Genomic DNA, 72,089 nt, shown 5'->3' on the forward strand with positions numbered 1-72,089 from the left:
AAGGTCATATTGTTATTTTTTTTTTAATCTAAACTCTTTTTTCATTTAAAAAGTACTTGTGTTTAATGTGTATATGGTAGGAAAATGCTCTTTCAAAATTATGGCAGCATACCCAGGGCTCTACAAGCATTTCACTTAAGAAATAAAAGTGAAATCTAGAATGTGAATAGATATTTTTGGCGCACCACTGCAAATAAGTCTTGCATTTTCACACCCTTATTAGTGAAGCTCAGAGTATAAAAATTCAGACAGTGACTTTAAGCCACTGCTGATAATCCCTGTTGCTAGTTAGAATGACAAACAGCAGGTCATGTCAGATCTTACTAACGCACTTCTTACTGAACTTAATGACAGGATAAAAAATGAAACTGTGCTGTTGTTAGGTTTGTGCACTCTCTGCAAGCTAGTGGAGAAACAGGCTGTGACACAACATGACTGCTGTAATCACTCAGCCCATCATAGTTTTATGAGCTAAAATGTATTGCTCTGTAAAAATCAGTACAAAGGGAGGAGATTCTTTTCTTCAAGCAAAAATAATCAGGTCAATCAGAAATTTTATACAAATATATTTAGGCTGCTTGATTTTTTCAGTTTTGTGTTTTTAGTTTTTTCATCTTCATTGATTCATTGATTTATAGTTTATCTCATTTTCACTTTGCAGGTTGATAGCATGATGTCACCTTACAGAAAGAAACTTCAGAAAAGGTTTTAGTAACAAATAAATGATTTCTCTTTCATCACATAAACACTGTGTGGTGATGAGTAGAACAACGTTAAAGAGACTGTGCAGAAAACTGCAATTGGACAGAATGAAAAACTACAAAGTTGGAATACTTGGCCAGATTTGTGCAAAATACAATAGCTGGCAATGGACTGATGCAAGGATATTGATCGTACGCCCCCGTACAGTAAAGAGGCAGATTAACAAGATGTAATAAGACAGCTGATGAAGTTGTTTCGGTAACTCAACTCATCTACACAAGTCATTTTTTCAGAGGATTATTGCAGCCATGCTAGAGGTTTAACTTTAAACGAAAACTTCAATCTCCACATTTTAACTTTATTCTCAAAATAATATTTTTAATTTGATCTCAAAAAGACATGTTGAGTTTAATCTTAAAATGTTGACTGTATTTTCAAAATGAACGATATTAGTGATAACTAATTTGCCCCCAATACTCTGTCATAATACCTGAAATTAGGTTTGTTTGTTTGTTTTTAACGTGTCTTTTTTCATAATTCTTGACCACCGGGTTATCAAATGATTTGAAATGACCCGAAATGTTGAAGCTCTGAGTGTCACGGATTGCCGGGGCAAGCCGTGTGGAATTGTAGAAAGGGACCAAAAGGCGGCAGCTCTGGTGCAGGTGAGTGTTTATTCACAGAGGTGGGTAAGTACAAACAACGGTGGCGACAAAACATGAAACTGGAAACCTAAACTGGGTAAACTAATAAGACAAACCAGAAACGAGGATGCAGGGAGGTCCGGAGAAATACATATGGGAAGACGCAGGGAGACCGAGGGGAAACAACACAGACGAACCAGCAACTACTATGACAGAAGACACAACTTAAATACACTCAGAGAACACAGGGAGATTACATACAGGTGGGAACACAACTGGGAGTGATCACGTGACGAGTGTAGGGAGACAAACTGAAACACTCACATAAGACGCAGACCTTCACAATAAAACACATACACGCAATGACATAACACACCAACTTAACACAGACTGGGGGACACAGAACATAGGAACATGAACCATGAAACAGAAGAGTATAAACACCCAAGGTAACCAAAACCACAGAATACTAATAAACTAAACAAACACGGAGTCGCAGACTCCGGATCATGACACTGAGGGTACTGCTGTCAGAAATAGCAATTATAATCTTTTATTGATGAAAAAGTATGCCAGGAAACAGCAGTTTCCGAAGTGAATTTGTGACAGGTGAGATGAGGTGAAAAGATTTTTAAAGTTAAAAGCTGATATGGTACTGTAGCTGGCTTAAGAGGGAATAAGAGAAAAAGAAACATAAGCTATTCTGCTAGCCACTTAGCACTGCGTTATAGACAAAGGATTAAAGCAGAGGAAGAAGTTGAAATGTCAGGCTTGGGAAAAACGTGCTCACATTGAGTTTCACCACCATCCCTTTAATCACTGACTCTTGCAGTACTGTGTGGAGCTCTGCCAAGGTGTGTACGTACGAGTGCAGAGGTGCACTTGTGTGTTTATCATAAAAGAGAGAGGCACTTTAATGGAATCCCACATCCATCTCATAGCCATTCCAAATTTAAATGAGACATTTTCCCTTCCTGCCTTTTAGCGATGAGGCATATTAATAAGCTGGGAAACGATGCTGAAAGGTTAGACAACTTTTTTTCATACAGAGGAGAAATGGTGTGTATTGTCTAAAGTGCTCGGAGGTTTTAAATGCGGGGTCTGTGTGTGGAGGTGGGGCAGAAGGACTCCAGACATTATTCACAGCTGTGTGAATCGAGGTAAAAGGTTGATCAAACACTATCTAGAGGTCCATTTCAGTGGTGACAGTTTTAGGAGTCCTTTCACATGCTTGAACAGTGGCCTCCAATCCAGTCACTTTATTCCTTCTTTCTCCCGTCTCATCTCCTCTGTTATTTTCATATCTATCTCGACCCGTTCTTTGTTGTTTTTGCTTGTCTTCTTTGCTTCTGTTCCTCTACTTCTCTCAGTCATTATCAGAAGGTGACAGAATGGTTTCACAGCACAGCTCAGAAGCACTCTGCAAAAGGCCAAGAGCAACTTATTCCGTTTTAAGAGAATGCTTGTCATTTCTTAATCTCTCTTAATTTTCACATTCCCTCTTTTTCAGGTGGAGTCAGTGGCAGTGGAAAGAAGCAACATTCTCTGATGTTGTTTTCACTTTTCAACAGATTCTGTTATCACCTTGCCTCAGCATACTTGTCATTTCAAACAAGTATGATTAAAAAGCTTCTGTATGAAGAGTAGTGCTCTTCGATCATTTTTACAGTGATGATCAAGTCTATTCATATACTGTCTGTGCACATCTGTGTTTGCATGTTCGTGTGCATTTACTATCAAAGACTCAAAGGTTAATCACAAATACAAGATGCCAACTCCAGTTAGGCAATTTATAGATCAATTTCTGTGATGTGCTACCATTTTGTTTGAAATAAGCAGCTCCACTAATAGACTCGTTACCTTTTTTTTTTTTTTTTAAAGAAGCTTTAATACATTTTTGAATTTGTGGCCATTTCAACCAGCAGAACCTTTTGCAGTAAGACCCTATAAAATTACTATGACAAATGTGTTCACACTCATTGCCCATTACCACGGTTAGCCACAATGGAAGAAACATTTTATTTTGAGGTTGCGTTTTCTAAAGGTAGTTTCAAAATTTACTCACCAGCTAGTTGTTGTGTTTGCCAGCCAGTAGATGTGATGATAAAGGGAAAAAATTGGTTATTGGAGTATTTTTTTTTCAAGGAAACAGAGCCTTCTGCGTTAAGAAACGTGGCTGATAAGAGCAGTAAGGCTGAACTTAAATAGTGAAAAACTTTGGCTTTAAAAATCTGAAAGTTACCCCAGTGCTCCAGAAAGCTGGGAGGATCTGCAGAGTCAAGTGCTTTTATTTGTGATTTTAGTTTATACCAATCATATCATTTAACAGACTGTATTTAAGCATAATGAATAGTGCAGCTTTAGGATTCACTGGAACAGTCATAGGTATGCTCATAATCTAAATGTCATGCAGAATTTTCCAGTTGAGAATCACTGGAGATTTTCCTCAGTCGTTCTTTCAATTAATTCCATTGCATTCATAGACTTTGTTGCAATCTTCAGCAATTGGGAAAGGTATCCTCCCCTGAATAATTTTGAATGTTCAAATGGCAGGAGAAAAGAACAAATAATAAAGCAGTAATTTTTAGATCTCATACTGATACTTTGCACAATTGCCAGTTATGAGATGGAATCGTGACTGCTGCTTTCATTGAATCATCTGGCATTTATTCCAACAGTAACAGCCCAATGCTCATTCCCTCACTAATCCCACTGTGGTTTGGTGGTCACAAAACTCAAACTCATATCTGACTCCTAACTGGGTCAACAAAACTTTGAGACATGCAAACGTTTTAAAAGTACTTTTAACAATACGACAATAAACTAACAATAAAGCATTATTTTTGCTCTCTTGCACAGCGTTACAAGAATACCATCTAGCACCGGTGGTATACAAGTCTTTTGGCAAATCAATATACAGTGACTTTAAACTTACTTATACCTGTTATTATTATTATTATTATTTATTTTGAATGATTTGAATGAATGATCTCCTTCTTGAGATTTGTCTCATTGCAGTGTGGTGAAAGGTTATGGGTGCTACAGCGGACATTTGCCCTGTCTGAGTTTGGGGATAAAGCTGTCTTAAGGACAGACTTGGTGCTGTTGTAGCAGGCCACTCATATTGGCTGGGATGAGACAATACCTTAAAGCAGGTATATACACCATTCAATTTCCGGGTGTCTCCCCAACATGAAAGAATCATTCGGTCAAAGAAAACTGGGCATTGTAACCATCCTGCAACCAAAGAAAGACAAAATTCTACCAATGAAATGGAACTGACAGTTGTCTGTGAAGGCCAAAGGCATATAGGTCTGCTATCTTATTCTTTATCATGGGAGATTGTCTATAGAGTTCCAGACAACTAGAGCATTTAGCATCACCTGTGGTGGCAGGGCACGTGACAAAATCTGTAGTATCATGCGGTCCATCCATGTCCACCTACTAACTCTCACATCAGCATCATTGGGGTCACAGTAAACAAGTGCTGATGTTCTCAAATTAGAACAGTATCGAAGTGTTTTTCTCTTGTTCCATTTTCATGCAGTAAAGAGATATAATTAGTCCATTACATTTGCTAAGCAAACACACTTGCAATTACCATCTTTCTTTTTTTTAACCACCAGTTTCAATGTGGTAGAGCACAAATTGTCAACTTTTCAACACATTGCTAAGAAAGGCCTATTTTTGAATATGGCTAACCAATACACACACATTATCATATGCATTCTTAAATATTCAACCGACATTTGTAACAATTAGCAGCTGAAAATGTGTAAAATCAACTGTAATATTTCATTCATGCAGATTATATATGGAATCAGTAACAAACTGGAGAAATTGAGTAGAAGAGGAGTGAAGAGAAAAGCCGTGATGAGAGAAAGAGGAGCCATAATGCTCTGCTAAGTGAAACTCCCATGCAAGAGACTTCTGTGAAGTCAAGTCAAGCATGTGCCCCTGCTTCATCGCTTATCCATTTATTCGAAAACTGGCGCATTTCAGATTTTTAAATAATTTCTTCCTCATGACATTATGAATAATTTTCTTTCTACATGATTTGACAGAATATTGAATATAAACAGAGTTCTGTGCTTGCTCTTGAAGAGACAAACGATAATCATCTCTAACTATTGATTTTTCACAGTTCAAAAATGCATTTTTTCTTCTAAATCATGACTATTCTTTATATAGTGCTTTTGCGCATCCCTTCCTTCAGTAAAGACATAACTGCCTAATCTTTACTCAAGGCTTTAGATCACACTTGACGTACTGTACAGAGAGACATAAACACAGGAGATAGCTAGTTGACAGAGTTAGCAGTTCCACGAGGTTTGGGTAGAATTTCGCAGGGTGCTTTGATTTAATTCTCAGGAGATAATATGACTGAGATTCAGCTCCAAAGACAATGAAAGAAGGGTAGAAAGAGGAAGCAACAGCAAGAAGAGGGAGGTTAAATATATGTTGAGACAGCTTGTAAGATACAGAGACAAAGAAGAGATGGGACTGTGTATGTGGAGAGACTGACTCAGAGTGAGCTAGCCGAATTGTATGTCTTGAAATCGAAAAGGAAACTGACAGAGAGACTTATCTGAGTGAAGAGGATTTAATCACAGTCTCAGCAGTTAACCAATAACATCATCATCCTATTTCTCACTCTCTGTATCATTTCTTCTATCCAGCTCTGCAGTTTTCCCTGGACACAGACCATTGAGTACAGGCAGCTTCCCCTCCCTCACAGCTTCCCTCTTAATGGAAAACTAAAGGTGTTCTGGCTCATTCCACGTTCATCTGAGTCTAGCGCAGTAACTCTCCAAACGGAGCTCGTTATTCCATTATCACCAGCGTGTGTGTCCGCGTATGCGTGTATGATTCCCTTACAAGTCCCAGAAGTGCTTTTTATTTGAGAACAAAGCCATCAGGTGTCACAGTGTGAGATTTCTTTACCATCTGAGTCACAAGGATGAGTCAGTCAAGGCAACGGAGCTGATTGGAAAGACACGTGTCAGACATCAGCTCTCCTGACCGAGTGTCTCATACACAGTCCCTCAGGCAAGCCCTTAAGTACACTAAAATAAGGCTATAAGATTCCACTTTAGAGGAATTCTCATGCCCACAGTGGAGGGTTAGCTTAAAAATAATTCAATTATATACAAGTGAGGAAAAATATTTAAAATGTAGGCAAAGGTGACTATTAGGAATAACAAAATCATAATTTTATCTCATTCTCAGTTTGTTGCCACAATTCTTTCTCATTCCTGATCCAGCTTCTTTAAGAGTGTAAAACATGTATCATGTAACAAGGCAGAATGACACAGCTCTACATCAATCACAGTTTGAATACATGTTGATTAAAGTTCCTGAACATTTTAGCTAATAGGAAGAAAAGATGAGGTACAAGAAGTAAGATGCTTCTAAAACTGTTTCTTTTTTTCTCAGTGGCTTTTATTTTGATTCCAATTTGTGTGATCATAGCCAAGGACGTGAAATGTATAAGGTACTAAACTGTAAATATATGGTTTGCTCCAACACACAAACCAGTCCCTGACACTCCAGGAAAAATTTCTAAGACATGTGTCAGACATCATGTATGCTACATTAATTTTGCTACTAGATTATATTAATAACTGAAAGGGCCGTCGTTTTATAGATGCTATTTTTCACTGGTAATGAGAAAAAGCATAAAAACTGTCATTTGGCCTTTTTTTTCTATTTCATACATACTTGTTTACAGGAAAAAAAATGATTAAGATTATGATTCAGTTTTAATACGAATATAGTATGTAAAAAAATAATTGTGGAGTCATATAATGTAGCTATATTACCCCAAAGGACTTAAATTGAATTAATTAAAACAGCGTTAATACAGTGTAACCATATGGTCATAATAGCACTAATGGGCTACAGCGATTATATGCTTAGGAGGAATTTAAGAATTAATCACATTAACTTTCTAAAGTAGGGCTAAGCAAATATTATAAAACACTGCACAAATTCTGCAGTATTGCTGAGGATCATTTATATATTACATTGGGCACCATTATGCATGATGCACTTTAAATTAGTTGGTGTCATTTATATTTAAAGCTACTAGTTTCTTAGTTCTGAAGTAAGAAAAACATTCATTTAGGGGTTCACTTTCTAAGACAACAAGAAAATCCAACAAAAAAGTTGGATTAACCAAATCTGAACAGATATAAAATTAGATAAACTATAATTTGGTTAAAAATCCAATCCAAATACAGTCCGGATTGTATTGTTTTCCAGATACCTGAACCTACACATACTGCAATTCAGTTAAACATTAAATAGAAACTTCTAGAAGCGCACACCAGCAGAACAGCTATAAACTGTTGTGTCAGCATCTTCTATAGTTAGTTACTGGTATCAGACAAGCTGTACTGTATATGTTTGGGGGCAGAAAGGGCATGGATTTATCTGGGCATCAGCATTCTGTCATTTTACTTCATACCTCTTTCAGGTTGAAACCTGTCCATGTACCGGGTCATTCCTATATTTCAAGAGTCTAAACTTGGCACAATATTTTCCTAAATTATCCATTGGCTGTGGAGCTTGAAACAAATAGTCCATTAATAATATTTTGAATAAGAACTAGAACTTTGCAAAGGTAAACAATCTTAAAGTGAACATGCCAACATGGCTGCTTTTTCTCTGGCGTCCCCCTCAAATAATTAGCTTCAACTCAATCTCTGTCTATAGCTCTGCATGCTGAGTTTTAATGAGGGTTCAAACTAGTATGAACCTGTCTGAAATAATAGAAATATATAAGACCAGTTATACTTCACATATACTTACACTTTGCACTATATTGTAGTTTCATTGCACTGTAACTGTGAGTGCATATACGCATATACATACCTGTACAAGGTACAGGTTTGCATTCTAAAATGTGATATGATTCCCCTCATCTCACAGTACCAAATCAGAAATTAGAGCAGTTGCAGTGGGTATATTGGTCATTGATCCAGGACCTATTTCAAGTAACCCTTTTATACACGGACATAGGCTGTCCATCACTTCAAAGGTTTATGGAAGCCTTCATTTAAAAAGTGGGTCAGTTCCAGATTGGCACATGGTACGGTCATCGACTCACAGCCTGGGTATGCTGCATGAAAACTAACTAGCAATGAAATACCTCATGGATGATGATTTATTAATTAATTTAAATTTTTTCTTCTATAAGCCTTTTTTAAGTAAGATTACACACCTCTTGTATATTTGTTCTGTTTCACTGTCTTTGGTACTATACTGTACATTTTTACATGTAAAAAATTCAATGCTTTGTTGCTCTGTTAATATGTCCCATTATTGCTTTATAAGGACATCATTATTCCAGAATAATAACGCAGTAATATGCAGGCTCTGATCTTTAACCATTTAACACCAGAAGCTTGAAACAATTCTCACCAAATAGACAGTGTTTTCAAAACATCATACTGCTTCAAGCTTTTATTTTATTTTGTACACAAGCAACACAGAACATTACTTCTTTCTGTCTTTTGTATCGTTGGTGGATTTGAGGCCAGACCATGAGCCTGAGGTGAATTTGACTCTCTAAAATGTTTTTGTTCACAATAGTCCTTTGTGTAAATGCTGAAATACAGTCTTGATTTCTTCAATTCAGCGTTAATATGTGTTTGGAGTGGTTGTGGTGAAACAATCCTGTTACCAGCCAGCCAAAACACATTGAATTATCTCCTTTTACAAGGTTGAGTTTATATAATATTCCCATTGCTTGGTACAGTTGAATTTATGGACTAAGAGAGACTGTGCTCCTTTGTGTTCGGCTCATCTTTTCTTCTGTCCTCTTCCACAAGCCGAGTCTGTTCATCTGGAGGAAGATGAAAGGATGACTTTTGCTCATTGATATAAATAAATGGAGAGAGAGAGAGGGATGAGGCGAGCCCGTGTAGGAGGGGAGATATCCTTGGGGCAAAAGAAGGAGTAGGAGAGAGGGATGAGCCGACCACAGGGAGGAGAGGAGGTGGAGGGTGAGGGTGAGAGGGAGGTGGAAAATGACGAGAGGAGATATGCATAGAGAGGAGAGAGAAGGAAGAAAGGGCGATAGATGAGTGAAGGGATACGATAGGCAGGAGAATGGAAAAAGAAGAGAAAAAAGAGAAAAAGTAAGAAGAGAAACGAGTGATGATGGGAATGCACAAGAACACTCACTTTATGAAAATGAGATTTTCCACCACATGTTGTTACATTCTATCATCAAAGGTCCAACTGATTGATTGCGCATATACTTACACACAGTGTCTGTTCACTGTGCACATTTTATTGCTGCCTGCACACATGCACACAGTATACATTTATACGCAAACAGTGTTTGTGGGGATGCGTGAATTGCCTGTAAGCTTGTGTTGCTTCTTACAGTATGTGCGCGTGTGCAAGCAGTTGTAATCTCATCCACCTGTGTTTGGTGAAGTACATTTATAAGAAGCAGTTAACCTTTCTTTCTTGTCTAAAGCAATGGCATCGAGACATTTTATTAACTCTGGCATGTGATATATTACCACACTTCCCACAGTAAGATTACATTACCCCTCTCTCATTTCTCCTCTTATTCCTCTTTGCTGCCACTTCTCCTTATCTTTCCTCTGCTCTACTACTCTTCGCTCCTTCTCCTGTTTTTCCCCATTTCTTCTCCACAACAATTTATTTATTTATATATTTACTCCCCCTTCCTACCTGATGGCATCCACCACAGTAATTACACTTAAGGGGACAGCAAGGAAAGAAATAATGGGCAGAGAAACACTCAGGGACAGAGGGAGAAGATCTCAACATAAGCCACTTTTTAAAGAAAGACAGAATGAGACCGAGAAGAGACATTCCTAAGGGAAACACAGTGTTGAGAGAGACAGAGGAAAAGAACAGGCTGAAAAGCGGGGAGACAAGAAATGGTTTTACTGGGGGTTGGAGAGGATATAAATGTTTTTTTATCTTGCAATGGAGTCTTCTTTACCAGGCAATCCTACCTGGTTATCAGTGATGGCTGTTTCATTATGCTCTCCAAGATACATATGGGTCTCTAATAATTGCAGCTTTCAGAAGAGATGTGTTGTGAACATAAGAATAGAGGAGTGACTTAAGCATATATATATATATAGAGAGAGATCTTTTACCTTTGCTACTATAGAAGTCATGTTCAATGTTCAGCATCACTGTTACCTAAACTAGGGCAGCGTCAATTTACAGGTAATGAGGTCTTAGAGGACCATGTGATAGATGAAAATCTATGAAAGGGTAGATGACGGCTTTGAGAAAAGGATAGACAGAAATCACTTTTGGTATAAATGAAAAAGTGTCTTCTCTTCAGTGTTTAAATAGCAGAGAAGACAGGTTTGTGAAAAAATAGCATGCATGAATATCTGAATAGTTCGTGATCATTAGTCTTCATCACTTGTGTGATGACTCTTTTAAGGCCAGAAATGTCATGTTTAAAGAAATAAAAGCAATGCAGTATATTCCCAGCTGTCAAGTATCCATGCAGGCTGCAATACCAAAATGTCTTTTCTCTTTTTTTGGCCTTGAGAGAGAGTGTTGAAATTCTTTTAATTTAAATGTAACCTCTTCAAAATACAGTAGTAATATTACATCGGACTTCTCACTAGGGGTAGTTGAAAAACTCTTATAAGAAACCAGAAATACATGTGAAGAAGTAAGAACATTTTGATCATTATGCACACTTTATTCCATAAACTTTTTTTTCTATATATTTCTAGACAGGCTTGCCTGTTTTAAGGTTTTAAAAGAATGAGAAAGATATGAGAAAGATCACAAAGCTTCCATGGCACACAGATGTTTATCCCAATCTGAGTAAGAACATTTCTGTGCCTCAAACGTCTGCTTATGGTATAAAATACGTGCTGAATAACTGTCAAAACGGACCTGCTTCTTGTGCCTTTTACACAAGAAGCCTAGCACACATTCACATGTGTCATATAATTGTAAGCTATAGAATGAAAATATAAATATATGACACCCAGCTCGCCCCTGCGGGCGGTTTATCCTTCAAGTTCGGGTCCTCTACCAGAGGCCTGGGAGCTTGAGGGTCCTGCGCAGTATCTTAGCTGCTCCCAGGACTGTGCTCTTCTGGACAGCGAGTCACCACACCTAGTGCTCTGATTACTGCATATATATATATATGTGTATATATATATATATATATATATATATATATATATATATATATATATATATATATATATATATATATATATATACTACTCTAATTGTTATAAACAATAATAATTGCCCAATAATGTTCCCAAGTAAATTAGTTGCATTAAAGACTTGTTGACCTTAATCAGAGTCATTGGAAATGGGTAACTGAAAAAAGCACAGCTTATAATTATTTTAACTTATAAAAGTAAAACTTCTTGGTGGTTTTTTGTTTTGTTTTGTTTTGGTTTTTTTTTTTTTTTTTGGGGGGGGGGGGGGGGGGGTCAGAACTTACATTGTTATACTTTATTATAAAGTAGAGATGGCACGATACCACTTTTTTATGTCCGATACCGATACCGATATCATAAATTTGGATATCTGCCGATACCGATATGAATCCGATATAGTGTGTTTTAATCAATAAAACTGTTTTTTAAATATCTTGCTGCATTTTGTATAAGTTCATACTCAAGTTTAAAACAACAACTACACTAAAGCTATTCTGTTATACCTATATGCAAAAAAAAAAAATTTATAGTTCAGCAATACTGATCAATCTAATAAACTTAAACCTACACCATCCTCCCTATTCTGGTATTTTAAAGAGTACTTAGCGTAAATATTAAGCAACCTAACTAATAGGGTTCCAACTCCCATCAACAACAAAAATAAATAAATAAAAAATAGGGAACCACCCCTCACGCTCCACCTCATGATGCTTAATCAACGTAATCAACCTTAATTTGATGCAGTGTGAAAAAAAATGCACAGAAATCAATTATTTTTCAAGAAATATTAAATAGATTCAACATCTTTCTTCAACAAAATTGCAGACTGTACAGATGGTACCTTCCCAAAGGAAAAAGTACTATAGCTTACTAGGGTATATATATTAGACTTAATAGTCACTATATACAGTAATTGACTTCTATTCATTTTACATCAAATTAAAACTTTCGGTGTAAGATTCGGATAATTATTTATTAAAAGCTAGACATTTTAAATGAGAATAAGAAAGAAAAGTATGTCTTTGTGCCCCCTTTTCCCTGTTAATGCCCTATCGGCCCCCCTGGCTAAACTTTGCTAGATCCGCCCCTGCACAGTTACCAGCGTCAGCTACGTAGAAAAAGATCCTCGAGTAGAAAGTAATAATAAATAAATTCTAACAACAGCTGATCAAGCTTAAACGTGCTGCTGTTGTTTAGCCGCTGGTTTCCTCTTTCTGGTGCAAAGTGGACCAAAAACAAACCAGAGAGATGGACTCGCGACAGAAAAGCCGATCAGCTGATCATTAAGCAGTTTCATGATTGAAGTAGCAGCAAGAAGAGGCAGTCGCTCCATATATCGCTTGTTAAGCTTAACGCAGGAATGCTTTACAAACATTCAGAGATGGACTTACACACTTGCTTTACTTCTCTCGGGGATAACTTTGTCGGAGATGAAATGCCGGGTTGCTAGCAAAGCTCCAAATGCTATGCCACAGCCGCTCTATCACGTGATGCATACTGCTCCGACGTGCTAACGTTCTGAGGTGAGTTACGGCGTGTTGCAAGTTTTGTGAGGTGCTTTCGTGATATTTAATGGATCGGATTACATTTTTTATTTTTCTCCGATATCCGATCCAGTAATTTAGGTCAGTATCGGACCGATACCGATACGTAATATCGGATCGGTCCATCTCTATTATAAAGAGGGGATGAATGCAAAGTCATGCAGAAGAATGGAAGATTTCCATCATCATGTGGAGCATAAAAGGGGATATAAAGCTATTGAAACTGCATCATAATTAATTGCTGGCAAGTTGCTTGCCTAGCTTAATTGTTGGGAGGAGCCGGCCTATCACATTCATTTAGCACACTAGTTTTGGATAGGATTTGGTCCACTGAGAGGCCGCTGCTCAACAGTCCAGTCAGTCACCTTCATAGAGTCTGACACCAGACTGCTTTCCTCTAATTCAAACTTCACATGCAATCACTTTTCATTTTCTCATAAATCCTGTTAGATCCCACCTCCCTCTCTGTACTCCTATTAGGTGATTGTGTTTTAATTTGGAGCAACGAATGAACTATTAGCTGTCATTGACACGTTACCCATGTAATGCTGGAAAGGAGCACAGCAGCTGTGACAGTTTATCCTCGTTCACTCACTCACCTAGCCATATGCACACACACACTCACTAGCAAAATTAAATGCACATACTTTTGGAAATTAGATTAGTTAAGCTGCCTAAGTCTGACTTGAGACAGACAGAAACACCTTAGAAACACAACACCGAGCAGATGAGGGAGGCTGGTTGCTCCTGTTTCTTATAGACATGTGCTAACACTCTGATCACTTATTCATGAGGTGCCTGAGAGTGAGGGAAAAGAGAGAAAAGCAGTGAGTTGTTTTTTTTTTTTTTTGTGAGAAAAGACAGTTAATTGCAGTTGCAGGAGATGTCAGAGCATTATCAGTGTCTGCTCTGGCATCAGAGTTGCGTGGCAGCCAGATAGAAGCCTTATCAGCAAGATAAAAAGTGAGAAGAGGGTGCGGACACAGGAAGAAGTGAGAGACCGCAAGTGATGAAAGGGAAGAAGAAGAAAGAGAAGGAGGAGGAGGAGATGGAGGAGGAGGAGGAAGTAAAAAGTCAAGGGGAAAAGATGGAAATAAAAGAGGGGACAGTGAAGATTGGAAAATAAAAGAAATTCTAATTTTGTCTTATCTGTACAACTGGAAAGGTTTTATCTCTGAATTCACTCGTCAACATGCTGCTTCTGATCACCCCAGAAGTTTGACTGGTTGCCATGAAGCAAACATCAGCGATGATTTAAAATTATTATAATTAAAATACAAATAAAACCTCTTTATTTGCCTCTCCCCTATTCATTTATTTCTCCTTTGCTAAGCTCCAGTCTTCTTCACATTCCCCGTAGAACAAAGCTCAGATTTGACTTTTAGCATTTATATCCTATCTTCAACTCTTTCTCTCTAAGTTTGCCCTCTATTTCTCTCTCCAGCACAATTTCTTTGTCTTAGATGAGTTTTGTGTTCCTTTCATCTCTTTCCGATTTTTTCTTTCTGTGCTGTTTATGCTTTTTCCCTTTCAACTCCCTTACTTTAGGTTATTCTGTACCACCTCTTTGTATATCCTCGCTCCCTCTGCTGCACTTCAGCTTGTAGTACTCCAATCAAATTCTGATCACATCTTTATATCAAAGATGCCAACCCTCCAGGAGGAACTGCTTTCATGTGATGAAACTTGCTTATAATCCTTTCAAAGCTGTAAAGCCGAGGCTGAATATTAACATTCCACATTATTGACCTTCTTCTTACACAACACTTCTTTGTCAGTTTTCCTAGTTGGAATGTACTTACTGTTCTTAGTGTATCAACTACAAGCTTCAGAGCAGAAATAACTAAATTTATCATTTCCATATTAGGTCAACAGTTGAATTTCACATAGTGAGAAGTGCACATTATCAGTCTTGTTTATTAAGATTTCAGCATTTTCCAGCTTCCATGATATAATCCATAGATCCATCCTGCTGTGTCTCTAAATACAAGAGTCAACTTTGATAATGTAATTTCAGTATGAAATGATACCAATAGCTTAGGCCACCTGCCTTCTGATATTGTATTTAAAACTGTCAAGGATGCAGCTCCACAAAGTATGCAAGGTATTGAGTGACTGTATTTTGTTTTTATTCAGTGTGCTTTCTGTGATGCTATAAGATTATGTATTTATTTAGACTTTGCTCTTCTTTTCACTAAGTCTCAACAATCCAAGATAAACCTAACATTATCCTTTGTCCAGATTGTGGATGTTACGTCAGCAGCTCCATCAGTTTGCCAGGACTAAAGGGAAAATTCCCCACATCACCATTTTGTTGCTGACGCATACTACATAACATTTAATAATATGTACAACTGTCACTTTATGCCACATACTCAGATGTGGCATCAGCATTCATGAACTTTTTTAAAGATCGGCATTGTTGTGAACTGACAGTTGATGGCACAAATTGTTTTGGGAAACTGTCACATATTGACTTTTGTCTTGTGAGCATTAGTGATTCTGAGAGTCAGATGCTGTCATCTTTAATATTCAGTATTTTGGGTTTTTTTGTTTTCTACATAAAATATACCATCCTTGAGGGGGAGGAGCTGACTGATCTGCCCAATGTTTGTGCTGCAGCATGACAACAAACCCAAGCATGTAGCCAGAGTCACAAAAGAACATCTTTAGCCACAATAAAAACAAGGAGCCCTGCAACAGATGGGCCACTCACAGATCCCTGATCTCAACATTATAGAGTCAGTATGGGATAACCAGAAGAGACGCAAGACAGCTTGAGGGTAATTTTCTGGGAACACTGATGTGGGCTGAATGTTGCCTGGATTGTCCTTGCGTAATACATATACTGATTTGAAGTGAGCTAGTAGAATTGTCTTAACTTCTGAAATGTTTTGCATGGCAAAGAGTTGTGGATTTAACATCAGGAATAACAGGCAAGAGATTACAATACATTTTGTATTGTACAGAGCATTACCCAGAACAGTTTGTTTTGGACTTTGCTGTTCCCTCTGAATTTAAATTATGTGTTAGTATTCTCTTATGCTGCAGCTAGTCACTGTTCAAAAGCAGGTCAATGTTCAGCAAAATGTATTACATATTAGTATCTTGGGTTGCAATAAAAAGAATTGCTCCACTTCTTATCTACTGATTGTGTATGTGCATCAGTTTATCTGGTGGATCTTGAAATGTCGCCAATTCCAGTGTAGTAAGAGGCAATTAGGGCATCTTAGTAAAGTTGTCACTAAGAAATCTACTTTCTTCTGTTGACTGATCTGCCTAACGATACTGGAAGAATTAATTGAGTCAGTGGAGATAAATGGCTCTGCACTGACCATGAAGTGACTTTCAAACCATTGATTTGTCGCTTATCTTGGCTAATAAGATGCTGTTGCTGGCAATGGTTGTTCAGACCTAAGCCACTTTGTGTTACCTTTTGTCATGAGAAGTTTCTCTTTTATGGAGCAATGTGACTGTACTGGTGTTTATCAAGTTTGAAGTGATAAAAACTTGTTATAGAGTAGGATTTGATGCCTTACTGGGATACTATTTGATTTCCAAGTAGCCAAATGTCTGCTGTACAAAAGGCCTAAATAATGATTTAAACACCTATATGTTAATTGATCTTTCTTTCTTTCGTGGATAATATTGCTTTTATTTGTGTTTTCCAATTTTATAATCTTTCCTAGGAACACTACGTGGTTGACAAAGGTATAAGTACTATATAAAATGACACATTTAGAAAAGGTAGGTATTTCTAAAGAAGGTTTAAGTGCTCATGAAGGTGAAACATTAAATATAGCACAGTGAGGAGCTTTCAGTGGTTGAAAAGCACTGCAAGAAGTGAAAGTGACATTCAAATACAATAAGTGAAGGTTTCCCTTCTGCACTTTGTGTTCGAAGACACTCATTTAAATTATAAACTTCATTACTTTCCTCTATGGTGCATTTCATTTAAGAGGTGAGGTGCAGGTGCTGAATTGATGGAATGCACTGAAAGACATTTCAGCATTTTATCTTTTCATAATGCAGCAGAGGCAGCCATGACACCTAACCCAGATAAATACTATAATTATCAGTTCTGCCTCTCACCGCTCACCCGTCTGCCGATCGTCTGTCATATCCATCATGCCTACACAAACACATGCATGCACACAGGGTTTTGATGTGTCAAATCTGTATCAATCACGGCAAGTCAAAGTGAGATTTAGTGCAGCATCCTGCTGGGGCAACCACACTGTGGGAGAGTCCATATTAAACTGTCAGCTGAAGTGGGCCAGATTGTGTTAGGCCAGTCTATCCATTCATCTGCGCTAATGGTTTTTTATGCCTCCATCCATTTCATGAATGGAAGGGTGGTGAGGAGAGAGGAGGACAGGTCCCTGGAGACGAACAGAGGTGAGGAGAGTAGGGAATGAAGAAAAATTGAAAAGTTGGAAAAAAGAAAGCAACTAAATGATTATATAAATAATAGAGATGTGAACAAAAGCATAGCAGAGGAAAAAAGCAATCACAGACATGGCGTATATAGAAAAAATATGTGGTAAGCTTTGGCACATAATGAAATTAGGTAATTTTGTTCACTATATACAATTAACTACATTCTTATTTCAACATTTGCCACTGTTTTAAATGAGCAAGCTCACAGCTTCTTTTTTAATAGCAATATGGACAAAACAAGGGCTAATGAAATGAAACTGGATGCCACGTACAACAGCTAGCAGAAGCTCTACTAACAAGGCTGTATGGTAATGAGCTTGAGGAGGTGAAAACACACATGCATGAGTGGACACACCCACCCCTCCTCACACACAGATACACATTACCTCAACAAGCTCTCATTTTGCAATGACCACTTTTAAGAGTTTGTTGCTATGGCAACACCGTGATTTATTTCCCAATTAAGAGTTAGTGAACTTGTTCGCTTACAACCGCTAATATCACTGCACATAAATTACCTTCAATGCAGTCTATTTCCTATTAAAAACAAAGCAACATCACTATCTTGCATCCTCTAAACGAGCAAACTTCTGTACAAAGAGTTTGCTTTCTTGTGAGTTTATTGTACAGAAACAAATATTCTGTAATAATTTTGTGCTACTTCTAATTGGCAATTATTGTGTTTGCAAAAAAAAGGATGAAATTCAGCACGTTTCACATCCAGTAACAACTTTTTTTCATCCATCTAGCTAAAAATGAAGATAAACAATATATGGATGGATGAGAGGTTCAGTAGGCAGGTGGGAATGTAATGGAATCAATTAGGCAAACAGTTGTGATTTATATTCTGTGTTGATAACAAAGAAAGCTTAATTTAGTTTATCTTGCCTCCGTCCTGCTATCATTTATTTTTCATGTTTATGATGATAACATATAAATCCTTCTTCCTTTTCATGAAAAAGTGAACACCGGTGCCTGTGTCTCTGTTTCTCCGTGTCAATGGAGAAACTGCAGGAGTAACTGTTCTTACTATTCTTAATACAGACTGCAAAATGTAAATGCACATATCAGTGTGACTATATAAAAACAAAGACAATGACAATGAATTTCTATGTGTCATCATGTTAGCACGAACAATCTATGGATCTGTAATGGAAAAAAGACCCTTGCTTGCTTAAGATTGCAAATAACATTCTTCTGTAATGAAACCCCTCTGTTCCTCGTTCTGTTTTCTATTTCCCTCATTCTCTCCCACTCTTATCCCTCCTCGCTGCAGTGTTCTTGAGAAGTAGAACTTGTCTGGCCCTCATTAATGTCCTTGGCATTCGCTTGGCTTTGCATCTCTCTCCCCAGCCTCTTACAGCTTCATCCCACATTCTAGCCATGCCATCCTTGTAGCCGCAACACTAGCAGGCTTCAACTGCAATTAGTACTTGTGTCATCACACATTCACAAGCACACACACACACACCGTAGAAGCATTTAGGTCGAGATATTTTTTGTGTGCACTTCCACCCTTTCCATTCTTTAACCCTGCAGCCCTCTCAATAATGATGGACTTGTTGGACAATAATTAGACTGAGTTAATAAGCATTCAGCTGGTCCAGGAAAACAAGGGGATGCTGTGTTCCCTTCCATTAATGCTTTATTATAGGCCTATCTACTTTAAACTCAATGGAAGACTGACAATATGTAGCACCAGTGGGGTATTATCTTATTTTGTGACAGGTTTATCATTGGCTGTTGTTGAAAGAATGCGGAAAGGGTTGCTTGCTGTTTAGGCATAATAGTACTGTGGTGATTAGGTAAGATAAAGTTCCTCATGAACACTGATCAAAGTTTGCTTTTCTTTGTGTGATGTGGTGTACTGGAAGCCAGCCATAAAAGGAATGTGTACTGCACAGTGTTGATAAGTTCTATCGCTCTGTACAATCTGATACTGTTTGTGGCATTAGCTTGCAAAGGCTACAAATTGTCACAGTATCTCATTAGCTGCAGTATGGCTCTTTCTTTTGGAGCCATACTGCAGCCCTATCACAGAATTCGGAAAACTAGGCAAAGTCATTACCGTTTACACTTTTTCAATCTCTTCAATCTTTTCATGTTCTGAGATCACTCCTTTATCCCTCACATTCTATTTTTCATCACAACTTTATCCTCATTCATACCCTCAAACACTCTTTAAACTTGAGGAAATGAGACCCACGTCTTTTGGAGACAAAAAAAAAATGAAGTAGGGTCTGGGGTGATCACCAGAAAGTTTTTGACACGAAAAATCACCCTTAAGCTGGTGTTGAATGTTTTAGAGCGAGCTGGTCTCTTATTCTTAGGGGGATAAGACAGCCCCCGTGTCTGCTTGTCTGCCGGGGCTTTGGAGGTAGAGGAACGGCTGCTACCTCTTTTGCTCTCCCCTCTCATCTCTTCACACTAATTAGAGAGAACTGGTTTTAAATCTTAGTGTGGACACACATCCTCGCCCTGCACACAGGTGGGTGCGCGTAGTCATGTGTATTCATCAAAGCTTTTCTGAAAGAGCATGTTTTTGTCAAAATGCATTAAAAAACATATTTTAGGTCAACATTTTATTTGTGAGACATGTTCATGCATAGTGTGACCATTCTGTGTGTATGTGTGTGCTCGTGAATATTGTTCAGTGTGGTGGCAAATCACCGCAGGCGATGATAAGGATGAGGCTTAAGAGGTGGGCTCTCCAAGCCTAATCACTGCACCCATTTCAAAGACGAGGATGCCAATTAAAACTGATAGGGCTCAATATAGGCTTTTGGGCTGCCACAGTGAAGAGCAACACTGCCAACATGAAAATCAATCCCCCCCCCCCATCTATGGGTTAGGAGATGAGGTTAGCCAGTCAGTGATCTGAAAGGAGTCTCTGATAAATATGCAGGCTCTATAAGGAGCTGCAGTGGGGGCAAGAGGGACTGACTTGGGGGTCATGGAGAGAACACAGAGATCTGTAAGTCCCCAATCACCGTTTGTGTGTGTCAGTGTATGTCGGAGATCTGAAGGTCTGTGATCTCCACTTCAGAAAGTGGGTGGAAAATTGAGTTAGTGGGTCTTTGATATATATACTCACTGACACTTTTTTAAGTACAGGTACAGATGCATATCTAATGCAACCCTATACAAAGTAAATTCCTCTGTACTTAATAAAGAGATAAAATTTCTTAATATTTCACCCTTTCTTGTGTTTTGATATGGTGAAAAAACATCTTTATAATATTAATGCAAACAGTAGTAGAGTTGACAGTGGTTTCACAGGTATACCTAATAATGTGGCTAGTGAGTGTATATATGAGAGTAATAAATTCATCAGCTATTAATTATGAATATTTATCTGCCACTAAGATCCATATCATACAGCCGTTTTATGTAAGAAGGGAACTGGGTATTCATATTGGTAAAGTTACTGGAGCAGTTTAAAGTTTTGGGAAGAAGTCAGAAATTAAACCATCTAGCCACATAAATGGCATCTATACATGAGGACGACACTGATCTTCATATCTAACCCCCAGGCAAAAGGTGAAAAAGATTATACCACAAAATGTCAGATAATTATTTTACAGGCATGGGAATGAAACATAATCAAACATCAGACATAAAATTAAAGTGACATCAATCACAGAAAAAGGACAGCAGCAGTATGTAAAAAGATGTCATTATAAAGGACATTAATCATAGTAATGGAATGACAATAAAGACAAACCCAAAAGAACGCACATTTTCTTTTTTTTCTTTTTTTTTAATATCAGTGTCTCAACATTTAGGGTTTAGAATCACGAGGAATTGCAAGGAATTATCCCACTGAAGTCAAACACTTAAGCTGTGCGCTTTCCTCCACTGTACAAGTGTTGTAGGTCACGCTCTGCTCAGGCAATTTGTGGCGACGTCCAATATCTTGCAGTGCATGTTTGTGTGCTTGCACAGATGTGTGTGAAGACTAACGCAATCTGACAAGCTGATAACATATTTCATGTCATATCGTTTGACATCATTAACTAATAAAGATTGATTGCCCTTTGTTCCCTGTCAGAGAGGGTTTATCCTATTGCCCTGCTGCTGTTTTAGAGGATTTTTGTGGATATGTGTCTGCAAGAATGAAACAGGCAAAGAGGAGTGTTTCTGAGAAGCTTAAGGCTTTCCAAGCCATAGATCAGATGGTGGTTGGACCCAACCCTCTCCCATGATGCTCTGCAGGCGAAAATCTTTGAAATACTCTAGCCGGTGACTAGAAGACAGAAAGACAAATTTAATATATTATGCATAAAGTAGTGAAATACACATTTATATACATGTAATTTGAAATGACAAAGTTGACTAATGTGACTCTAAAAGGTACAGATTGTGGATTGGACATAAGTACCATTTGATCTACACCTGTTTTACAACTTAAAGGCGCAGTATGCAAAATCTCATCACTAGATGTCAGTAGACTGCAGTTTCCTGTTTCCTTAACCCTCCCAATTCAAGTGCATTATTTATGTTTGCTGTAGGACAAACATGTTTTAATTTGTTTTTGCACGCGCAATATTTTAAAATATTTGGATAATATCAACACGTAGCAATAAATCAGAAAAAAAAAAGAAATTTGCCAAATATTTTTTGCAGTATTTTAGGTTTTTAAAACCCAAGATACCTCAAAAATTCTGGCTGCAGACTACCGTTTAACAAGTTTGAGTGTAGGCTGTCAGTCCGCTGTTTACCTCAGTTTTCAATATGCTGAGTGTCCTAGTCTATTTAACCTGGTGGAGGCTGTAAAACTTTGTGAAAGGAGTGTTATATGAGTCAGTGAACTTTCAGTGAACTTTTCTCTTGGTAAGTGGTGCTGTTGTTGCCAGTTAGCTGCTGTAACCGGCATTAGTGAAACTTGCTTTGAAGTGGATCTAACATTGTTGGACAGATAGCAAATGAACTGTCATACAATATGAGAATGTAATCAACTGGGAAAGCATAATTTTTAGAGCCTACATTAGGTTGATTAATATTAGCTTATAAGGAGAATAACCAGAATAAATAAGCATGTTTATGCATGTTTTGTGTGTTAGAGCACTGATTTCAGTTTGTGAAATGAGACTTCAGTTGAGGACGAAAACAATGAGGTGGAAATGAGGGAGGAGAGAACAGTGGTGAAGAAGGCAGATGAAGAGGAGGAGAAAGCGATAATGAAAATATACATTTGCAAATGTTAAATAGTCCTATGGAGTTTGAAAGAGCTATTTATGACATTTGAATTAATAGTAATACCATGAATATGGACAGTCTCTATCCACGTATATAACATGTTATTAGGTGGAACGGCGATTTCTATCTTGGCTGCTGTTTTCAAGATGTTGCCATGGCTTCCATAAACTGGCGGCCTCTCCTATTTATTTTGTATGTATTTTCTGAATATTTTAATGAATTAGTGTAAAATTCTTTTTTCTTTTAAATTTCTTACAAAATGACTTACTGTACCTTTAAAAGAATATACAAAAAAAGGTGTGATTTTGCACATGAACCTCTTTTTCTGTCTCAGTGCCTCACGACAGCACCACTATAACATAAAATGTCTGTGCACATGACCTATGGCACATCAAACTTCACTTGTAGAAGTCAGCATACTCACAAGTTAGGCATTTGTCCTTCGGCTATCTCCTCCTTGGGGATGGGATAAAGAGCCTCATATATACGATTCTCTCCTGAGCCATGGATCGCGTAGGAGTTCATCTTGTTGACATTGGGAGGGAAGTATGTCCAAGGGATGAGAGCCTCACCTGTCCATCTGTCTCCAGTGATCTTGGTGTTAAATACCATGGGAAGCTGTTGCTGGAGAGAGAAATCAAAAATGTAAGAAATATCCCATAAACCCAAAAAAACCCTACGAATACCTCCATACGCAGCCTACCAGGAATGCTTGGCCGGCTCCTGACAGTAGTAATATCAGGTGTTGTCCATGTCTAAAGTAAAAACACAGGGAAGACGTGTCATTGTTCCACTGTTTATAAACATATGGCTATATATACATGGGCAGAGCAAGAGCTCAGCTTGGTACTCACGGACAAAACTCGACTTCCAGGTAATTTTCTGTAGTACTATCAAGGAAGAAGGTCTCTACAACTGATGAGATATGGAAAAATGAAGATAAGACTTTTAATCTCACATTAATAAACTGCTTTAACTGTCTTATTAACCTTATCAGCACTTATTTAAAAAAAAAAAAGACAAAAAAGTAATAATTAAATTATTCAGGTCATTCATTTTTGACTCAGACTTTAACAGTAACATGCAAAAATAACAATTACATAAACTTTTAAATACAATTATGTGAGCAGCACACTCACTAACCTAGAATCATGCTCTTTATCTACCTAGATCATAATGGGGTTGGTTTCCAATCTATTAAGTAACATTAATGAGACCAAATATGTGGGGCTCATTAAACGGAAATCGAACTTACTTGAGGTCAATTAGAACCAATTGTTATTACTCAGCCTCATTGTGAGGTTTAATTGCTGTGTCGCCATAATAATGATAATGCAGTTACTGTAATGATCCCATAAACAGACAGTCTCTAGTCTCTTCAGCCACAGTAGACTTTATTCATATTATTTCAGCTTGCCAAAGGGCCTAAAATTGCATCCTAGGGACTAAATTACATAATCATAACTGATGGTTCCGTAACTACGGCTACAACAAGCATGGGGACCATAAAAGTAACACATGTACAATACTACAATCTATTACAATAAGCCATAAATGTGACCTTTTTAAAGATAATGAATTTCCGTTGGAATCAGCCTTATGAAGTCTGGAGCTTGTCGGTTATATAATTGCTGTTTCTCATTTGTTAATTATAAGCGTTTAAAAGAATTGTGCTACAATTAGGGAAAGGTCTCTGAAATATTACGCTTCAGCTAGCGGCTGGTTAGCTTTTGTATATAGCAGTTTAATATGAGATGGGCCAAATGGGAACAGATTAAACAAATAAAACATAACATGTTAATTTGTGAGTTTTAGAGGCGCTGGTGAGCAGGTTTGTTTTCCAAACTGAGGTTAAAGAAAATAAGATAACAGTTTCATGGGACTAGTTTCATGTTGTATAAGTATATATGAAATTCATCAATATTCTAATTTAATATAATATGAATAATCATACTGTGCATATATATAACAGAATGCATTTTCCTGTCAATAACAAACATTTAAAAACAGTTGAAATTATGAAACCCAATTAAGCGATTAAAAGGGGATTCTATTTTACATTAATAATTTGCAAATGGGGCTACCTTTGATACATAAACAAATTAAGGGCGTAAGGCTAAAGGTATTTTATAACATATATATATTTTATAATAGGGCTGGGTATCGTCACTGATTTCTATAACTGTTTCAATTCCGATTCGATTCAATTTTGACTCAGCCAGAAATATTATAATTCTGATCATTTATCAGTACATATCCATATTTTTATATCTATGTAGGCAATAAAAGCAAAGCTGACACTTGTGAGACTTCATCAGAGGTGTAAGAATCACAGTAAATGCCTTTGTGTCAAAGTAACTGAGGATAAAACACAGAAAAACATGAAGGAGATTTTCATGGGGTGGCTTTTTATAGCAGATAACCACCTTAAAAATATTCTGCAGTAGAACAAAAATGGAAGAAAACCACAAATCAGCATATAAACATTACCTGATGCTATTGAGGTGAAGCAGAGCAAAGTTACAGAGGTTTTATTAGAGACAGAGCTAAGCGTTTTGTAATGTATTGACAGCAGGTCTTGTCAGAGGTCTTTTTGGAAGAAAAAAAACAAACAGTGGCCGATAGCACTGTAAACAACGATAGACTGATGTGTAATAAGCAAGCGAATAATTCAGAAAATAGAGATTTGTGATGGTAAACTGTTCTTAATGTACACTGAGAGAGGGAGCTGTGCAGGAAGTGTAATTTTATTGTGGTGGAAACAAAACAACCAAGGTAAGATATTTTTCAAACATGAAGCATAGTTTTGATCTTCTTTTGCTGCTGGTTCTGTGAATTTCGGTTGGAGTGACGAAACCGACAGCTTCAGAATCTGTGAGATGTCGACTTTCAGCACCCGACGACATGTCTGTGTGGACGACCCGATGGTCCCGCTTTGTGTTTACATCTTTATGCAGAATCTTTTTACTGGCTCTTTTAACCGTTTGCTGTTTTACCTGTTTGGCGGTTGTTGAAATAATTTTGTGAGCTTTAAGCTGACATTCTGGCATTTCTGATAAAAAAATATTTATATTTAAAAATTCAGGATATCATGAATTCATATCACATTATTTGAACTAAAATCGATTTGTTTTTTTTTGTTTGTTTTTTTTTTTGCACGGACTAAACCCCTAAAAGCTTGTGTCTTGTGTTAAAAGAAAGGTTGCATGGCTATGGAAGCAACAGACCAATCTACCCACCTTCATAATTCCACAGTCCAGGGAAGGCCTGGCTTGGGGGCCCTGCAGGAGCAGCCGGGTCATTGAAGAATGGACCAGACACCTCCACCTTCAGGCCTCCTAACCCAGGAGAGAAGGTGATTTTGAGGGGGTCATGATTTACAGGGTTGCTGTCCCAAGTGTGTTCGATGTCAAACTGCATTTGCGTGCGAGGACTGAAAGAAAGAAAATCACTCAGTCTTAAAATCTGCTGTGTGAGCAGCGACACAGGGAACAAAAAAGCTACAAAACTTACAGAGATTCACAGCATAGCAGAATGTGGAAAAGTGTTATAAACTGCAGTCCACGAGTCACCCCCATGTTTGTTTTCACTGGCTACAGGACAAGAGTGCTCCGAGTGCGCGTGTAATTTCTTTAAATACTCTGCGTTTCACCCTTTGATTCACCCGCAGTTTGTTATCAAATTGTGTAAAACAGAATAATGTTATCAGTAACAAGACAGTAAAATCATTTTCCTGGTAAAGCAAACGTCCGAGGATTACACTTACTTGATAAGATCTGAGAGTAAAACGATAAGCAGAGGACGATATTTTCCAACTCTATGCTGTTTACGTTTTCATGCAATATGTGGTTACATCTGTATGGAAATGTCTATCCAGCAATTTTTAAACCACTATTTGTGACACATTCTGACGAACTAGAAACCATAATCTCTTTTCACGTGATGACGTTATATATCATACCTTAACAAACAACTGAATTCAAACTGTTATATATGCAGAGTTGGCATTATTGACTTCCAAATGTATTCTACATCTGCTTCCTGATTTTTATTTTTTTTAAAGGAACATCCTTTCACGTTTCTTGTACAGACGGAATGACTTTACGGTTGCACAGCTTCTTTTCCATTGGTCCCCGTTTGTTTACTTCAAAACAAGAGGCGGAAACGAGGATTGAAGTAAAAACATCTATTATGAATTAAAAATTTCAATGCGATGCATTTGCGTATTTTTTTAAGCGCATCCTGTCTCGGAAAATGTGTTTGGTGTTTTGTTGAAGAGATCAAAACACTGAGTTGTTTTGATTAGCTTAGCCGAGATTGATTAGCTGCTTTAGCTAACACGAGCTGCACAAATTTACTACAGGTAGCTAGCTAGTTTGTAGTGAACGTTTCTAGCGGCTTTGTGTCATCTTTACCTGAATTAGTACATTCTTAAACGACAGTTTTCTCTTCGTGTTCCGAAACGTTAACTTGAAAAGAACCCCTAGATTAGTGGTGCCAGGTTTGACAGGCTTTAAGTGTTCGTCTTTAGTTTTGGTAGTGGTGGTCGTTTTTGCCAGTGCAAATTCTTTTGCTTGTCTTTAGACGACATCGTAAGCATGGAGGCAGAACTGGAGTTTTTGCGTGATCAAGGTGAGACGAAACTTGGAAACGACATGCATATTTTTCTGTTACGCCGTTTAATCCATCAGTTTTTGACACTGTTCTATGTTAATTTCTTTTTTAAGCCATAGGTGGTCCCTGTATAAAGATCAATCAATTATATGGCGTGCATTTTTTGGATGTTTACAGTCTTCTGCTTGTGATGATCACTAGAACATCTATGCTTTTTTGTGTAAGTGTCCTCGTTTTTGTGTCATTTCAGTCCGCAGGCTAAATTCTGCTCTCAGCCAGTATCAATATGGGCACGGTGCTCTGTCCACATCTTCTCAGGTACGAAGACATAAGATAAAATGGGTTATGATAACTCTTTATTGTCATTGCACAGTCATACTTGGTACTATAGTACAATGAAATTAGAAACCGTCCCATTTCGGCACTAAGCACAACACAACACAGTAGATTTTTAAAAAGTGCAAAAAAAGTATGACTTAATAAATTAAAGAATGAATGTTTATTGCACATTATTGCCCCCCCCCCCCCCCCCCCCCCAAAAAAAAAAAAAAAAAAAAAAAAGTAAAGAGAGATGACCAATCAGGTCAGATGTTAGCATTGACTGGGGCTATTGCCCTGTTGTAAAAGCTGTCCTTGAGTCTGTTTTTTCCGCGGCCTCAGCAACCTGAATCTCCTCCCAGATGGGAGGCAGATTAAACACCCGGTGTCCTGGGTGTGTGCAATTCTGTAGGATGCTGCATACCCTCTTGAGGCAGCAAGTGCTAAACTTCAGGAATGTAAGAGGATGTCCAGTGATTTTTGGGGCCATATTTAATGACCCTCTCAAATGCCTTTTTGTGTGGCATGGTGCAGCTAGAGAACCATAAACAGATGCAGTAGGTCACCACACTTTGAATGGAGCAACTGTAGAAGATGATCAGCAGCTCCCACTTAAGGTCCATTTTTCTGAGGGTTCTCAGAAAATGGAGATGCTGTTGGGTCTGCTTTATAACTTCCGAGGTGTTTGAGGTCCATTGGAGTACTGTGTCTATGTGGACACCCAGGACCTTGAAGCTGGATACCATTTCCACGCACTCCCCATTGATGCTGATGGGCTGCAGCTCAGACTTCTTTCTTCTAAAGTTGACTATAGCTGTTTTGTTTTGGTGGTATTGAGGCCCATATTGTTGTCCGCACACCTGTCTGACAGCCTCTCAAACTCAGCTCTGTATGCTGTCTCATTGCCCCCAGAGATGTGCCCCACCACAGTGGTATCATCTATGAACTTATTTACTGCATTGTCTGGGTGGGTACTGACATAGTCATGTGTGTGTACAGTAGAATGATCTTCAACTTAAAAACTTATGCTAGTTTAGCTCATCTAAAATTAATCAAGTATTTGGCATCTTCAATAAAAAAAAATTGTGATTGTTTTTTGTTTTTTTTGAACTGAGAAAAGTAAGTTTTTGATACAATTAACTACTGCTAGCCCTCACCCCTTACATGCCTTATGTTTGTTAGGTTGAGGAGGAAAGACGCACTGAGTCTCCTGTGCCCTGGATCTCAGATAGAGGGTCAGTTCATCAGTTTCATACCACTTTGTAGACATGTTAGAGACACAGCATTCACTAGAGATTCAGCAAGACAGAGTTATGGTGAATACAAAATTAAAAAAAAAAATTTTCCCCCCCAGTACTGAAACATCATTTGTCTGTGTTGCAGTATAATGGCTCCTCTGATAGCTGAGTATGATCGGCACATGGAAGAAATGACTGAACAGCTGCAGAGATATCAGGTAAATCAACAAAACAACATCCTGAAATAATAAAACATCCTTCATCTGAAATGTTTGAATACACAGGCGTGTGGTGGTGGGTGCTTGATGAAGTGATGTGATTTATAGATTTAAGTCCTTGAAATCTATTAAACTGATAATTCAGAAGTCAAAGACTTTGATAGAGGTAGCTGGGAAATAAATATCTTAATCCTGAGATTTCTTGGTCATCTGATGCATTAAATATGTCGGGATGTTATCAATGACTCTCAGTGTTCACGTACAGACACAGATGACAGACGTCAAATTGAAGTTGGAGAGGGTTGTCAAGGAAAATGAAAGGTAAAAAAATATATAAATCCACTCATGTTAATATGTAATAAGTTGGTTGCACAACAGAACATGACAAATGTACTAATATTTTCAATAAGTTAAACCTGTCATAAGATATGGCATTATTCAGTATTGTGTGTGAATTTGTTACTTGAATTATTTTACATTCAGTGGCTGATTGATTTTCTATGACCTACCACAAATCAGGTTGCTGTAATTAGTGCGCTCATTTGTCTAGTAATTAGAGCTTTGATTAGAATTCTGGCATCTTGACCATTTGCATTCCAGCTAAATAATTAACCTTATGAAGGTTGTTCTATTTTATTTAGCACTTAAAACTATGCATGCTGTTAATGTATTTATTTATTTATTTTTGTGACATAACCTCTTAAGTCTGAATACTTTTTCCAGGCTTCATGCAGAGCTGAGAGAGTCTGTTGAGAAGCAGCTTCATGCCCTGCCCACAGCTTCAGGAGTAGAGGGCAGCACGTTGGAAGAAGATGCGGTCATCAAAAATCTCCAAGAACAGGTCCAGCTGTCTGAACAGGTCTGCATAAATGTCCGTTTGATATGTCTAAACATTTGTAGATTAAGACACACTTTTTTTCTTCTTTTTTTTTTTATATAAGAAACACATCGTGTGTGGGGCCTTTCTAGCCTGTGTGTATATCCATCAGCCTGGAGTTTGAAGTCACACATCCATAGGTCTTTTCTGCACTCTTCTGTTCTTAAACACCAGGAATTAGAAGCTGACAAAGTTTTTCAGTACGCTGAAATTTCTACATGTGTTTTCCAAAACTTGAAAGCAAGCACATGGTGTCAAGAAATGCCAATATTTTAAGGAAGGAATTCTTATTTAACGTTAGAAAAGGGAATCATCTTAAACTGTAAAGTGTATTAATCTAAATTTGCAACTCGCTCAACCCTGAACATTTGTAGAATTCTTGCTATAAAAAGGAAAGAATTTAGAAAATTCATCCTAACTGTGTTACAGAAGTTTATTCAGTTGCGTCGTGTTGCTGTTTCTTCTATTTTTCAGTCCATTTCAGCTTGATGTGGCTTAAGTCTGTACAGACCTTGTGTCATTAGAAAGACTCCTTGTAGGTCTTTGCTTCAAAGGTTATCTTGCTATAAACTGAATCTGTGACTATCCAACCTGTCTTCCTTTAATACCTGGCTTTTTCTCTTTATCCTGATAAGATTTGACAGTACTGCTTATCAGAGTAGGGTGTAGTCTTAATCATGTATCCAAGGTTGTAGTAACAGTTTGGTCCAGTAAGGTTAATTGTGATCATTTAAGTTCTTTTCTGCATAAAAGCTGTAAGTTAACAAATTCCTTAATTCCTGAAATTTGTTTGTGACCAGCACGGTGGCACAGTGGTTAGCACTGTTGCCGCACAGCAAGAAGGTCCTGAGTTCAATTCCACCATCAGGCCGGGGTCTTTCTGTGAGGAGTTTACATGTTCTCCCCGTGTTTGCGTGGGTTCTCTCCGGGTACTCCGGCTTCCTCCCACCGTCCAAAGACATGCACTTAGTGGGGATAGGTTAATTGGTTAATCCAAATTGCCCATAGGTGTGAATGTGAGTGCGAATGGTTGTCTGTCTCTGTGTGTTGGCCCTGCGACAGACTGGTGACCTATCCAGGGTGTACCCCGCCTCTCGCCCTATGACAGCTGGGATAGGCTCCAGCGCCCCCCGCGACCCTGAACAGGATAAGCGGACGCGAATGGATGGATGGATGTTTGTGACCATCCCCCCGGGTCCAAGTGTAGCCTAATTCGCAGTGTGGTTGTAAGCAATCTAAGATCAAAAGAAACTACATTTTTAGAGCTACAGTGTTTAGTTGATTGTTTGATTAAATGCTAAATGGGAAGTTAATCGGCACCAATTTGCAGGTATCCGTAAAAAACTCTTACTTCTTAGCTGATGCTTTTTCAGCGTCAGGGTATGCCAGTTTTTTTTTTTTTGCCTACTGTATGAGAGCTACAAAGATGTATTAGGGTTTTGTCTGTTCATTCACTGACCAACTAAAAGCCATATTCGCCTCGAATACAGGTTAAACTAAATATTCAGGTGATCGACTTAAAAATGTAATATTATAACAATAATAAAGCTTTCTCTCTTTTTGTTAAGTAGCACTCAGAATAAATGTTTGTGAAGCTGAAATGTATTAATGGGTATGTTTATTTTGTATGGACACTAAAACCGCAACAGGGCCTTGGCTGAGCTGAAGTGCAGCTGGAATTTAGCTGGATGCTGTGAACATTCATCGTGACTGGAAGTTAGATCAGACGATCAATATTATTTTGATCTCTGTGGATTCAGTGGAGAGCACAAGGAAACAGCCACTCTGGCTTTGTCAGAATTGCTTTCTGACAGTTAAACATTTGTACCGTCTGTGTATTCTTTTTTTTTTTTTTTACATATGCAACATTGGGAAATGATACATAATTCTTTTTGAGTAGTGAGTTCACACGTTTGCACTAATAACTGAAGACAGCAAAGCCTTTCCCAGCGGCTCCACACACTCTTTTAATGAAGCTGTCATTTTTGCACTTTTTAATAATTCTGAACAAAACCCAGGTCATTTTTTGGATTCAGTGGTGATTTGTTATCCCGCTAACAAGATGCAACACACGTTATTTAGAAACCATTAGTCATCTTTGAGGGAGAAGAGTTGTTTTTTGTGTCTGGAGTAATGATCTCTTGTGAATGCAGAAAGATGTTTGGTATTCTTCTTCCAACTCCTAGTAAGAAAGTTAACTCTGTGTCAAAATGTGGGTGGATATTGTTTGCTGTACGTGTTCAGGAGCGGATGCAGGCCATGGAACTGTGGCAGACCACAGCCCAGGAGCTGGATCGCCTCCAGCAGGTCTACCAGAAGACAATCTCTGAAGGACAAATCCATGACTCCCAGAGACAGCAGCTCAAGGTTAGAGATGGACCGATCCGATATTACGTATCGGTATCGGTCCGATACTGACCTAAATTACTGGATCGGATATCGGAGAAAAATAAAAAATGTAATCCGATCCATTAAATATCACGAAAGCACCTCACAAAACTTGCAACACGCCGTAACTCGCCTCAGAACGTTAGCACTCGGAGCAGTATGCATCACGTGATAGAGCGGCTGTGGCATGCGGGACCTGTCGGTGGTCTGGATAGCATGTGGAGCTTCGCTAGCTACCCGGCATTTCATCTCCGACAAAGTTATCCCCGAGAGAAGTAAAGCAAGTGTGTAAGTCCATCTCTGAATGTTTGTAAAGCATTCCTGCGTTAAGCTTAACAAGCGATATATGGAGCGACTGCCTCTTCTTGCTGCTACTTCAATCATGAAACTGATCAATGATCAGCTGATCGGCTTTTCTGTCGCGAGTCCGTGTCTCTTGTTTGCTTTTGGCCCACTTTGCACCAGAAAGAGGAAACCAGCAGCTGAACAACAGCAGCACGTTTAAGCTTGATCAGCTGTTGTTAGAATTTATTTAATATTACTTTCTACTTGAGGATCTTTTTCTACGTAGCTGACGCTGGTAGCTGTGCAGGGGCGGATCTAGCAAAGTTTAGCCAGGGGGGCCGATAGGGCATTAACAGGGAAAAGGGGGCACAAAGACATACTTTTCTTTCTTATTCTCATTTAAAATGTCTTGTTTTTAATAATTAATTATCTGACACCCAAAGTTTTAATTTGATGTAAAATGAATAGAAGTCAATTACTGTATATAGTAACTATTAAGTCTAATATATATACCCTAGTAAGCTATAGTACTTTTTCCTTTGGGAAGGTACCATCTGTGCAGTCTGCAATTTTGTTGAAGAAAGCTGTTGAATCTATTTAATATTTCTTGAAAAATAATTGATTTCTGTGCATTTTTTTTCACACTGCATCAAATTAAGGTTGATTACGTTGATTAAGCATCATGAGGTGGCGCGTGAGGGGTGGTTCCCTATTTTTTATTTATTTATTTTTGTTGTTGCTGGGAGTTGGAACCCTATTAGTTAGGTTGCTTAATATTTACGCTAAGTACTCTTTAAAATACCAGAATAGGGAGGATGGTGTAGGTTTAAGTTTATTAGATTGATCAGTATTGCTGAACTATGAAATATTCTCTTTTGCATACAGGTATAACAGAATAGCTTTAGTGTAGTTGTTGTTTTAAACTTGAGTATGAACTTATACAAAATGCAGCAAGATATTTAAAAAACAGTTTTGTTGATTAAAAAACACTATATCGGATTCATATCGGTATCGGCAGATATCCAAATTTATGATATCGGTATCGGTATCGGACATAAAAAAGTGGTATCGTGCCATCTCTACTCAAGGTTCAGTATTCTGAAATGGAAATGCAAAGCCAGAACTTGATTAGAACAATAACCTCTCACCGCTAGATGGCGCTATTATCATTGTAATCAAGTTAATTAGAGCACTTTGGCCTTAGTTAATGTGGGATATAAGGATGAGGTAATTACTGTTAGTTAACTTGACATGAATGCCCCTTTTTTCATCACAGGATCAGCTTGTTCACTTTCAGCAGCACACATACAAACTCCAAGCGGCCAATCAGAAACTGGAATCGGTAAGTGACGGTTAATTAAAAGTGTGTTAAATTGCTGCCTCCCAATTAGCCACGGTATTGAAATGTTATGCACTTCTCTGAAATTGACCCTGCTCTAATAATTAATCTTTTAACTAAGCGAATTGGTTTTCTAAATCACTCCTGTAGTCACCCAGAACTGTCAGGCTGTATAATTGACTGTCAGCTCACCTGGTAATCCTCTAACTAGATTCTTTTTAAGTCGTACTCTCTGCTCTCCCTCTGCCGCTCTCTCTCTATCCTACAGTCACAGATAATTCAGCACTAGAGATTATTTATTTATTTAGAGACACGACTGACCTGTATTTGGGCTTAACCTTGCTCGGAGATTAAGGAGTACAAAATATTGTGGATTTTTTTTATTCACACAAAAACTTGTGAACGCACATACACACACGCCAGGTGCTTGGTCACAATACACTGTATAAAGAGATTGTATAGTAATACTATATCCCTCTAATGCATTTTTAATGGGAAGGCAAGCTTTAGGCTCTCCCCCCTCTGACTGTTCATGCAAGCAGCCTGTTTCTTTCACAGCATGGAGAGTGACTGGCTTTGTAGTAATCACTGACAGAGACACCTCGGGGTTTAATGTAAAAGGACACTGAAAAATGTATTAGAGACAAGGTTGATTTGGATGTTGTTAATGTTGGAGCTGTGTTTGCAATCATGCCACACAAATGGCAGTCGTGTCTCTCTTGCAACACACAGACAAACCAGCAGTTCCTGAAGACAGTGACAGAGCAGAGCACGGAGATGGAGGAGCTACACAGCCAGCTCAGGTAACAGGCTACTGGCTGCCATCAGAGGTCATGTTCTGTTAGTGTGTAACTACTACACAACATGCTACACTGGACTGAAAATCACCTTCTCCCATGTCCTGTAACTTTGTGTAAATTGAAGTTGTTTCATAAATGGAGGTTATATTTGAGGAAGAGCAGTGTGAAGTAAAAGTCTCAAAGTGTCCAATAACACGACATCTCTACCCCTGAGTTCTTTTAAGTCTTAAAGTTTAAATGTATGTTTTAAGCTGTGAGCTTGATATTTGCCAAAAAGACATCTTTTCAACTGACATTTAGCAAAAATGAAGAAAATGAGGTTTTTTTTGTTTTGTTTTCTCTTGTTTTTTTTTTAATTGTCCAAATATATTTTTCAGTAACCCAGACAGGCTGCTATAAATTCTAGCTGACAGTTAATTTGCTATTTAATTTGTGTGGGGGTTTTTTTTCTCCTTTCTCTGTCCTTATGTAGGCAAGCCAAAGCTGAATTGAGGACAGCCACAGCCAAAGTGGATGAAATGACCAAGCTGTTGCAGAATCTCCAGGAACAGATGCAGAGACGGGTTAGAAAAAAAGAAAATATAAATACATATATTTGCCTAATTCATGAATATTCATGAAAAAAGACCAATACTTTACTTGTTTCAGGAGCATGAAAGGACTCTTGATTTGATCAGTTATAGTTGAGATGCTGAAAATATTGCACTCTGCATAGTTTTTTTTTTTTCTTAATCCCTCAAACTAAAGCTGGAATTCTGCATTTTGTACTTTTTTCCCTTTTTTTTCAACATAAGTTGTGTGTGACAAGTTAAAAAATGTCAGCCTATCTGTTTTAATAATCTGAAATTAGATTCCTGCATACTTACAACTCTATTTTGAAAGACAGATACAGTTATGGCCCTACGTTTAGACAGTGTGTCTTTGCTTTGATTTTAAATTTTAAATCAAACGCTGCAGACTTTCAGCTTTAATTCAAGGCTTTTAAAAAAAGTACTGCAATAACTGTTTGAACTGAATTACTGACAATTTTATATATAGTTGCACAAATGTCTAATGCCTGATTATTACATGAAAAGTTAAGTTAATTCCAACTGTTGAACTTGAAGAATAGCATCTAACCAAGTCAAGAGGATTCTCAAACAGGTACATAGGCATGTCACTGTCAAAGTCTATGATCAAGAGGAAGACGGTAAATACAGAGGGTTTACAATAAGCTGCAGACAACTGGTTACACTAAAGTATAGGAAGCCCACATTAGTCTAAGAAAACATTTAAAAGAGCCTGCTAGGTTCTGAAAATAATGTTTAGACAGATGAAACTAAGATTAACTTGCGCCAGAATGATGAAAGGGTAAAGTATGACGGAGGGAAAAAAAACGCCTCATGAGCAGAAGCATCTCTCAAACACCGTGGAAACTTGATCACAAGTGAGTTAGGGATGTTGTTATTGCTGATACAGTGTTGAATGAACAGAGAAATCCTCTTTCTGGATCGTGCTTCACTGTGCTAATGGATAATGATACAAAGCCCACTGCGAAAGTAACAAAAATTGAGTGTTCTTTAATGGCCTAGTCAGTCACTTGATCTCAACCCAACAAAGTTACTGATGAAAAAACAGAAAATGATATAAACTGAAGGCAGCTGCAGCAAGGGCCTAGCAGAGCATCTCAAGGGAGGAAATGCAGCATTTGATAATGTCCATGAATATTGACTTCAGATGGTCATTAACTCCAAATGATTTTCATTCAAGTACAAAAAAACCCTCCATTTTTTTTAAATTTAAAATTGTTAGTTTATCCAATGACTTTACTAAAGTGTAATTCAGTCACATCTTGATCTTTTTGGATGGAGGCAAAATTAAAAAAAAAAAATGGTGTCCTTGTCCCAAACTCTGGACCTAACTGTATGCATATGTGTTTAGGAAGAGGACATGGGTGAAGCACGGGGCCGTGAACACGCAGCAGACAGACGACTGCAGCAGCTTCAGGCAGCCCTGAGCCAGCTGGAGACCAGGTCAGCCCATGTTAAACTGTTGGCTTTCACTTGCTGGCTGTCAGCTAAGATGGAACAGTGGTTGAGATTAGGAAAGCACTGCCAGCGTATTGATCTAATAGAAAGTCATGGAATTTTACATCAGTGCTTCAGTGTTTATGGGGTCAAGCAATAGTTTTCTGACTTTCTTTCTGCTGCTGGGTATCCTTTCTTTTCTGCAATCCCAGGCTAAAAGCTGCATCACAGGAGGCAGAGGCAGTTCGCAGAGAACAAACTGTGTGGGAGCGAAAGGTGGGGGAACTCCAGGCACGTTGCACCACTCTCGAAGAGGAGAAGTATGAAGCCCTGTCTAAAGTTCGAGAGAGCGTTCAAGTGGCCGAAGAAGCCACATTGCACAAAGACCAGGTAAATGCAGTTACTTTGGACCTTTCAGTGTTTTATCGCGTTTGTTTTAAATGGCAGAGTCGTCTTTTTGACATATTCGACTGCATCTTCTAAATAGTTTTCAGATCTCTCCTCAATTGCCTATTTGTATCTGCCTTTACTTTTCACTTCAGGCCCTGTTAAGAGAGAAGCAGAAAACAGAAGAGCTGGAAAAGACAAAGGAAGCAATCAAGCAGTTGATCTATGATGCTGCAGTCCGCACCAAGAAGGAGGTACACGGTTACTAAATAGCTAGATGAATGCTTCTCCTAAAAATACACTCATGTAATTTGATTCGTGTGTGACTAAAGTCTACTTTGAAGCAAGTCGCATCATTACTTAAAAGCAATAGATGACATCAGGGTATTTGCTGCCAAATCTGTATGCTTTCTTTCGAAAATGGCAATTCTGAAAATGAAAGAAAACCAAAGTTTTTGATTCATAATTAGTTTTACAAGGAGAAGTGCAACCTCCAACTGTACCTTGTGCTTAGCCATACTTTTTTTTTTTTTTAACATATGAGGCACTAAGCTGAAAGCAAAGCCCTGCTCTTTACCCTGTGTAACCCTGGAGACATGGTGATTAATGCTCTGTTAATGGATCTTTTTCATCAAGGCCTTCAACTGTTTAATCCTATTAATGTAAAATGGTATGACTGAAGCACTAGCTGTCATCTTAGTCTCTTGCTGGCCCTCAACATGGGATGATATTCTAGAGATTAAATGGTGATGCTTTTAGACTTTTTCCAAATCATGGGGCTTTGCCTTTAACATGCCTTTGCTTACCTAGCTTACAGGTAATTTTGTCATTGAAGACAGTTTAAGTTTAAATATTTTAGTCAAAGTGGGTCAATGTTTTTTTTTTTTTTTACCTTAATCTACTCTGTCCCTCATTCTCATTTAAGGCAGTTCAGTCTTAAGATAAGGTCATGTAATGAAGAATTACTTACAGTTGAGAGTCAGACCTCAGACTTACCTGAAGGCATGAGAGCCACTCGAACTGATAAGTGTGAGGGAAGAAATTTTCAAAAATGGAGGCCAGAGATTACAATTAAACTGTATTCACAGTCAGCTTGCATGTAATCTGTTTTTTGACAGTTTGCAGTATTGTTTTTATGTGTCTTTAATATGCAAGTGCATTATATACTTGCATCAGGAAGGATGTATATGCAGGTGACACAAAGAAATGTCCATAGTTTAAGGCTATTGTTCTTGATTATGTAGTGAAGAATATCAGTTTAACAAAAGCAAGCAGGTAACACAAATGTAAACAATGGCCTGATGGTCCTTTAAATGTCTGTGAAGAAGAAAATGCTTTTGATAATTTTCACTTTAACTTTCTCACTTGAGATTTTGATGGGGATGGCATTTGTATTCAATACTTTTAGTGACTTGTCAGGAAGTAAGGCTGTGATGACTTAGCAAGATTTAGCATATTCACTGAATTACGAGGAAAGCACATAATATCATAGTAGCGGCAACACTATAAAGTGTAATTAAGAATTTGCAGCAATTGCTTCTTTTTTGGTTGCTATAGTTATTGTTTTTTCTGTTTGTTTTATGACCTTTGTCTCATTATTATCTGTTGTTTCATATATACATAAATCAAGTCAGTAAATACATCACTATGTTGCTGCTTGATGTTTATTTTCATCTTGACTTTTTATGGTTTCAATCTTCAGCAAATCTAGTTTGATTTCAGTGTACTAATGTATATGACTATATTGTTCACGCATTGACACTTCTTCCTTAAGTTACCAAGTGTGCTATTGAAAAGTTAAAATAGGAGTAGTCAAAGCAAAAGTCTAAACACAGACTGCTTTTCCTTATATCTGCACTTAACTCAGATGGTTAAGTTCAGGAGTTAAGCCTTTTTGTGACCATTAAAAGTCAGTCTAAGGGGAAGGAAAAGCAAAGGAGCTAAACTCCCCATATTTGAGCTTTATGACTTTATCTTTTAACAGGTGGGAAATGTTCGCAAACAGTGCAATGTTCAAATCCACCGTATGGCAGAGGAGCTGTCTGCACTGCAGCTGGTAAGAAATTGTCCAACTAAGAGGGCAAACTCATTTCAAAATCACCATAAATCCTTTTATAGCGTCTACCTGTCCACTCATTTCTGTCTCCTACCAACATTTTTTCCCGTCTCCTCTTCTTTCCGACTCTGTCTAGGAGTGTTCAGATAAAGAGTCTCAGATTGAAAGGTCCCTACGAGAGAGAAAAGCTGTAGAGGAGGAGCTGGAGAAGGTATCTGAATTTATCAGGGGAAATGCAGGAAAGACGCTGCAAAAAGTTGTTCCAGTGTTTTGATGATGTTTGATTATGTGGTTTTGTGAATGTGCTGAGGCACTGCTGATCATTTTAATAGTCTGCTGTGTTTCGTGTCAGGTATATAAGGAAGGCAGGGCAGAGCCAGAGTTCAGGAAGATTGATGCCCTTCATCAGAGGTGTCTAGATGCTGAGAGGCAGAGGGAAGACATAAGTCTCACTCTGCAAAGCACGCAGAACAAACTTAAAACGATGGAGATGGAGTAAGTGCACTATAGATTTGCTCTTCGTTATTTGATCCGTAAGTATTCTGCGCATCAGGTTTAGTGCTCTGCTTTTACTTTGCTCATTATTTCTTCCAATCTTTTACCCGTAGGTATAGCGAGGAGCTGTCACGATGCCAGGAAGAAGTGCGACGCCTGCAGAGCTCTCTGGCTTCAGCCCGCAATGACTGCATCGATGTCAGCGAAGAGCGGCTGCAACTGCAGCAGGAGAACTTTCAGCTCCGCAAGGAGATGGATGAGTTGCGCAAAGCCACCCTGCAAGTCCAGAATAAGGCCAAGCAACAGGTAAATGGGAAGGATTGGAATCGATAATGATTAATAATCCAAATTTGGGAAATTTGGGCTTCCTATGTGTCTTGGAGTTCCCATAATGCATTCTAATAATAACGATAACAAATTGCAACCCTGCCTAATAAATTACCGCATTTAAGAAAAAAAAATCAAGGGTTAATTAATTAAAAGTTTTTCTAGCCTCATGACATTGTCTGGGATAATTTCTGAGGTATGTGTAAAATCTGTGAAATGGTCCTTTAAATAAAGTGGAATAATAAAGTGTTATATTTTTGATTAACTGCTGAAAAGCCATTGTCAGTAGTAGGATAGCTAGATATATAGCATAAAACAGGGTTTACACACAAGTGATAATGTACCATTACATAATTTATTTGACCATTTAAAAAGAGTTTGAAACTTTATATAACCTCATCCCTTCAGGTATCTAAGTTGGAGCAAGAGTACAGCTTGAAGGAGCAAGAACTGGATGCACGAGTGAGGGAGCTGGAGGAAAGCAGTCGAAGTTCTAGCGCTGATCTCACTCGACTTCTTACAGCTCAGCAGAAAAGTACACAGCGATGGAAGGAAGAGGCCAAGAACCTGGTCCACGCATTTGAGACTAAAATCACGACCCTTAAGTAAGACTTTTGAAATTGTATTTTTAAGATTACTAATGCAAGGACAGAAGGGCACAAAAAGAGATGTGCTTTTAAACTAAAGGGTTACAACTTCACAACTTAAATGCCAGATGACTTACAAGAAAACATGACTTTGTACAGGACTCTGTCCAGTCCTGTACAAAACAAAGTACACTCTTATTGATTCAATAGGAAATAAAAGGGAAATAGCAGCCACGTGCTGGTTGTCAAGTACACTTGATTAACTGATCAGCAAGTGTGACCACCTATATAAAAGCAGACGTTTGCTCAGGTTGGTGGTCAGGTGTGCCTTAACATAATATAACAGTCTTCCAAGGAGTGGATGCCTTGGCAAGTTCACCTGAGCTCAAACCATCAGAAAAATTGGAATTAAAAAAAAAAAGAAGAAATAAAAAGTAACACAAGAGCTACAACTCAAACTCTGCAGGCCCTAGTTAGCATGGCACATGTTAAAGTTCATGAGAATATAATTAGAAATAGAATGAAAAAGTAGTGCTTGTTTGTTAAGGTTTCCTGAAGAAAGCCTCTTCCGTGGACACTTCTAGGACTGTGTATTCCTGTGAAACCTTTTTTCACATGACTAACTTACAAACTCTTCTACACTGACAACTGTGAGTGTGACTTGACTGGGTAATTACTATGTGCTTGTGCACCTCAGGAGTTGTTGCCTGACACTCTTTCATTCCTCACACAAAACTAAAGCGATTAGTTCCCATAATGCTTTAGGGTGTTGAGGTATATTACCTATATTTGTTTACATTTTAGCATGGTTCAATGAAAATTAGGTATTCTTCCACTTTTATATAGATGTACTGACATCTGTTACAGAATTCCTGTGTCACTAACATTTTAAAAGATATTTGCAAGCAACTATTTGATAAATAGCAATAAATCTGCTTAAAATGTGAGAGAAACAAACACAGGTGTAACATCCTGTGAGGCATAGGTCATGCTGAATTTAAAACTGTGCATTCTTTGTGTTCAGCATTGGCAGAGTTATGACTCAGATGGGAGCTTGAGTACCTTAATTGCTTCCATGAACTGTAGGTCATTGCTGGTGCCGCTATTGACCACGCTGATAAATGGGCCAAATGGGCAGGTCGAAACTCAATAACTGAGCTAAAGTTGGTTTCGAAACATCGGTGTGCAGCTGACCCTTTCACCTTACACAGCATACTTTGCCTGTATCTCTGGCTGCTTTCATTCTTTTTCATTTTTTAAAACAACCCACTGTAGAAAAATTTGAAACAGTGGGTTGTTTTAAAAAATGAAAAAGAATGAAATTGGAAAAAGAAATATTTAATACAGCAGTCTACAAAATGAAATAAAAAGTTTTAATTAAATGTAAAGAAATATTCTCAGTCTGAAACTTTACAGTTTTATCTGTAACAGTGAAACAAAGTTTAAGTAACAGATACATTTCAACAGCAGCTGAAACAAAAGTTGACTTGGCCCTCACTGACAGATGGTTGGACTCGTCTTTTTAAAATGTTCATTTCAGGGCTGAGCTGAATCGACAGAAGCAGCGTTCACGTGAGCTGGAGGCGCAGCTTCAAACTGACCATGACACAATTTCTGAGGTTTGAGCGACACACAAACACACACTAGAGATTATTGTAAGAGAAAAGTGAAACTGGTCATTTCTCAAATAATTCTTGTATTATATGTGAATGACTTTGTCTTTTTCTTTAAGCCTGTTAATAGGTGTTAGCCTCTGCAGATGTCAGGCCTTCGCAGCAGCTAAGAAAAATGTCAGCGCTCTTTAACAACTCAGTGATTCTAGAAGTTCTAGGAGTTTATGTTGTAGAATTTGCTTTCATCTTATGAGCTCAAACCTGATGTTTGAGAGCAGTTTTTCTCACATAATGCACAGATGCAGCAAGAATAATTTAAAGAATGTACCATGAACTGAAACAGCTTGGGTTTGTTCAGAAACAAATGAATTGCACTGATGTTGTCAAGATTTTGCATATTTTTAAAATGCAAAGCTTGCATCTGTGAACAGCAGCCTGAAAACAAGTGTGTCTGCGGTAATGGAAAATGATAATTCCACCATATGTTCCTTGGTACTTTAGTACTTAAAAAAAGCAAAAGGTTTAACACTGAGACATTTGTGTTTTACTCCATGTGTAACTAATTGATACATGTTTTGTGCAGTATGAGAAGCAGCTAGCGGAGTATCAAGAGAAGACTAGTCGTCTCCAGAGACGGCTGACGCAAGCGGAACAAAGGGCAACTACTGCTTCACAGCAGGTATGGGTAACTAATCTAGTGTGCTGGTCCCTGTGATGGGCTGCCATCGTGAGAGTCGTGCTAGGAGAAATATGTGTTTTTACTATCCCTTTGTTGTCTGATTGAAAACTGATATTATTTGTGGTTGTGCTCGTTTCATTTTACTTTTTGTTTTGTTTTTTTCTAATAGCTGAATAGGTTGCAATCTCAGCGAAGAAAAACAGCCTCGGTGGATCTAGAGCATGTCTAATGTGGTACAAGAAAGCACTGCTTTCATGTTTTCCATTCTTTTTGTGTACCAATGCTATATGAAAAATGAATTTTTCATTTTGTTATAAAAAATAAAACTAATTTAAAATAATCTTTTTTGTGTGGGTGTGGCGGATTTATTAATAATTAGCTGTGAGAAATTAATATACCGACAAAGATTACTGATTGATTGAATGAAATGTCCAGTCCCAAATTGTCTTCATGGGCTCACAAGTCACTATTATAATTGCATCTGCAGATATTAAATGACAACTCCTTAGGGCAATTTTACAGATGAAATACAAATTCTAATTCCTTCTCAGCAACATATAGATGAGGGGGAAAAGATAACCTAATACATTATCTCAAAAGTGTGTGGACTTCATATCAGTAATTATACAAATATTATATAAACTGTAGTAGAAGTTGCATTTACATTTATCTGTTAAATATTCTGTTTTGCACCCACATATGAATCAAAGCCACTCAAATGTTTCTTGATCTCAGAAACCTTTGGTGTAAAACACAGCAAGGGCACAGTTAACATAACCAATAAAACAAACAAGACGCACTCTGAGAGAGGAAACTTCTGCCAAGTCAGCTCACTCTGGGCAGTATTTACTTTTAAGGGATTAGTATTAAAAATTTTATATATTCATTTTGTTTTCTTTGTTCTTTTTAAAAATACTTTAACATTTTTGTAGTGCATTAAAAATCGGATAAGAGTAGCCTGACAGATAGACATGTACAAGTAGGTCATGGATAATAGTTATTAATTTGTAAGTAACTGGACATAAATAAGTTAAACTTATTATAATATATAAAGTAAATTTCTAAGTAACTAGATATCTCGTTCTCTTGAAAATACTTTTTTTTAAAAGATCTAACACATTTTGGGGTCAACTTGGAAGAAGGGCAGATATGAAATGTTAAAGTGAGATCAGAGGTCTGGATGCAAACTATAATGTGATACTTAGAATCCACATATACCAATCATCATTTTGTAAATGTTGCAATACAAATTTTTAATTTTAAGGATAGTTTTAAGTGGTCATTACATTACAAATCATTTTCTTTATGTTGACAATACACAACACAGAATCGTAGTTTCAGAATCAGAATACTTTATTGATCCCTGGGGGAAATTATTTTTTGTTACAGTGCTCCATTATAAACCAACATTAAGACAAGACAGACAATACACTAACTAAGAATAGTACAATATATACATATATATAAATACATACATAAGTCACTCATAAATAAATAGCTGAAAAAGAAACATGCGTAGCTGTTCTAGGTTATACAGCTTTTTGTCAATTTCCAATGAGTAACTCAATGAATTAACCTTGAAGACCTTGGTGGTTGAATCAGAAACAAAATACTTTATTAATCCCAGATGAAATTTTGTAAGCCAAATTTTAATGGACTGTTAACATGACTACACTATGCCCCTGCAAGTTTTTATCAGAATTCACTAAAATGCTACCAGAAACATAACCTACTTGGCAGATAGGTTCATGGTAATAACTTTAGTGGTGCATACATAGGCAGGTTGGCTATTTCTTCCTGCATTCTACTAAACAGAGCTGTTTTGGCTGCGGAGTCACATTTAGCACTCTATCAGACACGCCAGCTTTCTTTCAGAAAATTAATGTTTATAGGAGAATATACATGGATACAAAAAGGTATTCAAGAAATGCCCTATAGTTACCCCATGTTGATGAAGCACTTCTAATGAGTAACACACGTGTTTACTATGCTGTCTCATGGTACCTCCAAAGATATCCTTATCTTGGGAAGCACAGAGGATGTCCAGGTTGTAATGCGTAGCACTCTTATGCAGGCTATTGTAAAACAGCAGCATTGTTTCAGATTTGTAATTGCGTATCCTTCGTGCCTCTGTGTTTGTTTTTGTGTGAAAGTACTCCTGGATGACAGCATTATCTGTGCGTGTGCAGTAGCATCTTCATGCTTTGTAGTTCGCATCAAGCAGAGGGTGGACAAATTGCTAAGACAGCTGATCCTCTTTAACCAAACATTGGTAAAGGCTATAAAAAAAAGAATAGATTGATCTTTAATTTGGCTCTAAGTGATTCTTGTCTTAGTAGTAAAGGCTTGTATACTTTTTAAATGCAGATGTGCTTTGATTCACATTGACTCTACCCTTAAATGCTAAACAGCAGCTCTCCCTAGTGGCTACAGAAAAAAAACAAAATTGCAAAATATATCCATTTTCAAAGTTCACTGAGTTCAGTAGTTGATGTAATGGAACAGTTCTGTGGTAACAGTGTTCTGTCTTTTTATTAATTTCCAATACATTCTTAATTTTCTGTCTGCTCACATTGTCCCCACTGTCTTCTGTTCCAATCTATTTCTTATCTATTTCTTATTTTCCATCCTTTATTACCTTCTCTCCAGGATGATTGGCTCACATGCCAAAGAAACTGGTTATACCTAGGTATCTTTTTGGCTGAAGACATCAAGAGGCAACTGCCTGCTGAGTCAAATATGTTTCTCAAGGTTGGGAAGTCCTGGAAAGAGATTGTGGCTAAAGTTAATAAGATACCCAATGACCTTAAAGCAGCCACACAGTGTGGTATTTTACCAAACAGAATGCATAGAAATTAGGCATAGGCATGTTAATGCTGAAAGAGAAAGAAACATGAAAACATATGCATTTATGCAAGTGAATATATTGAGACAGCACACATGCCTTGTTGATATCCCAAACAGATCTGTTGGCGACTGTTTAGTGGAAAATGCTCTTTTAATGAGCTACAGAAGTGTCTAGAAGCTTACCTGGAGTCCAAGAGCATCATCTTTCCCAGGATATTCTGCACACATTTGTTTGTTACACACGACAACAGCAGACCTTTACAAAGTACTCTTTTTATATTATTGAAACATTTTCAAACAGCATCTTTTTTGTTTTAACAATCCCATTTCCAAAAGTATCAAAGTGCAAAATGCAAATAAAAACCGATCTTTGTTTATCCTGAGAATTTTTTCTATTTTTATGAGAAAATTAGCACATTTTGAATTTTATTGCAGGAACATGGCTCCAAAAAGTTGAGACCAGGGTAACAGAAAGCTGGGAAAGTAAATAGTACTAAAATAATATAAAGTATAAAAAATAGCATCTTTAGTTTCTCAGAAGTAAAGAAGTAAATGGAGGAGTCAGCTGAACAGCAAGAACAAGATCCAGGCTATCAACACCTACGCCCTGCCTGTGATCAGGTACCCTGCTGGGATAATAAGCTTGTCAAAGGAGGAGATAAAAGCCACTGACATATTCAATTCAATTTTATTTATATAGCGCCAAATCACAACAAAAGTCGCCTCAAGGAAACACAAGGAAGCTCCTGACCATGCATGGATGGTTTCACCCCAGGTCCAGCACTCTGAGGCTGTATGCTAAGTGGAAGGAAGGAGGCTGGGGACTAGTGAGTTTCAGGACCACAGTCCAGGATGAGGCAACATCCACAAATGCATCAGGAAGATGGCTCCAACTGCGTGCTCAGTGAATATCCCAGGCAGCAGAAATCCAAGAAAGAGGAGGAACCATCATGGAAGGACATGGTATGTATCGCCGGCAGATAGAGGAGGTGGCTGATATCCAGACATCCTTCCGGTAGCTGGATGAAGCTGGACTGAAAGACAGCACAGAGGTACTAATCATGACAGTACATTAGCAAGCTCTGAGCCCAAGATCCATCTACCACACCAGGCAAGACCTCAGGTGCAGCCTGTGTAAAGATGCCCCTGAGACAATCCAGCACATAACAGCAGGGTGCAAGATGATAGCAGGCAAGCCATACATGGAACGCCATATCCAAGTGGCCGGCATAGTATACAGGAACATCTCTGACAAGTATGGACTGGAAGTCCCGAGGTCAAAATGGGAGATGCCTCCAAAGGTGGTGGAGAATGACCAAACTAAGATCCTGTGGGACTTCCAGATACAAATGGACAAAATGGTGGTGGCTAACCAACCAGATATAGTGGTGGTAGACAAGCGGAAGATGAAAGCCGTAGTGACTGATGTAGCGATACTAAATGACAGCAACATCAGGAAGAAGGAACACGAGAAGCTGGAGAAGTACCAAGGGCTCAGAGAAGAGCTTGAGAGGATGTGGAGGGTGAAGGTAATGGTGGTCCAAGTGGTAATTGGAGCACTCGGTGCAGTGACTCCCAACCTAGGCGAGAGCCTCCAGCAGATCCCAGAAACAACATCGGAGATCTCTGTCCAGAAGAGCGCAGTCCTGGGAACAGCTAAGATACCGCCCAGGACCCTCAAACTTCCAGGCCTCTGGTAGAGGACCCAAGCTTGAAGGTAGACTGAACAATCAGCCGAGACTGCAAGACCAGACTGACCAACCTGTGCATTGCCTGGATTTATTACAAGAAGGCCTATGACTCAATGCCCCACATATGGATCCTGGAATGCCTAGAACTACGGTATAAAAGATCAACAGGACCCTAAAAGAGCCTTCATCAGGAACTCAATGGGGATGTGGCGCACGACACTAGATGCCAACTTCAAAGCCCATAGCACATGTCACCATCAGGTGCGGGATCTACCAAGGAGATGCTCTGTCCCCATGTATGTATGTATGTATGTATAGATAGATAGATAGATATTAATATACTGAAATTTACAATTTGAAAGCTGCAGCCCTTTTCAAAAAATGGGTCAGTGGTATTTCTTTCACTGCATTGCATCACATCACTTACATTACTCTTCTTTTGAGACCACTAAGGCCAATTGTTGTAGTTTTAAAATCAGTCTTTTGCTGGATTGTAGCTTATCTTTTTCGAAAACCTCCCTGCTTCATTAAGAAATTATGGTGCTTAACAGATATAAACATTACTCTTGCCATGTGTGTGATTGCAACCCCATATCATCATGTTACCTCTTGCACTTATCATGAGCCTCTCCTGTTGTCCGGAGGATATGACGGTCATGATTTCCTGATATAATTTCAAATTTTGAATGGACAATTTTCAACTTCATCTTTCTCCATCTTAAATGATCTCAGGCCCTGAAAACACAGCAGCTTTTTCAAATTTTAGATCTTTTTTTCTATTTATTCCTTTAATGATGTCAACTTTTAAATAGCATTTGTGCTATATGCTGTAATTTTCACTTCATATTTGTAGTTATGTTTAATCTATTGACACCTGACTACTTGAAGATCATGGCCAATTATCATCATTTTTTTTCTTTAATTCAGTTATGTACTACAGAAATCTGTAATTCTTTACATTTTACATTTTGCATTTAAAGAAAATAGAAGAAGATTATTCTTAAATTCTAACTATTTGCACACTCTGCTTGTATTTATGCTTTTTCTCAGACGTATAGATTTTGCTTCTTATCCAGTGATTAGCTGCTAAAGATTCTGGCTCAGACATATAACCTTCAAGCAGTGCAGGCTCACCTCAGGAAGTGTTTTGATGCCATTACACGACTAGAGTTTGCTTTATTGGCCGAAGAACCTTCTGGTGCTCCAGAAATGGTGGGTGCTGGAGAACAGAGGACCATATATAGCAAAGACATCCTGAATATGGCCTTCCCTGAGGGAGAAAAGGTCAGGTTTGAGTAACCTTCACACTTGTGATCATTATTCTCTGACTGTGTTTTATTCAGCCTGTTATTTTCTTGTTCCAGTCCTTACTAAAAGGGTAGATAGAAATTGAAAAAAAAAAAAAAAACCTTATATCTCATAAAATCGCTTATACTCATCTATCTGGCAGATTAGAATCCTTAGATTGGACCACCGATTGAGCTACCAGTTGCTGTTAGGTATCCAGTAATTTGAAAGCAAGAAAAAGCCTGCGTGCACATCTTTCAAGTGAACAGTTTTGCATAACAGTATTATTAATTTGAATAATAGTCATTCTAATCATAAAGTTTATGTAATTTTTAATTGCAGTTGCAGAATTTTAAATTTCAGCTCTCTCACTGTGGTGAGAATTATTTTGCAATATGCAAGAACTCCTACAGACAGCATTTAAAGCAAAAAACGGACATTCCCAGTTTTAATTTGTACCCAAAATTAAAACATTTGAAAATGAAAAGCGGTATTGTCACGAAAACTTTGTTGGCAAGAGTGTTATAATTGACAGCTGTATTCAGATGAAGTCCACTCTCTGCTCCTCTGGAAATTACAGTATATCATAACAAGACACAACAGATGTAATCAAATCCTCATCCCCAAGTGATTCTGCTGCTCTGTGCATGAGGGAACGTCGAAGATTGGCTTTGCAGTGTGGAGGATGCTAGATTTTCCTCACAGCAACAGCTTAGCAAGGAGGCCATTACAGCCTACCAGGTGAAGTCTACGGAGGAATAAGTGGTGGCTGGATACCCATCGCAGATACACACATAGAACACACACACACATATACACAAAATTTGTGAGAGTGTGTGTGTACATTAATCTATGTATCTGTGATTAGTGGGATGGGTGTCCAGTGTGTGTGTGTGTGTGTGTGCGTGTGTGCTTGCTTACTCTTTCTTTATACGAGATTTTAATTTCACTTTGTTTTTGCGTCCACCAGGTGGTGCTGACCATATCACAGATGATGTAGGGCAGGGACGTGGAAACACACTTGGAGAGAGACCATGACCGTTTGGCAGTACAAATTCTCACTGTGCCTTCTTTATTGTGTGATTAAATTTTAACCTGACCAAACAAGCCTGCACATTTTAATGACATCACCACTGACACAAATGCCATGTCGTCACCATCGATATCCATGCCAGGGACATTGTCACCTATCTAGTTTGGGAAAAGGTACGATAGACCAGCGTCAGTTGACCATTGATAAACGTCTGTTCTTGGCTTAATATAATACGTATAATATGTACAAGATTTAACTGAAGATTTTTCCTGTGATCAGTGTAACTTAGGTTTAAAACCTGACTTGACTCGAGGCTTTCTTTTGATTGATATCAGGTACAACTTGGACTTGAATGGCAGAGACAACTATCCTTCAAGTGGGACATGAACTTAAACAACTGTGTAGCAACAATTGAGCTGTCCACATGCATTTACGGCTATGAATATCTGGGATACCTTCCTAGAATGGTTATCACACCACTCGCAGTAATAGAGAGCCAGTCGTCCACAAGCCAAAAGGTTGGTGGTTATATCCCAGTTCCTCCCAGTGCATCTATCTGAATGTAGAGTTTTAGGTTAAAGTGGTTAGGCATAGAAAAAAGCACTTGTGTGAATGTGTGAATGAGGCTTGTAGTAAGAAAATGCTTTGAGTGCTCAAATAGAGTAGAAAAGAGTAGAGTTCCAGTTCTAAGTATCTAAACAGTTTTCCATTTTTTTTTGTTTTGTGCTCTGCTTAAAAATGTGAGAGATTAAACAGAGTCAAATATAACAGAGCACAAAACAACTAACAAAATCATCATATATTATTAGTAATAGTTAATCAACATATTCAATAGAGATATTTATACAGCACATTAAAATGCAGAGTTTACAAATTAGTTTGACAAACAAGCTCAATCAGAATGATGGTGAATTCAATTAGACAGACTCTTTGAAGTCTTTATTGCATCTGATTGTAACAACTTTCAACTCATATTTTAGGATTATTGTTCTGCTGAATGTACCAATGAGAGTTTGTTAATACATATATTTGCTCTGCTTACATTCTGTTGTTTTGCTCAACAGTTAAATCATCTGTACATGTTATTGTACACCTTCCATCGGCAGACACACATACCAAAGCTATAACAGACGCAGTTTTGACAGTTGCGATAGGTTGCTTTGTCAAAATTTAACACATATTAAAAGTGCTGAAATACAGGGCCTGGAGAAATAAAAAGGTGCAACTGTTCAGCTTCTAATAATGTGGACTATATCTATTGATACCTGCTTTACACTGACTGAGCCTTGGTTTAAAATGGCACATACACTTGTAAATAAAGTATTATTGATGTAAAACTGGTTGCATAAATTACACTTACATTGTGGCACATTTTTGTAAATGGTGTGTTGTTTCATTTCGACTTCTCTTGAATCCCATACAGGTTAGGGTTTCGAGTAAGTTTTTTTCTGTCTTTTTCAGTTTCATAGAAACATGCATCCATTCTTTTTCTGTTATCTCTTTTTGTCAATACAGGAATATTTTTTGTGTCTTTTTTAAATAACTTTGAATGTACTACATTGCAAACATATGTTTTTAACAGAGTGCTGCCTGTGACAATCTGACTGAATCTACTACCATGTACCATTAGATGGCACTATTGCTTTGTGGCAGTTAAACTATATGGTCGTGTGCAACTATGCAGCATTAATCTTTCTTATTTAATGTAACTGTTCTCTATTGTCTGTTTACCTCTTGATTAGTAGCTGTTTGAGTTACGGAAATCAGTGGTAGGAATTCAACTGTAGCTATAATAGATAACATGTATTATTAAGACGATAAATATTTTGTTTTTTTAAATTTGCATTAATTAGAGTATAAATTTAGTACAGGACCCAAACAATGACTCTGTCTTACAAAATAGAAAATTCAAAACTTAAGATTCAAGCATACTTGATAAATATATTTAAACTGTTTTCTCTTTGTTTGTTTGTTTATTTGTTTCATCATTTTTTTCCCATCAATTACGATCCGTTAACAATAACACAACTTGTTAATATTAATCCATATGTAATAACCTTTTGACTGAATATTTGAATATATCTTTATTCTAAAACCCCACAAACTTCTAAATGCCCCACCGAATTTTAATTTGAAACCTACTGTGCTTTTCATTTAAGGTGCTATTCAATTATTTCTCTTGCAGTTCAGATAGGTTGGAGTCAGTATTGCTGAAAGCCCATACTGACAAGACAGCTGGGAAAGCATTCTCTCTGTCTTCTGTAGTTTGTTATTGTTAAACAACACCTGAAGTAGATTAAAGCTGGACAGGTGTTTGGATTTATCCAGGCTGGAATCCCATTTTTCGTCCAGATCTTCCTGTGTGGCTTACCAACATATAGGGCGATCTGTAATACTTTATTCCACTGTCTGTGAGACAAGTGGAAATTACTGATGCCTCACACACACGCACGCACGCACGCACACACACGCACGCACACAAAGCTGTGCAATAGCTTCTTTGAAATATTAAAATTAGCAATTGAATTGCAGGTATTTGTATTCAGCGTGAGTGTCTTGCAGGTTTTCTAGTCTCAGTTTTCCACAGACAGATCTGTTTTTAATCAATCACAATATTGTACAGATAATGGGGCGGTTCTTCGGTGGGCTGGCTCTGTCAGGAGCTTGGTGTTGTTTTGACAAATTTAACCGAATGAATATTGAAGTGTTCTCTGTCATTGCTCAGCAACTCATAAACATGCAAAATGCCAAAGCTGCAAAGGTACACACAAAACAAACGCACACCTGATTCTGACTTATAAATCAGCATTTCAAATGATTAGCAATTATTATTTAATGTTAAGTTTGTGTAAACTACTCAGTAGGTAGAATGGTGGCCCCATGATTGGAAGGTCGGGGGTTCGATTCCCTGAACAGCTACCCCGAGGTACCCCTGAGCAAGGTACCGTCCCTACACACTGCGCCCAATGGCTGCTCACTGCTTCACTGAGTGAATGGGTTAAATGCAGAGAGGAATTTCCCCATGGGGATCAATAAAGTACACTTTCTTTCTTCTTTTCATATTGCAGAAGTAACTGGCAGTTTTAGTGTTATCCTAATTTCTCATATATACTGTGTCTCTATAAAATGATTCATCAATTCTTTTTTCTTTGATCTGTTTTATTGACTTAAGCTCAGCTGCATCTATAATCACTATAACTGTTTTTCTGTTCTCCATCCAGGTGATTTTTTACCCAGAGGGATTTGGGTCCAGTATCCTAGCAAGGAAAATGACCCACATGTACAAGCTGTGCTCAGAGCAACTGTCCCAGCAGGACCACTCTGACTTTGGGATGAGAGCTGTCCAAATCTGTTGTGGTCATGGCAGGGTCAGAGCATCACAATGACACATGTGCATTCAATTATCTAGGCAGACAGACATCCGCCTTTTCAGCAATTTCCAGTGTGATTGCTGTGATTTTAACACACACACATACACATGGATATGTTGACTATATTTAGCTTTTGTGTACCCTGAACCTAGATGTACAGAATGTTTACAGTGAAACCTTTTTTATTATAAGTAGATAACTTGTTTTTTTGGGACAACATGCTATAGTCCACAGCAAGAACAGTGAAACTATATTGATGATGACGCAGATTAGCAGCTAAGACCTTAAGATCTTCCAACCCCTTTTACATTAAGCTCTAGTTTCTCAGCGTCATTTTCACTTTGGAAATTCATTTACATAGTTCAATGCATGTCATGGTTGAATAGTGTGACATAAAAGGAGATAAAGAAAATTTTAGAAATGGGAAAAAATGCTGTTATTTATATGTCTGGGTTCTGTATAGGACTGAATGCCTGCTGTGTGGCATAAAATTTTTTTTTTTCTCATGAACATCAGCTCCACATAGATTTTACAATGTGCACTTCACATTACCTTACTCCTCAACCATTTTGCGCCAGAGAGAAAAATCAAATAGTTCCTGAAAAATTAATTATTATTAATTATAAATTAATTTTACAGCCAAAATTACAAAATAAGTCCTTTAGGAGTGTATGAATTTTGGTTGTTAAAGAGTTAAGAGCCATTGTCTGTCTTTGATTTGCCATTACCTTTCCGAGTCTGCTTGTCCCACAATCAGTAAACATTCATTATCTCGCACTTCAATTTTTTTACATTTCAGTTAAGCAAACTTTTTGTAAATAGCGGAATTTTATTGATTATCATCTTTATTACATCTATAATGAGGGTTTTTCACTGATTTATTTTAACACTATAACATTAAGTTAAACATATTTAAATGAATTCACCAGCTACTTTGGAAAAGAGGCTCATACAGGCTCTTTTGCAATGATGTTCATTTTTTTTTTCAAGCAGATTGGCTTTAAGATTTAATTCCATTTTGGTGATTATGGTTATCAAATTGATGCAGTTATGAAGTAAAAAGCATGTGAACTGAAAATTATGGATTGTAACTCAGTATGACTAATATGAAGCAAAAATATATCAAAACAAAAAAACAGTTTTTTAAAACAATTTCCACTGTATATCAGTTATTTGGAAACTTTTTATTTTTTTAAGGAATAGTAGACATTTAGATATGGTAATGACACAAAGAAATACATATAATTTATAATGTTTGTTCTTAGGACGTGACACGCTGGCAGTCTGTCCAGGCTGTACCCTCCCTCTCGCCCTATGGTAGCTGGGAAGCGGAAGAGAATGGATGGATGAATGATGATAATGTTCACTGAAGGTCACTGAAGAGAGATAACCCTCAACATTAGTAAGAATGTGGTTATTATTAGAGCACAGAGACTCAACCTGACAAAGGTCTTCACTGATTATGCTGTGCTGTTTGTTGTTTAAAAGGAAACATCATGGAAAGACAGGTATGGCAGACAGAAAAAATGGCTGATACTAAAAATCTTCTACCAATAGTTGGATGAAGCTGGACTGAAAGCCAGCACAGATGCACTAATCAGCACTGGAATGAGCTATAAGCACAAGAGCAGTATAGGCTGGGGTCTACCACACCAGGCAAGACCCCAGGTTCAGGCAGTGCAAAGATGTCCCTGAGACAATCCAGCACATAACTGCAGGATGCAAGACGCTATCAGGCAAGGCATACATTAACGCCATAACCTGCCAGAGTATACATAAACAACTGAGTCAAGTATGGCCTGGAAGTCCTGACATCAAAATGGGATAATCTCCTAAGGATGGTTGAGAATCATCTAAAATCCTGTGGAACTTTCAGATACAGACAGAGAAACAGGTGATGGCTAACCAGCCGAACAGAGTAGTGGTGGGCAGGCAGAGGAAGAAGTCCATAGTGATAGAAGTTGCTATACCAGTTGATGGCAACATCAGGAAGAAGAAACTTGAGAAGTTTTAAAAGTACAAGGACAAAAACTAAGAACCGAGAAATACCAAAGGCTAAAACTAAGTACAGCCCCTTTTCCTGGTTTTATGGTCATTTGGCCTTTAAATCTAGATTTAAAAAGCCACTTTGCTCTTGACATTTGGGAGAAACTATGTTTGATGTTTGACGCACTATCTAATATCTTCAATTTTTTTAATTGTTTTATTCCATAGGTTAGTTTTTACAGTGTAGCCAAATTGTTGTTGGTTGTAGCTGTTTTTCTTTCAGAGCATAGTTCTGCACCCTTGATTATAGTCCAAGCTCAGGGTATTATTTACACATCAAGCACCCTTTTCCCATTTATATCATGGCAGTATTCAGTGTGTGTGGAGCTGTGAATGTGTTGTCCTCTATGTGTATTTACTGGTACATGTCTTCCAAGCATCGCAAGACACAGAAATTCAGCATCAGTATAAAGTTTGATGGCAACCCATTGCATCAAAGTTAATGGCAGCAATAGCCCTGAGCCTTTTGTGACTTAACTAGAATGGGTCATCTCTCATATCAATCTTCAACTCTCTCTGTCTCGCTGTTTCTCTCTCCCTGTTTCTTACTGTTTCTAATTTTTGTTTATCTACTCAACCTCTCTATTTCGGTTTCTTTAATCAGTTTTTGACAAACATATTTTAAGAAGTGACTTTTCTTTTTTTATTTAAGTGTTGCTTTAGTAATGCTCTCTGTGTGGAGGAACTAATTAAACTTTTATGAGGGCCCTCGCACCCTGGCGTGTCGAGCCACGCCCAAAACCTAATACCAGCATGTCCGATCTGATGTCACATTGATGGATTTCATGCATTTAACCACCAGCTAACATTTCATCTTATTCAACCAGGATTATAGTCGTCCCACTAGGTGGCGCTCTAACCATTATGTACAAATGGCATACAAACATATCCGAGCTCGAGTCTAATCATGCCTACGACCTTTGGGAGAGATTGGACATTGTGTTTTCGAGTGACAGCAGATTACTGCTTTTTGGCGAGTGATTGAAACTCCAAATGCCGCCATGACCACCCCGTTTCCCTGAACGTAAAAAGCTTCGCAATTTAACATCACAAAGGTCTTTAGATTCCACACACAGGAAATCGCATCAATCTGATGAAATCCCTTGGAGGAGTTCATCAAAGAACGGTGCCTGAAAAGAGGGGAAAATGTCGCCAAAATTACACATTCATTTTAAAATGGCTGACTTCCTGTTGGATTTGGGATTTTGCTCCAAGAGACTTTTTTTGTACATCTTGATCTCTCCTATAACCTTCCCAGATTTCAGACTCATACATAAAACACAGAGCAGGGGCTGATGATTTGAAAGTTTGTAGGGGGCGCTGTGGAGCCATTTTGCGCTATTCAAGGAAGGTGATCACATAACAACAAAGCCTTCGTCCAATTGGAGGTGTGGGCCAAATTTCAAGACTTTTTAAACTTTCCAAGCCCCTCAAACGCCACTTCATTGTTCAAGGTGAACCGCGTTGCCACCAGGGTGCGCCGTTCAGTTTAAAGTCACAATTTTCACACTGAAGCATCATGAGCAACTGATGGTGATATTCACTGCTTTTGAGGTGGCCACGATGAACCTGTGAAAATCAGTACGACAAAATGAAAGACATGACATTTCCTGTTGCCACTAGGTGGCGCTCTGCGTATTCCTGACAATGGGCACATCAATCTATTCAGGGCGGGTCTGACATCATGCCTGTAAAGTCTGGTACTGATCAGACTGGATTTCATTGAGTTATACTAATTTGTTTCTTCATGGCGAGACATCAAAGTTCGCCATGCTGCAGGGTTCACACCCTTTCGTGAAAAGTCACAGTTTTCACTGTAACCCAAGACCAACTCCTTAAGGCTTACCTGGAGAAATTTGAGGCTGCAGATGTCACCCATCACAATACTGTACCCCAAAGTGTAAAACATGACATTTTCTGTTCCCACTAGGTGGCGCTGTCCTTGATGTCAAATATGGCAGTTGAAATATGTTCAGGGGTGGAGCCTTATCATATGTGTGCTCTTTGGTCCAGATCGGACAATGTATGAGGGAATGAGAGGCAATAAGATTTTCATGGCGAGTCATCGAAATTCGCCGTGGCGCCACCGCCACACCGTATCACGAAAACTCAAAAGCTCCGCAATTTAACATGGCCCAGGTGTGTAGTTGACACTGACCAAACATGAAGCTTATACGACCAAATTCCAAGGAGGAGTTTGAAAAAGTTCGAGGCATGGAAATGGCAAAATTAGAGCCAAAATGTCACCTTCACTTCTAAATTGCGGACTTCCTGTTGGGTTTGCATCAATGGGCCCACAGACTTTTTTGTTTGTCTTGGCATGATACACATGTGTGCCAAATTTCATACATGTAGCTCAAACGATGTGGTCGTAGGGCTGCATTTAACAAGGCATAGGTGGCGCTCTAGAGCCATTTCCCAGTGCTCATATGTAAAACCATTAAAATACAAAATTTTTCACGAGACCTGGCATGTGTGCAAAATTTCATGAGTTTTTGAGGATGTTTAGGCCCTCAAAAAGGCCCTTGTTTTGCCTGAATAATAATAATAAGAAACGGAGCAGATACAATAGGGTCTTCGCACTCTCGGTGCTCGGGCCCTAATAAACGAATACTAGTTTTCATGGCTGCTGTCAGAAAGGCTTAATGGTGGTTCAAACCAAAGATGATACTTTTGGTGTTGGAATCCAGAGTTCAATTTTGTATGCAATTATTCATGAGGGTGTTATAGAGAATTTTTGGGTGACTTGAAATTTGTGCTAGCTGAGGCTCTCTTTACAGGATTACTGTCTTCCTGTCTTCGTCGACTTCTCTGCTCAGACTTTCTCTGTCTTCAATTTTCCTGGATTCAATGACCAAAACATGGTTTTCCAGAAGGAGATCCAGGGATATAAGTAAGACGAGCTACACTAAAATAAGACCTTTGAAAATATGTATATATGTGTATATATGAGACTCTTGTTGCTTGTAGTTACCACCAGCTGGTTGGTAGTATCTGGTATAACGTCCCCTCTTTCAGAATTCTGCAAACAGTGTAAAGAGTGTAAAGATGTTTTAGATAGACCACAAAAAGGAGCATTCTGAGATTTTGGGAATTAAACAGGTTATATATATATATATAGTTCCCCAAACTACTGCCTACAAGTAGACCAGTTTTAGAACTCATAGAAATCTCTCTAGACAGATCTAGTCTGGATGTCTTCCCTCTTTCCAGTTTTTGAGCAAGGCTAAGCTGTTTAGAAACTGTATTTACCTCACAGAGATAAAATGGAAATCAATGTCCTCATCTAACCGTAGAAAAAATGTCAGAGGGCCTTTTTGGCTGAGCACAGCCTTTGGCCTTTCTGCATCTTTAGATTTGTTTAAAATTTGGGTTTTTTTGTTCAGTTAAAAAGTGTAGATATAGCTCTTTTGTTTTTGCTTTTACTCAGTCAGCATGAACCTTATTTGTTTTGTTTGGTGTTTTTAATGAAGACTGCCAATTTATTTAGGAAACCCATTTATCTTGTGTGCTATGTGTGAGGTTTTTGTTGGTTTGTTTTTTTAAGGACGTTTGCTGCCTTAACCTGTGCTACAAACACACGCACATGCACACATGCACCACAACTGATGCTTCCTTAGATTGCTTTCCTAGATTTTTTGAACATTTCTGGTCTGTCCTTAAGTGCTCCATATCAGTTGTACCTCAAATTGAACATCGTTTCATTTTAATTGGTGACATGTTGTCAAGAAAAAGTAAAACACTGTTAGTGTGATGTTGGTAGAAATGTGTATGGTTAGTAGCCTTTCGGTGGAATGTCAGGCTTTAAAGAAACAGCAGTGCTATTGTTGCTAACTACTGGGGAAGTTTTGTGAATTTTCTCATGGGGGAAAACTATTTTATGCTTTTTGTCAGTTTTTCAATAGTCCCTCCATCCTTTCTGTTTCCTCACAGCAGCATGTGGTTCTCCACGAGGAGGACACAGCCCTGTGATGGCCAGATTCACTTGCCACTTCAGCATGTTGTGCCTGCCAACATCCTTGGGAAATAGCCTCAAACAGAGCTTCAAAGTCAGGAGTCCCCCAAAATACTCACACAAATGCACTCACACATGAATATATGCAATTACTTCCTTTATTGAGTTCTCACGTTGGATTTTTTGACAGTTACAGTTTCTTAGATTTGTCCATTGCAGTATTAATTATCTTATCTTATCATGCGTGTTACAACATCTTTTCATACCCAACCTCCTTTCAAGCTATCCTGAGCGGTTAGTTTTCTCTGGCAGTGAAGGATTGTGCCGGCAGAATCTGGATGCAGCTGTGGAGATTTACAACCATTTAAGTGTGGATCATTTGCCTACTTCAGCCAAGTCCCACTAAGTTTTGTTCTCTGGGACATCTCCAAATGTGTCTAAGGTGAGACATAAGCATGCATATTGCTGGGACAGATAATCACTGGATCATTGGACACCCAGGTTTCCAGTTGCAGTCACAACTACTATATAACAATAAAGGAACTGCTAAGACGTTGAAATTTATCTTGTCAAATGTACTAAATTGACAAGATAAGGCAAAAGTGAAAACTTACATAAAATAGAGCAAAATTAATCATCACAGGCTACTTATGCCACAATTTACTCATTTAATTATTATCCCCAACAGCACAAATGTAACTTTTGTTTTACTAAAGAGCTTGACACATAAAGATTGTCTTCATGAACAGCAAATCTGCCTCTCTTGTTTTTCTCTCTGTGTGTTTTTTATTCTGTTTGACAATTTTTCTATTAGCAATAGTACTGTGCAAAAGTTTTGAGTCACCTCTTCTTTATATTTTGCTACCAAAGAGCCAGACTTTCGTATAATTTTTGAGTGGTCTTGTTGGTTTTCCAGGATTTCTGAAGGTCTTTCTAATTTTTTCTTTGGTCACCGGCTGCTTTTTAATTAATTTCTTCCATCCCCTACTCAAGGAATAAACCAGTGTTGTGTCAACACATAACACATAACCTAACATAAAACATGTTCATGTCCAAATCCTGAGAAGCATTGTTTTTTTTAATGGGTTATAATTTTTAAGGTAGGAAACCAGTCCTGTAACTGCAGCCTAACATAGCAAGATACCAGTAGTACCTGTCATTGTACTGGGTCTGCCACCCAGTGTTTGTGTTTCAGGTTGAATTAATATCCTTTGATTTATTGTTATTCATGCTCCTGGTTCTCTTGGTTGTTTTTCTGCTTGTGTTTTGCTTCTGCTTTGATAGTTTCTAGCCATTAGTTTTCTGTTACTATGCCTCTCCTGTATTCCACGTTTCTTTCTAGTCTCACTTGTCTTCATATTCATTTGTCTCCCCCAGTCAGCTATGTTCTCATGTCTGCTTATTTCCCCGGTTACAGTGCCACATCTGTGTCTTAGTGTGTCTCATGTTTCCTGTTTTATTTGGACAGTTCCAAGTCCTGTGTTCAGTGTTTTCAGTTTTGCTTCCTTCCTGTCTCATTATGTTAGATCTGTTCCAGCTTTATATCTTCTGTTTCTTACGCTGCCTGTTGTTGCTTCATCCCATATTGCTGTGTGTTTCCTCCATACTGCTTGTAACTCCTAGTTCTTTGTTCCAATTTTAGTTCTTTGTTTCTGGTTTCTAGTTTTTGGCTTAGTTTTCTTGTATTTAGTGTTTGGGTTTTTGTACAGCGCAATAAAGCTGCCTCTTTTAGTTCACCTCTTTGTGTTTGTAAGGCCTGCTCTGTCTGCCTGCCACAGCACTCACTGTGACAGTACCAAGATCTACAATAAAATCTAATGTTTTATTATATTACTATCTAATATAATAGAACTAAATATGAAGCCTTTATGAGTTGGTTAAAGAAGATAATAAAAACCTTGTAAAACATCTAAGTTTCTTACAATGGGCAGAAAAGAATCTGGGCTAAAGCATTCAGTTACAATCAGTGCCCCCAAATGAATGGAAAAAACACAGCAGATTTCAAGTTATTTGCCTGCTGAGACTAGACCTCCTGAAATTATGTGATCATCTGTGTGTGCTTAGCTTTTTTAATGTGTCTGTAGTGCTGCCTTCAGGTGTTCCAGTATTTCATCTCCCGTGTACAGGCAAAACTACACATTCTGGTATATATGAGCCCTGTGGGTGACTTTGGCTGTGGCTTTCAGGTCTCACTGTTGTATGTTTCCTTTATTACTGGTATGTGCAGGTATGCTGATTTATAAATTATGTCAAACATAATATCCATATATACATATGTTCCTTGCAGAGATAAGGAGGAGATGTAAAACTGTAGATAAAAAGAAGGCTGATGAGTTTTGTGTGTGCATGTGTTTTAATTCTTCAAAAGTGTCACTGATGTTGCCTTTATTGTGCCTAAAATCACAACACTTATTCATATTACTACATTTATTTTGTGCATAATTCAAATACTGGTCCTTACTACAGATACATAAAGCAGATGAGGGGTTGGCCAGTCGAGGCTGAAGACAACCAGGCCATTGCAGATGACACCTAAAGGGAATGGGGTGTGTTTATCAAGCCTCCAGAACTAGTCATGACTGTCCTGGAGTCATGCTGGCACCCTGCTTAAGGCTGATTTCCAGAGACTCAAACAGCCAAAACAATTTTTACTTATTTGTTTTAATTAAATTTATTATTCATTAGGTAATCATTACTCCTGTAACACTGGTGTTGGTTTCCAAAACTATACACTGTGAAATTCAGCATCCATGCTTTTCTATAATGAAGTCAGAACAGGAGAACTAATCTGTATACATGATATATTTCATTTGTTCAGCAGTTTATTTTACTCAACAGCAAAGACAGATAATCATCTGTAGAGTCTATTCTGTGAAAAAAAAATGAATCAGTGAAAACAAAATAGCAAATATAGGAAACAGTAAAATGTATTTACATAATGTTGTTTGTACCAAAAAATAATTCATCAGGCTCCCTAAAATCACAATTATCTTTCATTGTAATCATAATTATCCTTTCTGTCTTCATCAAAGATAATTGTTCATAAAGATTATGATGCTATTTGCATAATTCTTATTATCATAATTTCAGCTACCATTATAGTCACAATAATACATATATATATATATATATATATATATATATATATATATATATATATATATATATATATATATTTTTTTTTTTTTTTTTTTTTTACTTAATAACCTGACCATTTCCACAGGACATTTTTTTAATCCTACCTACTTTGAATCAGCATTCAGCAGGGATTACTCTTACATCCCACGACTTGGCACTCATTAATCTGTCAACACTAAAATTTCATTATTCACTAATCTACTGGGTTGCTGATCAATCTTGAACACATCCTATCCACTTTAAGCTTTTGTGAGACACAATTCAAGTGTAAAACTGTAGTATTTTCAGTGAGGGCCAGTACTTGAATAAATGTGAAGGCATCAAGCACTTGATGAGCCACAGCCTTATAACCACTCACCTATGAAGCAAACAATGCTGATTATAACAATGAGCAAGAGCAGTAAGAGCTAACCTCCAAATTAAATGTGGAAGAAGGGCTGGAGTGGAACAATTGTGGAAAGATTTAAAGATGGCTATGTGAGGACTGTGATACAACTTTCAGTTCATTGCACCTTGTTGCATCGACCTGTATCGAGTGGATGTTCAGAGTTTCAGGACTTTCTTGTTGAGTTGCAGGAGTTTCAGTGATGAATATATTATTTTGGCTCTCAAGCCTAATAAGAGAATTTGCCCGGAATGACATTTTGTGTCTTCTAACCAATACAAAGTTGAAGTGTCAAAGTTGAATCCCTAAATTATGCTCGCAATTCAATGTATATATTTTACATCACCACATGGCTTCGTTATCTCAGAGCTGTCCGTTATTACAATTACATGACAGCGTCAGTTAAATTTGTAACGATACATAGCTTATAATAATTTTAACAGATCATTAACTAACTATAAATTCCACCACACATGCACACATGTAATAAACAATAACAGTTTTTCCCTCCTCGTTTGTTGACAAGCTAACACTTTTCTCTCTTTGTAGACCAGACTGGCCTAGTGCTAAGCAATTATTAAAAATCTGACATAATATGACAAGGAAATGATCAAACCCGAGCTCCTGCTGAAACTGCACAAATACGTCACCAACCCTGATTTCATACCTGGAAAGATCTGTTTGAATTTCATGCCCAGAACATTTTTTAGCTGGAGTCAGATTAGAATACAAATGTTGTAGTTAAACATTTTGGCAGTTTCGTACAAACACTGTTATTTTCACAAACCAAGTCAGTGAAAATAACACCTCCTTGTTACAGCATTATGACTAAATGTATGGTCACACTGAAGGTTTTCTGATTGCATAACCAAGCAGAAATTATGAAATGTGAGACATTACAGCTCAGTATGTTCCTACTTGGCTGAATTTCTTATTGTGTTGCTTTTATTAAGTGGAGAAGGTATCTAATGCGCATGGGTCAGACCATGATATTTTTAGTTTAGTTTAGTAATTGTAGTAGACTTTAAAGCAGAGAAAAACACCTGCATTTGTAGGACTGTGACTGCTAACACTTAAATCAAACATAGTATTCTTCATAAATACATTGATGCACAAGAGTTACTGTGGTCTTTATTAGCTACTTTACATAAGCACAGAGCACCTCACTGTGTTTAGCAGGCATATTGCCAATGCACCGGATATCAGTGGGATGGAATAATGAGGTCCAAAGAGGGAGATGCTCAATTTGGCCCTGTTCATTAGTTAATCTATGAATCAGCTAACATAATGAAAGATTGTAAACTACCCAGTGTAAGATGGGTCACTGCAAATGCCAGCATTTATTTCAGTTCAGGTCATGATGAACAAATTTGGGGATATTTACACCTGACTGAAAACAGGAGATTGATATGTTCTGCACCAGCTCATAAAGGCATCACTAGGTTACTGCAGGCTGTAACAATGGTGTAGTAACTATAGATTCAACAGAAGAAATGGATATATACATTTTTTAAGAACTATACACTGATTAATCAGTGGCATGAATTGTTAAAAAAAAACACGTTCCAGTCATGATATTTAGTCACTTTGCACCAGCAATCTCTTGTTTGAGAAAATAATCATTAAGCTAACTACAACATAGCAGCAGATTGAGAAGAAATTTCTACCCAGTGCAACATTGTGCATGTTTTCCGCATTAGGGTTAGGAGAACTGCAAACTGTCTGGGAAACCTCTACCCAAGCCATTTTAAGCTAACTGCACAATACTGTATTTTCATGTTAGCGCAGTTCATTATTATAAATGTAAAGGAATTCAATCTGTCTCTGCAAATGTATTCTAGGTTTACAGTTAATATTATAAATAAATAAATATATTATAATAAGTCTCGGCCTCCTCTGTCTGCTTGGGGAAAGTATTTGTCATAGCCAACCAGCAGAGTTATAACTACATATAAACTAAGCCTCCTCAATAGTTAGCTCTTCTGTGTTTGACTATAGCAGAAGTGCCAATTATCACTGAGATTTGACCACAGAAGCCTGCAGAACTAGAGATAAGGGACAATTTTTCAACAGTGTTAGTTTTTCTAAATTAAAAAAAAAAAGGCATAAAAAATTTCAGATTTTTGGCTCCCAGGTATTCTTCTAATTCTAAGAAACTATAGAAATTAGCAACAGTTTGCTGTCTGGTGAAAGCAGATAAACATGATTCTGTTTTATTTTTCCCTTAACCCCTCCCTACACACCCACACGCACGTACACCCACACGCACGTACACACACGCGCGCGCACACACACACACACGCGTGCACACACACACTCACACAGGTTGGTCTGTAGTTAATTTGTCTCCCAAGTTCTCGAGGTTGAGTAGATGTGAAGCAAACAGTCCTCGTCTTTCTCTCAACCACAGACAATGACAGAGAGAGACAAAAGGCTAAAGTATGAGGATTTTTTTTTCTCAGAGCAATATGAAATATCTCTGTTTTTCAGCTGTCCCTTTAGCACGCATGCTGAATGCTAATGGTCCTTCAGCAATTACTGAAAAAGTTTTAATATCACAGTCAAACACAGGACACCTTCAGAGGTGGAAGTTAGCTGACATCAGAATATCCCAACTTGCATGCATTTTAATGATTTTTCTTTTTTAATAATCACCCTTCCACTGTCTTTTCTCCTATCTCACTTTATCTGTTTGTATAATTCTTATCTTCTCCACTCAACACTGTGTAAATGCTGGTTAAGACAATTAACAAGTGAAAAAGCAATAAATGACAAGTTTGCACTTGTTTTGAAGAGTTCAGACAATTTTGATACCACAGATTAGTCAGTGTCAACTATAGGTACGTTTATTGTGCTAACCTATCATTTGGTTCACATTTTTTATGGCACCAGACCAGATGTACTTGTTATTAGTGATTACAATCCTCATGCTAGTCCTGTCCTTCCTCCTTCTGCACCTCTTTCCTGGGGTCAGCTGTCTTTTGTCTTAGGATTTATGTACAGAAGCTGATTTTCATCATCTAGGTTTTCTTGACCATGTCTACAAGCCTAAATGCACTGATCTGCTTAGGAACTACTAATTTTTAAAATTTATGACTTTTAAAACATACTTTTAGTTGCATTGCACTCAGATGAATACAAATGACTAACGTGGCATTTCATGCTTTGGTTTCTCAGAGCATTTGTATTACTGAAAAAGTCCTGCAGGGCATTTTTGCAGATATTCTGTAAGTCCTTTTCTTTTTTTTATGGCTGTGAGTAATGTTCCTTCTGTTTCTTTGCAGACACATCAATCCCTGAGAACTTCCATTTCTTTCTCAGTTCCATGCCTACCAAAGTATTTCCTGTTACAGTGCTCCAGAGCTCTGTCAAGGCAGTCTCACTCTCACTCACTCACTCTTACACACACACACACACACACACACACACACACACACACACACACACACACACACACACACACACACACACACACAGATTGTGACACGATAATAAAACTATAGTTGAGTTCATTTGATATGAAGATTGTCTGTCTAAGATTGCTTTACAGGATTAATGTTCCCTGTATGAGTGCTTTATGTTTTTTGCATTTCAAAGTGTGGAAAACTAAAAATTCAAACAAATCTGCGTTCTGTGCAGGCAGCAGTATAAGCTACCTTTGCACATTCATCATACTTTTCATAGTGTATTCACACACCACTTAGACTTCTGTGGGTAACTTATAGCTGAAATGGTTGGCTATTCAGTAGATGACATGCCCAAAAAACTCATTAATTACATAGAACTGCTGGTTGTATTCTGGGGCATTAGATAATAATATTATAGTTGGGTTATTGGGATAAGACAGCCTGACTATGAAATATAAGAATAAGGATAAATGGTAATGCAACTCATTTATTGTAAAGTTTTTATGTGTGACATTTTGTATTTGTTGTGATTAACTTAATACAAGGCAGAATCAGTTTCCTCTACATTTTCTGAAGCCAAGCTGTTTGCAATACAATGATTTTAAAGAATTATATGTGCATGTTCCCCAAAGATTATTCTAAGATTCATTTTTAATTCATTGTAATGTCTTTACCTGTCCATTGGCCCATTCTGCTGCAAACACAATGATTAGAGCATAAGTTACAAACACATCTGCTTTGTAACGCTAAAAGATTTCATTATTCTACTATTATTAGTTACTATAGTATTCTAAGAAAATAAATGTGTATACAATTTGCACCCAAAATGAGCCACAGCAGTTGGACTTGCAAAATAAATGAAAAGTGAAAGCACTTTTTTAGACTTTGCATTGTCTGACACATTTATAATTATATGTGATTTTTAACTGCCTGGATTAGCTGATGTTATAAATGATGTTGTCAACAGCAAGGTCACTCTCACGTTCAGTAATAACATTAGGAATTTCCCTGGTCCTTTTTGTAGTGAAAGTTATTCTGAGCAGCTTCGTAAACAAACTTTGATAAGAATCTCAGATATTCAGTAGTAGAAGTTATCTAACCTCCTTTATGTTTGTAAAATGCATTGTGTATTCAGTCCAAGGTGAGGTTTTAATCAAAGCAGTTTCACTGAGGTGTAATCCATCTTAAAGTTTCCACAATATTAAAATACACACATACTGTGAAACAAATATATAGTACCATATGTAGTCTGTAACTGCTCTTGCTGCTGTGTTCTTCACTGGTCTCTTCTTCACGAGTTAACCATCCATTTAAATAATGTTGTGTCCCACAGATGTAGTTAGACAGTCTACCCTTGGCAACAGTGTGTTAGCTTACCTTCATATATATAGTGCTTAAAATTTAATTAGAGAAGCTGTCATAAAAAAGGAAAAACACTTTTTTTAAAATTAATCTGTAAAAAACTTGTTTAAAACTAAGATTTACTGAAGTCACTGAACTGCACTGTCATTTTTGTACCCGCTCTGCACAGGCTTTTCAGAGAATTCAGAAATTAATCAAGCACCACATCACATCAACCACTAAAACATTTAGACACTAAACATTTTTCTTTTCCAACATGCTACATGCAAGCATGTTAATAGATGTAATTTGGCATTTTGTGTAAAACTGTGGACTTCATAATTAATGGATAACTTCATAATTTATATTTTAGCACTTAAAATATAATTTTAATCCAATAGCGTGTGCATAGTGATGGATTAACCATCCAGAAACAAACAAACAAAATTTAGGGGAGCTTTGGCATAAACCTTATTTTGGGTGGCTGTTTAATCAATACTATGCATTGTCTGTATAAATATGAATTTGCATCTTTGAGATGCATTAAATGTAATTTAACTACTGTAAAATCCTGCCAGTACCTGATTTATCATCCTCTATATAACAGATCATGGTCATCCATATTTTTATTTATACATACTGCAGCACTATAAATGAACTAATACAACAGAAATTAATGGGTTTGTTAGTGTTAGGATTATTTTATTAGCAATGTTGTTTTCAAATGACATAATAATTTGATGTTTAAGTTACACAGTACACTAGTTTCTTGTGAAAACCACTGCAAGGGATCATACCTGCACTCTAAGACTGCCTAAACAACAAGAAGAAACACTGATCCCAAAAAGTGTCCTGGATTTTTCATAGACTTCTCAGTGGGTATCTATGTTGTCATTGCCAGGTGACTAATGACCCTCCTAAAGGCCTGCAAGCCAACATAAAATGAGGCTTCACTGAGATCACCAGCAGTTGCTTTGAAGGCCTCATTTCACTTCACACATAAAGAACCTGGTCATTAGTGCTTTGTTTTCTTGAGTGTTTTACTTGTATATGTGGTTGAATTGTTGTCTGATTATTGTGTGTCTTGTGTTGGAAAAAGAAACATCTGCTATGAGTTCACTGGCAATGACAGAGAATGTGCTCTGATCAACCTCAACTGTACTGCAAAGAGGACAGCATCCCTTGGAATGCTCTGATCTGTGTCACTGGTAGGTAGCAAATATTCACAGAAAAGTTGGCTTATATAATAATTATATAAGTTTAATGTTCAAGCTAATAAATTAGCAGTTGTGTGCACAGCAGGGTTTCTAAAGTATGCTGTCATGTGTGATCATTCCCAGATGTAATGCATGTCTTATTTGTAGTTTTGTATTTTTTTAAATTTTGAATTATATTATTATTATTTTACATTAATAGAAAACCTTTTTAAATTTTCAACCATGGTTGCATTTTGAGGCTACATCCCAAAAATATGTACAAAGTCCTATGTGGGAAGAATGATATGAAACTTTAGATCGTTCAGCTTTAAACAAAAGGAAACAGGCTCTTTTTGATCACTATATTTGCTCCCATCATTGCTGTGTTGTGTGGAACAGACACTACACTGTTGTTTTGTAAATACCACAGATTATGAGCATCACAATACAAAGTGTTTGCTGATTTCACAAAGCAGAACAGTTCTGTAACACAATTTCACTCTGTTCTGCAGCTGTGGTCCCGTGTTTGTTCAGTTCTCACTCAGTGAACTTTTGCTGCTCTCTTCCTCTTGACTGTGTTTATAAAAATAAAATGAAAAAAACAAACAAAAACAGATGCCCCCATACATACCAAAGCCTGCTTGAAGCTTTTTGCATGAGGACACTCGAACGGGGCTTTGCTCTAAATTCTATATATATATTTGTTTATTTTCTCTTTATATCATTTGTTCAGTTATGAATTTTCAAACTCATTGAAACTCATTAATTGTAGTTTTAATCTTCTAATATCGTCTGAAAACAGACAGAAATTAAGTTTCAGCTGGATTTAGTCATATCATTTTCATATTGTTTGTCCTTAATGATAACAGACACTTTCAAAGTTATTATAAAAAAGAAGTTGGCATCCCTTTCATTAACAGTTCTAATCATATTTTTGATGTTCATTTGCTTCCCTAATCTGGTTTTCAATTACACCTCCAAATAATTATGTGGTTCAGTCTCAGTAGAGCGCACCACATCAAATTGATGTCTCTCATTGTTATTACACTCCTGTTTTATTGGTTTAATCTTTAATTCTAACAATCATTGCCAGAGCCATGCATCCTTTGAGGGGAAGAATTTAGGCTCAAACAAAGCATGGTGTATTGCCTTTCCTCCTTTTGAAGGAGCAGTGCAAAGGAAAAAAAGACACTGCCAGCTTCAACATGCCTGCAGCTTGCTGCAGAGATTAGTCTGATCATTCATTCCATTTCTCACTGCCTTACATAACTGAGTGTTTTTACAAAAACTGTGGACTTTAAGTGTTTGAATCTTAAATATAATATAAAATTGTTTTCTTTTGATCTTTTTTGTAATATAGCCAATTCTGTTTTGAGTATTCCATCTTCTTTTCTTTGTACACGGAGATTGAGTTGGTTTTTTGTCTCTTTGGTTTGGTTTTTTGTTTCCAGATTTCAATCAGAAGGAATCTTTTTTTCAATTCCGTTAAGTTCAGTTGCAATTAAGTGTACGTAGTGCAATTAAAATGATTTAAAACATTTTAGCATAAATAAAAAATCAGATCATGGTTTGCAAGAGACATGGTAGAAGTAGAAGATTAATTACTTTACTTTTGCTAATAAATGTAATTAGAATTGTGATTGGCACACATGCAGCCACACAACTCTGAAATTGGTAACATGTCTTAGACACACAAATATAATGGCACACAGTCCTTTTTTATGTATTTTACATTCAATATAGTTACATTCATTTTTTAATTTCTTTCTTTTACTGGTGCTTGAGGGTCCATGTGGCTGCTGAGGGTTGCTGGTGCTATGAAGAGCAAAAATTGTGTTCTGGAATGCCGTGCAGTTATATACAGGAAGTGTTGATCGCTGATTGCTGACTCATCTTAAATTTTCTTTGACTTGTGAGATGCATTTTTTGCTTAGTCTTGTGTTTAGTTTTACTTATTTGAAGTAACTATGAGACTAACTGTTGTTTTTGTTTCTTCACTGTTAAATAGTTTGTTAGTATTACTCTTATGCATCAACCTGGTCTCATCAGCCAGTATTCAAATCCCCTTAATTTCTTGTGTGTTAGATCAGATTTATTTTGTACAGCAGTTAGCTTCAAGTTATGTGAAGTTTTTATTTTGACTGTAGTTTAGTTCTGTTCATTTGACTTTTTTTAAGTGCCCAGTGTTAATTCATTTTGTATATTTCTTTTTCATTTTTAGGGTAAATAAAACCCATTTTTTTCAACATACCCACCATGTCCTCCTATCTAACACACTTCGTTCTTTACACGAATTCTAAAGTACCTATTTAGGTTTACTTCTCTCCTGATTTCAGACATTCATTTGAATTTTAAGATATTGAAAGGCTTGGCAATATAGAGCATCTTTCAGAGCATCTTGTTGCTCAAAGGGACCAAAGACAGAATATATATGTAGCTTAGTAAAAAAAGAAAGAAAGAAAAAAGAAAGAAAGAGGAAACTGTTATAAATACGCAGTTCATAAAAGATAAATATTGCAAAGTTAAAAAGAGTTAAATGTATGCTTTGTTGTGTGATGCAATCCATGATTAAAATGATAAGAATGTAAAGGTTATATTTATTTTGTTTAAAAAAACGTGTTACTTTGATAATTCAGTTTTGTCCCAGTGGAGGTGAACTAGACACAAGTGCAGACGTGTGGCGTCTCGGAGCAGGCAAAGTGAGACGACTAGAGGAGCTAACGCAGAAGCGAGAGGCATCCTGTGGTGATTTAAAGCTACAGTTTATGACTGCAAACTAGAGCTGGGTGATATAAGATTTTTTCATATCACGATATGTTTTTTTCATTTCAGGCGATAACGATATATATCATGATATAAGCCAAATAACTAAATTTGTAAGATTTAAATGTGCCATTGCTCACAAGTAAAATGTGAAATAATCAGCAGCTTGTTTTGATTTAAATATTTATTTCCCATAATAAGTTAAACAGGGCAGATGTACTTAAGGAAAATGAAACTTCAGTTTCAGATAAATAGAGGCAAATATTGCAAACTACACAAAAGGCAGCCGCTAAAGCGTTTAAGTTTGAAAATAGAACAAACAAAACAGACTACTAAATTGTCAATTCCACTTAGAAACAAAATATTAATTCTAAAAATAAATCTTAGTTTGTTTTACAGAAGAACAGACAAAATTGACTAACTAACTTTTGTCAATATCAAATAAACTGAGAACTAAAAGGAAATTCTCAATCTCCTTGTTGTATAGCTTAGCTTTTCAAACAGTTTTAAAATAAAGATGCTAACAGAACATTCTTTAAATCCTAGGTACACATCCAAGGTGCAACATATATATATATATATAAAAATAAAACTTTAGTCTGACAAAAGCCTACAGGTTGTGGGACAGGAAGACAAGTCTATCCACTGCTTCAGGCTTTAAAGCGGCCCTGTGG

General features: G+C 37.5%; 3 protein-coding genes across 6 annotated transcripts in view; 1 reads left to right on the plus strand and 2 right to left on the minus strand.

Annotated features, from left to right (window-relative positions):
* Positions 1-21,268: 21,268 nt before the first annotated feature.
* c6h4orf33 (chromosome 6 C4orf33 homolog) lies at positions 21,269-27,315 on the minus strand. 4 transcript variants are annotated; one of them, XM_026169924.1, is made up of 7 exons: positions 26,495-26,683; positions 26,242-26,381; positions 25,968-26,161; positions 23,583-23,643; positions 23,432-23,483; positions 23,153-23,352; positions 21,269-21,775 (listed from the first exon to the last, which is right to left on the minus strand). In XM_026169924.1, exons 2-7 carry the CDS (start codon positions 26,304-26,306, stop codon positions 21,679-21,681), a joined length of 669 nt encoding a protein of 222 aa, XP_026025709.1. In that variant the 5' UTR covers positions 26,307-26,381; positions 26,495-26,683; the 3' UTR covers positions 21,269-21,678. The 4 variants fall into 4 exon arrangements, with proteins under 4 accessions (XP_026025709.1, XP_026025713.1, XP_026025710.1 ...); XM_026169928.1 differs by lacking the exons at positions 26,242-26,381; positions 26,495-26,683 and adding an exon at positions 27,144-27,315; XM_026169925.1 differs by lacking the exons at positions 26,242-26,381; positions 26,495-26,683 and adding an exon at positions 26,690-26,791.
* On the plus strand, positions 26,844-43,236 carry sclt1 (sodium channel and clathrin linker 1). Its single transcript, XM_026169923.1, has 22 exons — positions 26,844-26,904; positions 27,313-27,360; positions 27,593-27,660; positions 28,843-28,895; positions 29,044-29,116; positions 29,382-29,437; positions 29,840-29,975; positions 32,238-32,360; positions 33,943-34,008; positions 34,738-34,808; positions 35,278-35,368; positions 36,726-36,817; positions 37,024-37,201; positions 37,354-37,452; positions 39,183-39,254; positions 39,391-39,465; positions 39,607-39,749; positions 39,863-40,055; positions 40,485-40,681; positions 42,204-42,282; positions 42,860-42,955; positions 43,125-43,236. The coding sequence occupies exons 2-22, from the start codon at positions 27,327-27,329 to the stop codon at positions 43,182-43,184; spliced, it is 2,055 nt and encodes a 684-aa protein (XP_026025708.1). The 5' UTR covers positions 26,844-26,904; positions 27,313-27,326; the 3' UTR covers positions 43,185-43,236.
* Positions 43,237-72,025: 28,789 nt separating this feature from the next.
* Positions 72,026-72,089, minus strand: part of LOC113023396 (zinc finger BED domain-containing protein 1-like) — a 2,549-nt gene continuing 2,485 nt past the window's right edge. Inside the window, exon 3 of the mRNA XM_026169399.1 lies at positions 72,026-72,089. This exon is cut by the window's right edge and continues 943 nt beyond it. Coding sequence (XP_026025184.1) covers positions 72,026-72,089 — 64 coding nt within the window.

The sequence above is a fragment of the Astatotilapia calliptera genome, chromosome 6 (assembly GCF_900246225.1).
Source record: "Astatotilapia calliptera chromosome 6, fAstCal1.2, whole genome shotgun sequence".
Lineage (NCBI taxonomy): Eukaryota > Metazoa > Chordata > Actinopteri > Cichliformes > Cichlidae > Astatotilapia > Astatotilapia calliptera.

What these genes read in the sequence shown, in the direction of transcription:
- c6h4orf33 (XM_026169924.1), bottom strand. Translation starts at nt 26,306, where the DNA reads ATGGGGGTGACTCGTGGACTGCAGTTTATAACACTTTTCCACATTCTG. An exon ending in GAGCCGGCCAAGCATTCCTG is followed by an intron (nt 23,353 to 23,431) that starts GTAGGCTGCGTA and finishes TTCTCTCTCCAG; the next exon opens with CAACAGCTTCCCATGGTATT. An exon ending in GAAGGACAAATGCCTAACTT is followed by an intron (nt 21,776 to 23,152) that starts GTGAGTATGCTG and finishes TCTGTCTTCTAG; the next exon opens with TCACCGGCTAGAGTATTTCA.
- sclt1 (XM_026169923.1), top strand. Translation starts at nt 27,327, where the DNA reads ATGGAGGCAGAACTGGAGTTTTTGCGTGATCAAG. An exon ending in CCCTGGATCTCAGATAGAGG is followed by an intron (nt 28,896 to 29,043) that starts GTCAGTTCATCA and finishes TCTGTGTTGCAG; the next exon opens with TATAATGGCTCCTCTGATAG. An exon ending in GTTGTCAAGGAAAATGAAAG is followed by an intron (nt 29,438 to 29,839) that starts GTAAAAAAATAT and finishes TACTTTTTCCAG; the next exon opens with GCTTCATGCAGAGCTGAGAG.